The sequence below is a fragment of the Sceloporus undulatus genome, chromosome 7 (assembly GCF_019175285.1).
Source record: "Sceloporus undulatus isolate JIND9_A2432 ecotype Alabama chromosome 7, SceUnd_v1.1, whole genome shotgun sequence".
Classification (NCBI taxonomy): domain Eukaryota; kingdom Metazoa; phylum Chordata; class Lepidosauria; order Squamata; family Phrynosomatidae; genus Sceloporus; species Sceloporus undulatus.
The window spans coordinates 16,057,373-16,127,262 of NC_056528.1; the positions used below are offsets into that span (position 1 = coordinate 16,057,373).

General features: G+C 43.5%; 5 protein-coding genes and 1 long non-coding RNA gene across 13 annotated transcripts in view; 2 read left to right on the forward strand and 4 right to left on the reverse strand.

Annotated features, from left to right (window-relative positions):
- Positions 1-2,393: 2,393 nt before the first annotated feature.
- On the reverse strand, positions 2,394-12,454 carry LOC121937286 (P2Y purinoceptor 2-like). Of its 5 annotated transcripts, none has more exons than XM_042480366.1 (2): positions 11,475-11,590; positions 2,394-3,781 (listed from the first exon to the last, which is right to left on the reverse strand). In XM_042480366.1, exon 2 carries the CDS (start codon positions 3,738-3,740, stop codon positions 2,814-2,816), a length of 927 nt encoding a protein of 308 aa, XP_042336300.1. In that variant the 5' UTR covers positions 3,741-3,781; positions 11,475-11,590; the 3' UTR covers positions 2,394-2,813. The 5 variants fall into 5 exon arrangements, with proteins under 5 accessions (XP_042336300.1, XP_042336301.1, XP_042336299.1 ...); XM_042480367.1 differs by lacking the exon at positions 11,475-11,590 and adding an exon at positions 8,469-8,550; XM_042480365.1 differs by having other exon boundaries at positions 3,654-3,781; positions 11,475-12,454.
- Positions 12,455-13,265: 811 nt separating this feature from the next.
- LOC121936211 (P2Y purinoceptor 2-like) lies at positions 13,266-14,192 on the reverse strand. Its single transcript, XM_042478168.1, has one exon. The coding sequence runs from the start codon at positions 14,190-14,192 to the stop codon at positions 13,266-13,268; it is 927 nt and encodes a 308-aa protein (XP_042334102.1).
- Positions 14,193-20,553: 6,361 nt separating this feature from the next.
- On the forward strand, positions 20,554-26,994 carry LOC121936936. 2 transcript variants are annotated; one of them, XM_042479653.1, is made up of 7 exons: positions 20,554-20,751; positions 21,787-22,026; positions 22,835-22,922; positions 23,295-23,407; positions 24,160-24,233; positions 24,843-24,990; positions 26,037-26,994. In XM_042479653.1, the coding sequence occupies exons 1-7, from the start codon at positions 20,735-20,737 to the stop codon at positions 26,827-26,829; spliced, it is 1,473 nt and encodes a 490-aa protein (XP_042335587.1). In that variant the 5' UTR covers positions 20,554-20,734; the 3' UTR covers positions 26,830-26,994. The 2 variants fall into 2 exon arrangements, with proteins under 2 accessions (XP_042335587.1, XP_042335586.1); XM_042479652.1 differs by lacking the exon at positions 20,554-20,751 and adding an exon at positions 21,508-21,573.
- A 765-nt stretch (positions 26,995-27,759) lies between these two features.
- NELFB (negative elongation factor complex member B) lies at positions 27,760-35,980 on the reverse strand. Its single transcript, XM_042479650.1, has 13 exons — positions 35,799-35,980; positions 34,585-34,748; positions 34,387-34,486; positions 33,899-34,129; positions 33,443-33,628; positions 33,043-33,155; positions 32,187-32,289; positions 31,422-31,517; positions 31,072-31,214; positions 30,254-30,360; positions 29,670-29,811; positions 28,998-29,106; positions 27,760-28,348 (listed from the first exon to the last, which is right to left on the reverse strand). The coding sequence occupies exons 1-13, from the start codon at positions 35,898-35,900 to the stop codon at positions 28,211-28,213; spliced, it is 1,734 nt and encodes a 577-aa protein (XP_042335584.1). The 5' UTR covers positions 35,901-35,980; the 3' UTR covers positions 27,760-28,210.
- A 1,363-nt stretch (positions 35,981-37,343) lies between these two features.
- LOC121936937 lies at positions 37,344-46,839 on the reverse strand. Its single transcript, XR_006105053.1, has 4 exons — positions 46,719-46,839; positions 44,477-44,598; positions 42,887-42,987; positions 37,344-37,769 (listed from the first exon to the last, which is right to left on the reverse strand). It is a non-coding gene; the product is annotated as an uncharacterized LOC121936937 (long non-coding RNA).
- A 287-nt stretch (positions 46,840-47,126) lies between these two features.
- Positions 47,127-69,890, forward strand: part of CAMSAP1 (calmodulin regulated spectrin associated protein 1) — a 33,182-nt gene continuing 10,418 nt past the window's right edge. Inside the window, exons 1-12 of one of the 3 annotated variants that reach the window (XM_042479090.1) lie at positions 47,127-47,304; positions 51,270-51,432; positions 59,749-60,011; positions 60,171-60,332; positions 61,525-61,605; positions 62,552-62,584; positions 65,398-65,539; positions 66,011-66,150; positions 66,232-66,328; positions 67,182-67,359; positions 69,177-69,268; positions 69,746-69,830. In XM_042479090.1, the coding sequence (XP_042335024.1) occupies positions 51,270-51,432; positions 59,749-60,011; positions 60,171-60,332; positions 61,525-61,605; positions 62,552-62,584; positions 65,398-65,539; positions 66,011-66,150; positions 66,232-66,328; positions 67,182-67,359; positions 69,177-69,268; positions 69,746-69,830 (1,436 nt within the window). In that variant the 5' untranslated portion in view covers positions 47,127-47,304. The remainder of the gene's footprint in view (positions 47,305-51,269; positions 51,433-59,748; positions 60,012-60,170; positions 60,333-61,524; positions 61,606-62,551; positions 62,585-65,397; positions 65,540-66,010; positions 66,151-66,231; positions 66,329-67,181; positions 67,360-69,176; positions 69,269-69,745; positions 69,831-69,890) is intronic. The other 2 variants (XM_042479091.1, XM_042479092.1) reach the window with 2 other exon arrangements.

Here is a 69,890-nt window from a genome sequence, read left to right on the forward strand (position 1 = left end):
ACACAGCCAGAAGGAAAACACGGTGGTGCAGAGGAATTCCCAGAGATGCAGCATTATAGAACCAAGGGCCATCCAGTCCAACCCCATTCTGCCGTGCAGGAACTCTCCATCAAAGCATCCCTGACAGATGGCCATCCAGCCTCTGTTTAAAGACCTCCAAGGAGGGTGACTCCACCACAACAGTCTTCTACTGTTGAACAGCTCTTACCATCAGGATGTTCCTCCTAAGGTTTAGGTGGAATCTTTTTTCCTGTAGCTTGCATTCATTGTTCTGGGTCCTATTCTCTGGGCCAGCAGAAAACAAGCTTCCTCCCTCCTCAATATGACATCCTTTCAAATATTTAAACAGGGCTATCATGTCACCCCTTAACCATCCCTTCTCCAGGCTCCCTAAGTCTTTCCTCATAGGGCTTTATGATTTCCAGACCTTTCACCATTTTGGTCCTTTGGACACACTCCAGCTTCTCAAGATCCTTTTTTGAATTGTGGTGCCCAGAACTGGGATTTCTAGAACAGACTAGCAAAGAGTCTTGCAGAAATCATGGCCAGATATTGCTGCTGGTCTGGAATAACTGTATGGGGCTAGGAAGTCCAAGGGTCTGACACCAAGGTAAGACAATCCCACATCCTTGTGGTGGATACCACATGAAGAAACCTGCCCAAAAAAACCCACAATAAGACCGCTATAAGATCTCCATAAATCGGAAATGACTTGAAGGCACGCAACAACACCCAAAAGTGAAAGCAAGCCCTAGATCTATTTCTGAGACCTGCCTGAGTTCCTCCATCTCTGGGGGAAGCTGCGTCACGTAGGGCCTTTGATGCAATTAATATTTAACTTTGGGGATTTCCAAGAGCCGTAGCTGCTTTCTAATTTGAGTCCAGATAGCATTGTGCCGCATTTAATCCAGAAAGAGGAGAAAAGAAAGTTTCTGGGCATTCTCTTGACAAACAAACCAATAGCCCTGTGTATACTTTGCAAAGGGTGACTTCATTCTATGGATGCATCATGGCAAACTACAGGGAAAAGAGTGCATCATCTATCTCACACCCTCTGAGATTTCACAGATGCAAAAACTGGGAAACCAACAGCACAGTGAGGTCCAGATGGCAAAAGTTATACGATGAAAAAGAAGTAGAGCCTACAGGGAAGTGTAAGATTCTCCCCCTGTTGAAGCTAGTAGAATACAAACTACTTTTTGCATTTTGAAGTCAGGTTGCAGCCAGTGAAACAAGCTAAGGACCAAGGCAGAAAGTGGGAGAGAGAAACTGGGACCTTTTATAAGCAGCTCAAAATAATGGGATGGCTGTGGTTAAATTAGGGCTGTCCATGTCACATTGGGTCAGTTGGAGGGTATGCTATGCTATTCAGTTATGGCACCTTGATACCATTTTAAACTGTCCTGGCTCCAGAATTCTGAGAGCTGTAGTTTGGGGAGGTCCTCGCCAATGTCTGCCATACAGCTTCCAAGGACCTCAATGAACTGCAGATCCCAGGATTCTACATAAGGCATCCATAGCAATTAAAGTGGAATAATAGCACCACAACAATGTAGTGCACTGTTGTTAGAACACAGGCAAGATGCTGGTAAAACCCTGTTAAAGTGGTATCGAGTTGCTGTAACTGTATAGAGCTTTATTAAGACCAATGGGCAAATCCAAGATCATGGGGGCTTCCTTTTGGTCCAGTGAGTGGGGGATTCTGGGAGCAGTAGTGCACACCAAAAGCAACTTTGCAAGAATCTGTTGGTGTCAGTGAGATTTTATTTTGTTATGACTCATTGCTGGCTCCTTGATATCATGAGGTTTATAGTCTAACTAAATCTGCATCCAATGCATTCATCCCAGTGACTTCTCCAAGCTGCGGACATTGCATAAGCTCGAGCATCACCTGGTGGCCATGTTCTTATTAGCAGCAAATGCAGAAATTGACTGAACAAAGTGGTAGGGATCCCATTCCTCCACTGCAAGCAAGCAAACAAACAAACAAGAGGAGGTCAATATGTTTCAGCAAACATTTTATTTAAAACAAACAGTAGGTTCATGTGATATGAAACCACAAGCAGGTCAGGTCAGGTAAGCTTGACATAAGTCAGCAGACTTCTGTAGACTGAGGTCTACAGAAGCGGATACGACCAACTTCTTTCTCTCAGTTAGCCTGAAAGGTGCCACCAGAGCCCTTTGCATAAGTCAGCAAAAACACTTTACACCTCCGAGAAACAACCACCGGAAGGCCTCTTGCAAAATGCATCCAGAGTTTTCCTTTCACCAGCTTCCACTTTCCTTAATGGCTGCATCCACGCTGCAGAAATAATCCAGCTTGGCATTGCTTTAACTGCCATGGCTCAATGCTATGAAATTCTGGGAACAGTAGTTTGTTGTGGCATCAGGATTTGATAGAAGAGGCAAAATATCTCACAAAACTACACTTCCCAGAATTGCCTAGCATTAAGCCATGGCAGTTAAAGTGGTGTCAAAGTGCATTAGTTCTGCAGTGCAGATGCAGCCATAGCGTAACTTGAATCTATACATTGACATGGTATAGGGCAACTGCCTATGACAAAGTATACAAACATGCAGACTTTACATAGATGGCACAGTTTAGCTTGTCTAAACATACCATATGGATTCAGGCAGAGTTTCTATGATGGTACCTTGCCATGTATTGATATTTTTCAGACACAAACTGGAGCTTATGTGGCTGTCTTTCATTCCAAGTCTCAGATTCGAATCTCTCTTTGCTCGCAGGCATCTCTGGATGAGGTTTGCCGTTCATGATCATGGATCTCCTTCCGCCCTCCAGAGATCTTGTTTCAGCTGGAAAACAATCTTCTCAAGGAGGATGAGAAGGACTTGTTAAACTTCTCGTTGGCGAAGTTATAGATGAAGGGATCGAGGCAACAGTTGATGGTGGTCAAGACTAAAGAAATGTAATAGGCCACCTCAATGTGGTGAAGAAGGTCGCAGGAGAGGTGATAATATTTCACGATTGTCCCAGCTGTCCGAAAGACATGGAGAGGGGTGAAGCAGATGGCAAAAATCAGGAGGGTGACAACAATCATCTGTACGGACCTGCGCTTCATGACTCTGCCTCGAAGATTGGCTTGGCTGATTTTGGCAATATAGGTCCCCAGCATCATGTAGGACATCAAGGAGACACCAAAAGGAAGGAAAAAGCAGAAGGTCCCCAGGACAATGCCATACATCAAGTAGAGATATGACAGCTCCGACTGATGGATGCTCAGACATTTCACCTTGTCACCGATGATCGATGTCTTCAGGAAGAAGAAGATTGGAAGCCCTTGGAAAAAGAGGAGAGTCCAGAAGACCAAGATGAGCTTCTTCAAGAAGGACTTCTTTCTCCAGAGGGTCTTGGCATTGTAGTGGACAATGGCTTGGTACCTGTGGATGCTGATGAGCATCAAGAAGTAGATACTGCCATAGAGGTGGGTGCTGAGGGTGAAGGCTTCAAACTGGCAGAGGAACTCTCCAAAGGGCCAGTGGTTGCCCAGGCTGAAATAGGACACCATCAAAGGGGTGATGGGGAGGATCATGGTGTCCACCAAAGCAAGGTTGAACTGAAGCATGATGCTAGAGTTCCAGCGCTTGAGGTTGAACCAGAAGATCCACAGGCTGAAGGCGTTGAAGACCAAGCCAGCCACCGAGAAGATGCCCAAGAGGGCTGGAATAGCAGGATGCAGCTCTTGGGGCAGGCATTCAGTTGAGTTGGTCATATTCATTGGGAGATGAAGATTGGTGGCTCCAAATCGGGACAGAAGAGCTGTGCAGAAGTGTGACAAAGAGCAGGAAAAGAAAGTAAGTGGTAGAAATATTTAAGGATTTCCAATTTCCTCACTTGTTGAAGCAACACAAGGGACCTCTCCTTTGGTTGTCTTCTGCTGTGTGGCTCTCTGTCTCCTGTTTGTGAATTGCCGGTGCCTACAGACTGCCTGTTCTCCAGGGGACTGCTTTGGAGATGATCTCCGAGCATCAAATGGCAGGAAGCGAAACAATCCTCCTCCAAGGTGGAACTTGCTATGCCACATGTAGCTTTTGCAATGCCTGCAGGAATCATCAGTTCCTTAAACTGCTGGCGAAAGAGAAAGCCTTGGTAAAAATGAGAATTTAGGTGGCGGGAGAATCTTTCTTCAGTGCCCAGAATGGGATGGTGTCCACCACTATGTCTGAAGGCATCTGGCTAGCTTTAGGAAAGTCAGATGGTGCAATAACCTCCCCAACCCCTCTCTGCCACCTTCAAGTATCTGCTGCCCGAAGCAACCTCAGTCTACCTAATGGTAGGGATAGGGCTGGGATTAAGGAGTGGTCAAATATCCCTCCTTCCAGTGATATGTGTGTGTGTGTGTGTGTGTGTGTGTGTGTGTGTGTGTGTGTGAATCCCAATCCAGGTTTATATTAGATCAGGGATGGATAGCAGGTCCTGGGGCCACTTTTTTGCTCAGGTGCCAAACAGACTACCAAAAACTAACTTTTAAAAAACTCAAAGTTACTAGAGGTCTACTTCTGCTTTTCCAAAAAAGGGGATTTTTAAAATGTTAAATGGTAGAGGGAGGATTGGTGACCTATTTAAAAGGTAAATTGTTAGAGCTGGGGCAATGCAATGCACATTGGTCTGTTATGCACCGAGCAGCAATGTGCATCGTGAACTTTGCTGGCTCTCTTTCAGAGTCATATAACAACAAGCCTCTGCTGGATACACAGACACAGCCGTACTGGACTGGATATGCAGACACAACTGTGGGAATTACAATTGTGGGAATTACAATTACAATTGTGGGAATTACACACTTGTAATTCCTGCAGGCATAAATACGCTTCCAAAGGTGCAACGCTCCAACAGGATTGCAATCATTATTATGAGTAAACCAGATCTGGAGTCTTCTCATCTCCTCCTTTTATTTCTGGAGAAAGACGGAGGGGAAACTTATAACTCGGGAGACTTGCGCACTGACTTGTTCTCATAATGGCAAAAGCATGGTTTGCCATTACATTTGCAATGATCCAGGCAGCAGGTCACGAGTCGATGAGAAGCACTTAATTCGGTAAATGATTAACATGAAAATAATAGCTCTCTTTGTCCATTGCAACGGAAGCAACTGATAATCCAGCACCATTTAGCTATTTTAATTCATTATAAGGAAAGTATACTCCAAGTTTGGTACTGAATGGGCCATACATCATCTGAAATGAAATATGCTTTTGACCTCCAAATAAAGGGCAGGCCAAGTGACCAAGGGAATGTGAACATAGCAAATAGCTTAGCGGTGAATGGTTTTTCAGTGTCTAGTTCCCTGACATGGGAGAAATTTGGAGGACTGATGAATAATTTCATTTAGGAGGACAGTATTTCTAAAACCTCAGCGAAAGGTTTAGAGTTACTGCAATGTTTGAAATTTGGAGGATTCTTATTTGGAAGGTCAGTGTCCTCATTTCGACTCGTTGGAGCTACAACCCATATAAGATTATCTGCCGGTTGTGATCTCCATTGACTGAGATAAGGGAATCCTTTGCATTGTTGCTGCAGATCTCCCAGTCACACATTGGCACCCAACACCAACCGACGTGTGTGTAAATATAGATTTTGAACATAAAGGTTGAGGCAAAGTTGTAAAGTTACTGCAGTGCTAGAAATGTGGAGACAGAAGTAACATTTCATGTTGGGGTGGCGAAGCAGGATTCTTCTTTGCAGGGACAATGTCCTCAGTTTGTTTTCCCAGGAACTACACCTCTGATCTTCTCCAGGAATGCAGCATTTCTTGACATGGGTTGCTTTTCTGAGCCTTTTCTAGTAGAGCTCTGGAAGGATTTTACATCTTCTTGCAAATTGAGTCCAGTCCCTGTAAGACCCTCATCATTTTGGGTAGAGCTGAGCAAAATCCCTGCTGGGAAAATAACAATGAAGGAGTATCAGGAGAGCCCTCCTGGATCAGAACAACAGAGATTCATCTTGTTCCACATCCTCTTCTCTATTGCGGCCCATTAGATGCAGTGGAGGTTGGTGTCTTCCAGGTCAGTTGGGCAGAAAAGCCACTCCAAGTCTTCCAGAGTACTAAATCCTGTCCTCTCCCAACCACAAAAAGCTAACTCAAACCTGGAATGGCTTCCCTGCCCCACTGACATGGCAGCCACCGGCGACTGCTGTGAAAGGACTATGCTTCCACTGTTTTATTGTGGAAAGAGAGAACCAGAGAATGAAATGGACCAGTGATTTCTCTAGGAACCAGGAATTGGGCCTTTATCATCTTGTTTCAGGGAATGGGATGTCAATTTAATAATAATAATAATAATAATAATAATAATAATAATAATAATAATAATAATTTTTATCCCACCTCTTCCTCACGATCGAAGCGGCATACAGTAATGATAAAACACCATATGAAATACATCACAAAATGCCCATTGTCCCCTGTGTTGTGTATTGTGTATTTGATATCTCTCTTTGTCTTACCATTTTCATAAACCTTAAGGATTTAACTAGGGAGACCCAGGGAGGCATGAGTTCGAATCCCTGCCCATCCATGGAAGCCCACTGGGTAGCCTTGGGCAAGTCATGTCCTTTCAGCCTAAGATGGCAATCCTCCTCTTAATAAATCTTGCCAACAAAACAGAGGGATACAGTTGTAAAGAGTTGACTTGTAGGCGTATAACAAGAACAAGAACAACCACCATCGCTGTCTGAAGAATTGATGAAGACTGCCAGGCTTTGCCAGTTGCTAGTCAACATATATTGCAACTTTGTGTAGGAAGGCAGCAAAAGGCATAGAATTCAGTTTCCTGAGAGCTTCTTTTCAACGAACTCAAAAGTAGCATGTTTCTAGTCCTCATGCCTATGACTTTGCCATTCAGATTCATGGCATAATTGACAAAGCCAGAATGCATTAGGAAGCACAGAACAAAAGTATTGCTCTAAGTGTGCCCAGTTTTGCACAATAGCCACAAAATGGAGATGGCACAGGTGAATTTCCTGGCTGTAGCAGTTGGCTCCTCTTTGCAGAGACTCTGCATATTTTCCTCCAGCACAGTGTGTTTTGTCACAATAAAAACAGATTGTTTGCCATCTCCAAACCCAAACTAGACTTGAAGACCACACACACAGATGCAGAACATAGAAACAGAGAAAGCATTGCTTGGAAACTGAGTGTGACTTGAAACTGTGTGCAATTTAAGCAAGCATTTTTACCTCCGACAAGCATTTGATGCTGCTGTTGGTTTGAGTTTGTTGGGTGGTGATTTTATGCTGCTGTTTTTGCATGTTGCCAAAGGTTTTTGCTGATTTTCCTTTTCATTTCTTCTTAACGTTTTGCAAGCTGCTGTGAATCAGGGGTGCCAAAGAGAGGTTGCCCACTGAAGCCCAATAGGAGTTGGCATTCTCTCCCATGCCAGATACAAAACTGGACTGTTAGTTGCATCTTTCTTGAACACTGACTATGGCCTGATATAGACAGCCAAAATAAAGCTGCTTCGAGTCACTTTGGAAGTATGGTGTTTCAATGATACATGCGTCCTAAGAGTCCAGAAGCTGCACCAAAGCTGTGGTCCAGTCCTAAGGACTGGAGTGCAGCTTCGGTGCAGCTTCCAGACTCTTAGGATGCATGCATCATGTAAACACCATACCTCCAAAGTGACTCAAAGCAGCTTTATTTTGGCTGTCTGTATAGGGCCAATGGTATACCAGATCCTTATCCCGAAGTAGTAGTGCCATTTTATTCTGCTTTGTCCAGACCTCACCTGGAGTACTGTGTCCAGTTCGGGGCACCACAGTTCAAGAAGGATATTAACAAACTGGAAAGGGTGACCAAAATGGCAAAAGGTCTGGGAACCAAGCCTTATGAGGAATGACTGAGGGTGCTGGATGTATTTAGCTTAGACTGAAAGGTGACATTTTAGCTATTTCAAGGAATGTGGAAGAAGGAACAAGCTTACTTTCTGCTGCTCCGGAGACCAGAACCAGAGATTTGAACCAATGGGTTCAAATTACAAGAAAGCAGATTCCACCTAAACATTAGGAAGAACATTTTTGAATGTGAGAGATGTTTGACATTGGTTTCTACCTGCTTGGAATAAAGCTCTGGTCCAACAACAAACTACAAATCCCAGGATTCCATAGAATGAAGCCATGACAATTAAAGCAGAGCAAACTGCATTGTGGCTGCAGCCTAAGACTTTGATACTACTCTTAGTATCATCTGCCTGAGGCACACCTTGCTGTGCGTAATTGCAGACCAGAAGTGCTTTGAGTAGCTCCTGTTTTTGGAGACCAAAAAAAGGGGTATACATTTCTTACATAAATAAAAAGGACAAGATAGCAGAACCTCTTATCAGAATCAAAGCTGTCTTTGATTAAAACCTAGAGATGTTTGCTTCCATCTCAGCCTTCTCTTGGTTCTTGACTAAGGTCAAGGGAGATAGAGAGGTGGAGGTGAAGGTGAAGGTATTTGATCTCTTACCTAGCTTTCTCCAAAGACAGTCTTCTCACTTAGAGAACAGCAATCGTCCCAGGGACTTGAAGAAGAACTTGTGGAACTTCTCATTGGCTGCATTGTAGAGGAAAGGGTCCAGGCAACAGTTGACCATGCTGAGCACCACGGACAAGTAATAGGCAACTTCCACGTAGTGAAGGATCTCGCAAGACATGTCATAATATCGCACAATGGCAGCCGTAGAGCCACAAATGTGGAGAGGAGTGAAGCAGACCGCAAAGATGACCAAGGCGATGGTGATCATCTGTATGGACTTGGCCTTCATGACCCTGCCGCGGAGATTGGCTTGGCTGATGTTGGCAATGGTGGCCCCCAGCATCACGTAAGAGATCAAGGAGATGCCAAAGGGGAAAAGAAAGCAAAGGGTCCCTAGGACAATGCTATAGGCCAGGTAAAGGTCAGAGAGTTCCTCCTGGTAGATGCTCAGACACATCACCTTATTGTCAACGATGGATGTTTTGAGGAAAACGAAAGTCGGAAACCCTTGTAGGAAGAGTAAAATCCAGAAGACCAAGATGAGTTTCTTTAAGAAGGACTTCCTTCTCCAGAGGGTCTTGGCATTGTAATGGACAATGGCTTGGTACCTGTGGACGCTGATGAGCATCAAAAAGTAGATGCTTCCATAGAGGTGGGTGCTGAGTAAGAAGACCTGAAGCTGGCAAAGAAACTCACCAAAGGGCCAATGGCCCAAACAGAAATAGGCCACTGTCAAAGGGGTGACTGGGATTATAACGGCGTCAGCCAGTGCAAGGTTGAACTGGAGCATGATGCTGGAATTCCAGCGTTTGATGGTGAACCAGAAGATCCACAAACTGAAGCTGTTGAAGACCAAACCACCGGTTGAGAGGACGCCCAACAATGTTGGAACGGCAGGGTGCAGCCCCTGTGGTTGGCACTGCATGGTGCTGTTGGTATTCATTGGTAGATAAAGACAGGCATCTCCAGGTATTTGGGAAGAGTTGTCCATGGCATGGCACCCACTGGACCAGAGATACAGAAGGCAAAAGAAGGAGATTTCTTATCTTTGCTTGTTGTGTTGGCGCCAACCTCTTCCAAATGGGTACATTTCCACCAAGGCTGTCCCCACTCTTAAGGTGTGGCTATCTAATGCTCCGCACTTCTCCCACATCTCTGTTTCCTCCTTTCACAGGGTTTCTTATGAGTCAAGCATCGTTTAAAACCGAAGGCAGGAACTGACCCATGTTTTTGCAGAGCTCTTACAGAAAAGAAGAGATCTGTTCCTTTAACCTTTTGCACCACACAAAGGCGGCACCAGCCAGTGATACGTTTATAAATAGCATTTATCAACACTCAGCACCACAATGCTGAAAATGAACAGAAAAAGACGGAAGGGTGGTTTTGACAATATCAAGCCCAAAAAGACATGTGGGTTTTGTTTTTGAATTAAGACAACCCTTATTTTTTTCCAAAGACCACGAGAAGATCTCAAATGAGTGCTTTCAGGGAAAAGTGTTTCCTTTTTACTTTTCTGGCCCTGTTGAGTTCACATTTAAAATTGTTTTCCACGTTAGGAACAAAGATGGAGATTCGACATCACGGTCCACAATGCATCACTTTATGAATTGCAGAGACACAACGAAACTGGTGTGAGCGCTCCAATGTGCATCAGACATTCTCATGAGCACTGGGCACTTCTGGTGTGCATTGGGCACTTCTGATACACATTGGTATTTCTGATGCACGTGAAGCATCAGGGAAATATAAAAAGATCTCCAAAGAGCAATGTATTTGCATTTGTGGAAGTGGGCATATGGAAGACACCATACACTATATGCTACATTCTAGTGAGCATGTTCATCCTGGTGAAAATAACAATGATAGGATTGCACTCTTTCAATACCTCAGTGGCTGTCACAGAGAAGAAGAGGAGGCAGGTTTGTTCTCCGTTGCCCCAGAAAGCAGGACCAGGCCTAATGGTTTTAAGTTACAGGAGGGTAGATTTCCAAGGAGCTTCTTGAGGGTAAGAACATTTTTATCTGGAGAGGAACAGTTCTTATTTGTGGAGTGTGTCTACATCTACACAACGGAAATACACTCATCCCTCCATATTTGCAGCTTTGACTTTTGCAGATTTGATTACTCACGGATTTTATTAATATGTTCTCTCTAGGAATCTCTAGGTCCTCCAGTGCAACTCTGTGGTCAACTTGAACCAAAAGTCGCACCGAAGGACCTAGAGATTCCTAGCCATGGTGCATTTTCTGCAGGCTGCAAACCTTTCTCACCTCCGCTTCCTCTGCTGCCTGAGACTGACCAAACTTGCAAAGTCACAGGAAGCAAAGGCTTCTGAGAAAGAAGAGGAAAGCTCTTGGAAGCCCACCTCAGTTGCACAGCAACACAAAAGGTAATGACAATTACAAAAGCACAGAAAGAAATCTATATCATTTCTTCCATTCAGCCACTCTCCCGATTGTGTCTGTGCAGATAGTAGTGCGTTGGAAATTTGCCTTGCACTGGGATTTTAAAAAATGAACCGGTATCATTTGAAATGTGATGCTGGAGGAGAGTTCTACACATCCCACAAACTGGTGAAAACAAACAAACAAAGGGGTCTTAGGAGTTTGTCACACTGGGGCTGATTTCGACATTAGAGACTGAAGCGCATTTAAAGTTTTCCGCAAATGAAGCGGAAATGGCGAGTAACTGCGCAAATGATTATCACATGCAATTGCGCAAATAAAACAATATCGGAAAATGCATTATCACTGGAATCCTGAAAGTCAAAAGATGTGCCTTAATGCTTCTGTGTGGCCACTTTAATGGTGGGTTTTGTGCGACGTTGTGTGAAATCGTTTTGCATAATTGCACCATTTTTCTGGGATATTCACGGGATAAACTCCCAATCTCCTTCATGTGATCAACTCTTTAGATTAAATCAAACCTAAACTCTCATCTAGTTTTTGGAGGAGCTAAGGACACATGGCATAGAGGATTGCAATATTCACGTCTTACCTTTTCTCCTCTCCCACTTGTCACTTAGACAGCAGCAACCTTTTTAGGGATTGGGAAAAATATGTGTGAAATTTCTCATTGGCAGAATTGTAGATGAAGGGATCGAGGCAAGAGTTGACCATGCTGAAGACGATAGAAACACAATAGGCAACTTCGACACGGTGAAGGACCTCACAAGAGATTCTGTAATGTCCCACAATGGAGCCGATGATCATGCAGATATGGAGGGGTGCGAAGCAGATGGCAAATATGACCAAGGAGATGATGATCATCTGTATGGACTTGGTCTTCATGACCTTCCCTCGGAGATTGGCTTGGCTGATGTTGGTGATGGACTTCCCCAACATCATGTAGAAAGCCAAGGTGATCCCAAAGGGGAGAAGGAAGCAGAAAATGCCCAGGAAAATGCTGTAGGTCAGGTAGAGGTAAGACATCTCTGACTGATAGATGCTCAAACACTTCACCTTCTTGTTGATGACGGATGTCTTGAGGAAGAAGAAGAGCGGGAGCCCTTGAAGGAAGAGGAGAGCCCAAAAGACCAAGATGAGTTTCTTCAAGAATGACTTCTGACTCCAGAGGGTCTTGGCATTGTAATGGGCAATAACTTGGTACCTGTGGATGCTGATGAGTACCAAGAAGTAAATGCTGCCATAGAGGTGAGTGCTGAGAGTGAAAGCTTCAAACTGGCAGAGGAACTCTCCAAAGGGCCAGTGGTTGCCCAGGCTGAAATAGGCCACCATCAATGGGTTAATTGGAAGGATGATGGCATCGGCCAACGCAAGGTTGAACTGGAGCATGATGCCTGAATTCCAGCGCTTGACAGTGAACCAGAAGATCCATAGGCTGAAGCTGTTGAAGACCAGTATGCCCCCAGAGAGAACACCCAACAGGGCTGGGATGGCAGGGTGCAGCTCCGCTGGCTGGCATTGCGTTGTGTTAGTGGTGTTCATTGAAGGCTGGATGCAGGTGGCTCCAGATGCTTAGAGATGAAGACGTGCAGACCAGGAAAGGAGAAGGTGAAAGAAGGGGAATTTGTGCTTGTGGTAACATCAACCGCTTCCCAGGCTGTATGTGTTGCCTAGCACTTTTTTTGTTACCCTTCTATATAAGGTTACATTGGGATCCCTCCTTCACCCTCCGACCCACTTCCTTTTTCTTCGAGAGAGAGCTTCAGGCTGTTCCACAGAAAAGCCAAAGTCAAGAGCAAGCTGTTCTATACATCACTTTTGCAATTTGTACAGTCAAAACCAAACCAAAACCGAAATGAAAATGGTTTCGGGAAGAGCCTTCTTTACTGAAAATGATCGTCCTGACACACATATAACCCTGATTTCCATGGAGTTAGGCAGCTGAAATCTCAGAACAAATGATGGGAAGAATTTCTTTCTCACAGCCCATAGTCACATTGTGAAATTTGCTAGTGCCGGATGCTATGGTTGGCCTCTGAACTAGATGGTTTTAAGAATGGATTGGATGAAACTGGTGTAGGAAGCAAAGAGACGTATCAAAGCTTGTATGAAGTGATCATTCAGAGACAGGAGTCCAGATAATGTTCTCTTGACCTCTGAAAGGACCATCCATGGGTCTCCAACCTCAATATTTTATAGGGCGCTGCTCTCCCAGATTGGGCCCGAAAACTTCTCACAGAAGGAAACCAACCAAAATCTATAGTAAGTTTTAAAAACAATTAAAATACTCACTATTATAACAATACACAATTATTTAAAAGCCTATGGAAGTAAAACACACACCCCAAGGCTATATGTCTTACCCAGCCTTCTTCCAAGTTTGTCACTTGCAGAGGAACAGTCTCTTGAGGAACTTGGACATGAATTCGTTAAATTTCTCATTGGCAAAATTGTAAATGAAGGGATCCAGGCAAGAGTTGACCACACTAAGTACAACCGAAATATAATAGGCAACTCTGATATGGTTCAGAAATCTGCAGGAGAGGCCATACTGTCGAATGGTGGCACCCACCGTCACGCAAACATGGATGGGCATGAAGCAGATGACGAAGATGAGTAGGGTGATGATGATCATCTGTATGGACTTGGTCTTCATGACCTTCCTTCGGAGATTGGTTTGGCTGATTTTGGAAATGTACACCCCTAGCATCACGTTGGAGATGAAGGAGATGCTGGAGGGGATTAGGAAGGAGGTCCCCATCAAGATACCATAACCCAGGTAGAGATAGGACAGCTCTGACTGGAGGAGGCTCATGCATTTCACCTTGCTGCCGATGACCGATGTCTTGAGGAAGAAGAAGAGCGGTAGCCCTTGTATGACAAAGAGAGCCCAAGAGATCAGGAGAAGCTTCTTCAAAAAGGACTTCCTCCTCCAGAGGGTCTTGGCATTGTAATGGACCACAGTTTTGTACCTGTGGACACTGATGAGCATCAGGAGGTAGATGCAACCGTAGAGGTGGATGTTGAGTAAGAAGGCCAGCAGCTGGCAGAGAAACTCCCCAAAAGGCCAATGGTTGCCCAAGCGGAAATAGGTTATCATCAAAGGGGCGAGTGGAAGGATCAAGGTGTCCACCAAGGCGAGGTTGAACTGGAGCATGGCACCCGAATTCCAGCGCTTGATGACAAACCAGAAGATCCACAGGCTGAAGCCGTTGAAGATGAGTCCAACCACAGAGAAGATGCCCATGAGAGTTGGGATGACCAGGTGTAGCTCCACCGACTGGCACTGCGTGGTGTTGGTGGCGTTCATTGGTTGATGAAGACACGGACCTTCAGCCACTTAGGGAGATGTTTCTCTTAAGCCTTCAGAGGATGAAAGAAGGGAAGCCTCTGCTTGTAGCAGCACAACTGCTTCCTAGGCTGCGTACGTGTTCCCCAGGATCCTCTGGTTGCAGGTTTTAATATGGGCTTGCATTGAGGTTGGTTTTTCAACATCCTTCCACAGGCTATTTCCTCCTTTTGGGGGGCTCCTTTTGAGTCAAAGAAAAGCCATAGGTGGGAACTTGCTACTCCATGAATGAATGGGCTCCCAGCCTCCTTTTGTGAAGTGTGAGCACGGGAGGGAGAGGAGCTCTAGCTAAGTCAAAGCCAACAGCAAAGCTGGTCTTTTTCTTCCGCATATGCCTTCAAGAGTAGGCAAAATTCTGGACTTCATTGTTATTGTGCACCTTCACCTTATTGCAACCTGAAGGTGAACAAAACACAGTATTTTCTAAGCAAGATTTATTCAGAGGGGCCTTCATCTAAGGCTAAGAGAGTAGGACTTGCCCAATAGGTCTCCATCACTGAGACGGGATTTGAACCCTGGTCTCCCAGAGTTTGACACTCAAATCACTATATCACTTTGGCTTTTCTGGACTCCAACTATTACTTTTTTCCCCCTTGGCTATTATTGTCCATGCTAGCTAGGGCTGCATCTGCACTGCAGAATTAAGGCAGTTTGACTTTATTTTAACAGCCATGGCTCCGTGATACAGAATCCTGGCATTTGTAGTTTGTTGTGGCACAAGAGCGCTCTGATAGAGATGACTAAGTAGCTCACCAAACTATAAATCCCAGAATTTATACTATTAAAATTCCACATTTTAGCCTCATGTGATAAAGTCCTCAGTTGAGACAAGGCTCTAGGGGAACATATAACCACATACAGCCGGAATTCTGTATCCATGCATTTCTTTATCCACAGATTCAACCACCCGCAATTTGAAAATATTTCAAAAAAATATAAATTCCAAAAAGCAAACCCTGATTTTACCATTTTTAATAAGGGACACCATTTTACTATGTCATTGTACTTAATGAGGCATAAGCATCCATGGACTCTGGGATCCACGCAGAGTCCTGGAACAAACCCCAGCAGATACCAAGGGCCCACTGCATGTTCTCTCCAAGCTTTCCAACAAAAAGTCTTGGAACATGAAAGGCTGAAAGGGCCTAACAGCTCGTATTCCCCACTGCAAAACCTCAGAGGGACCCAATCTTGGGAAGTTACTTTTACAAAATAATTTGCTAGGAGTTGTGTGCCTAAAAACCAAGCTAAGGCTTTCAGAGAGGGACTTTCCATTCTCATAGTGTGTGACTGGTGCGCTCTGTTGTACACGCATAAAACCCCCAAAACCACTTGAGGGAAGGGATAGTGGATGCTGTTCTCACATGAGTTCAGGAAATGTGAAAACGCTTGCATAAGAATAGTGATCTCATGGTATCCAGGCCCACAAAAGCGGAGAGTTACATTTTGTAAAAGTATGCTTCCCTTTCCATTTCTCAAAAGTAACGAAAATGGTTCCTTTTAAATATATTTTTTAAAAACTGGAATGTTGTTCATCCATCACCACAAGCCAGCCCTTGGGCCATCTGATATTCCTCCTCCACCATCATTTATTTAGTCCACACTCTTGTGAGTCGAACAGGGATGTTTAAAAATGTACATTTACATCACAATAGAAGTGAAGTTATCCCTCAGATGTTGCACTTTTAATGCAATGAAGTGACACCCTTGCTATTGAGGAAATGAATGTATTACAACCAATTAGTTACTTCCAAGATCTAACACCTCCTAGACCTTGAAAGGCAATAACACATGCCTCTATTTTGTTCCACCTTCCTCTGAAATGGGCAAATATCCAGTCTCTAAGCTCATTCTTTCTTATTGTTTGTTGTCATCATCATGTACCTTCTTCAAGTCAGCTCTGGCTTATGGTGACCCTATCCTAGGGTTTTCTTGGCCGGATATATTCAGAGGAGCCTTTCTCTAAATATATTTGCCTCTGGCTTTCCTCATCCCTTCTCCCAAATGTGTGCCATCCTAATTCTGACTTCTCCCCATTTTGTGTAGTCCTCTTACACCACAACCCAAATCTTCCCCATCCACTTATTTGGGAACATCACTATGCTGCCTCCATTGCCCTCTTTCTTGAGTTTCCTACATAATTCCATTCCCTCTCCAACACAACATCAATTGATCCAAACTTAATGGGGTCCACCATGTCAGTTCCTCCAGTGTCTCTCCAAGTCATCTATTTCATAATCTCGCATGAAGTCCATATTCTGTTGTTCACATCTTGGCCCTTGTTCAAAGGTGAATACCCCTCTGGTTCAAGGGTAAGGCACATCCAACTTCTGCTCACACTCAGGAGAAACATTTATACATGTTGGTCAGTGTCGCGTGTCAATGTGTGACCAGGGGGACATGCAAGAACAATGCTACGGAGAGGGCACTCCTGTCTCAGTTGTTGCAAGATGGAAGGTTACACATGGCAATGATCGGTGCAGAATTCTCCCAGGAGTGCTGCGTTCGTTGCCACCAATCTCTTTTTTCTCAGCCTTGGGTTGAACTCCGAAGGGGTCTTTACACCTTCCTGAGGATCCGGCTTGCCTTCCTCCAGTCCCTGTGCCTCTCTCGCCGGGTTGGGTATACCAGCGGCTGAGAAAAGCCTGAGCGGTTCATCCGGGAACAGCTGCTGTAAAAAAACAAAGGGCATCAGCAGAGCCTTGCTAATTCATAAAAGCATTAGAACACAGCAGTGGTGCATTCAAGGCTTTTAGTCCAAGTCTCATGTCAAGTCTCAACTCTCTTCCTTCAAGCCTCAAGCTGAGTCTCAGGTCCTTGCAAGATACTTTCACGTCAAGTCTCAAGTTGAGTCTCAAGTCTGTGAGCCAACTTGTAACCAAAAAACACATTAGGCAATGGACTTGAGGCAGGAGTTGAGGTCTCCTTGGCAGAAGAGCCTTCTAAAGTTTTAGAAGGATCCTTCCACCTCAAGCCCATTGCCTAACGCATTTGCTGTTCTCTTCCAAGAAATATACCCTGCACTTGAGGGCCAGGCTTTGCCTTCTGCTCCGAGTGAATGGCACCAGCAAGCCAGTCACTAAAAACAGACCAGTCTCAAGTCATTTTTGCCAGGTCAAGTGCAAGTCGAGTCATTCAAGAGACTTGCATCTGACATAAGTCCTAGTCAATTGACGCAAGTCCACATCACTGAAACAAATCTCAAAACTTACAGCTCATTCAGATCCTACTGTGATTGTCTTCCTCTGGGGCTGAGAGCATATGACTTGCCCAGGGTTTCGTGGCTAAGCAGGGATTCGAACCCTGGTCTCCAGAGGCATAGTCCAACATACCAAACACAATTCTCTCCTGGGAGCTCATTTGTCTGTATTTAATCTCCAGATAATTGTACTATGAGAGGCTTAAAATACTCCAGTGCTTTCTGAGCTTGCTTGTTGTCACACATTAACCACCTCTTCGCATCCATCCTCTCCCTTGGCACACTTAGCGGTTCATCGTACTGAATGGCTGCTACTATGTCTGCTACTACTATGACGACAGCTACTACCACCGCCTCCTCTTTCTCCCCCTCCTCTCATGCTGAAGGTTTTTTTAAATAGAAAAATCTACCTTATTCAGTGATAGAAGAACAAGAGCACAGACTGTTGTCACTGTTCCTGATTAATTCAGTAACGTGATGCTGTAAAGTGCATGCTCATCTGCACATATGGGCTTAAATTTGTCACTGGTACATGTTTGCAGTCAAAGGCACTGTTATCCAAAACAGTCACACAGGCAAGAGAGTGCATACAGAGGGAGCATCAGAAGAGGAGATGCTGAGTAAGCGCACTGTTTTAACGCTTAGCTTTCCATGATGTTCTCTGTCTGCATCGCATTTCATGGAGAAGGCCGCCAGTTTCAGCCCACAGAATCTCAAGACAGACCCAGGAAAGACTCTAAAGCTTAGTGTAGATCTGGTGTGTGTGTGTGTGTGTGTGTAAAACTTCTACACTGTAAGCTGAATCTGGCACACCATGGGACCACAAAGCACATGAATGTGTGAGCAAAAGAGAATCTGGAAACTAAGCTTCATGAGGAATAACCAAGGGAGCTGGGTAAGTTTAGCTTGGAGAAGTCTGAGAGGTGTCATGATAGCTATCTTTCAATATCTGAAGGGATGTTATTTAGAAGATGAAGCAAGTGTGTTTTGTGCTGCTCCAGAAATCAGAATGAGAACTACTGGATTCCAAACACCAGAAAAGAGATTCCACATAAACATAAGGAAGAACTTCTTTCTTGAAAGCACTATTTGATAATGGAATAAATTGCCTTGGAGAACGATGGGCTCTCCATCATCGGAGGTCTTTAAACAGAGGATGGATGGGCATTTTTCAGGAGTGTTTTAGTTGTGTATTCCTGCATGGCAAGGGCTTGGATTGGATGGCCCTTGTGATCCCTTCCAATTCTATGAGAACGTGATATAGGAATTGTGTGTGTGTGTGTGTGTGTGTGTGTGTGTGTGTGTTTGTGTGAATATGAGATGAGTAAACACATGCCAATAAGGGATGTGTCTGAATGGATGAGCTACTGAGGTGTGTATATGAGTCGGCTGTGTGACTAATTGTATATAAATGAATGGGGTGTCTCTGTGTTTATGAATGGGCTATGGAAGAAAGTCTGTGCATAAATGTGTATCTGTCTGTGGCCAAGCTAACACATCAGAACAGCCCTTGAAATTAGGATACCCATTTTGAGCTATAAGGTACCCCTTTGCGGGCATGTGGGCTCCAATGTGCCACTATTACCAATACTGAGCTAAGCAGATCAGTAATCCAGTTCATCACGTTCTCCTCATCTCATTGACATGACCCTCCCGGTCTTCTGTATCTTCACATCCAAATCCCTACATCTTCCCCTATTCACAATTTAATCCTCTCCCTCACCTATCAAAGCCAGCGTCCCACCTACCTGGACGACCAAAGAGGCCCCGATTGCTTCTTGGGTTTGGTGGCTTGCTTCTGGTACTCCATCCAGCCGCTCACCAGTTCGTGGATGATCATCAGGTAGAGGAGGAAGATCAGGATGGCTGGGTCCATTTGGGGGTCTTTGGCATCTGCTTCATTGGGCCCAGAGGTCATGGATGCAGGAGCGCCCAAGGGGAGGTCAGTGGAAGAGTGGGGAAATGGTGCCAGATGGCTTCTCCCCTGCTTGTCTCAAGGAAAAAGAGAAAAAGAGGTATGGTGGCGATGGCTGAGATGCCCAGGTTCCTGCGGAGCGAATGACGGCAGCAGCCAGAGGCCGAAGGTGGCTTGCACTGTTGTTACGCCAAGCAGCAGTCCAGATGCAGCGGCAGAAGTTGCAGCCATCTCCTGCCACACTGTCTCTCGACTGTTGGCAAGCTGGCTCTTAGCCTCTCCGTGGCAATGCTGTTTTCTGCATCGTTCGGCAGACGCCTGTGCAGCTGCAGACAAGACAAAAGATTGCTCCTTGTAGGTTTCTTAGCGTCTGAAAAGTAGGCTTTTCTAGAGCAGTGCTTTTGCAGGAGCCAAAGGGGAATAAAAAGTCTGACTAGCTCCACCTTACAGTGCTGCAGCAGTGGCCAACCTCCAGCTTGTCTACACCACAGAGCCTTTTCTTTCCTTGGATATATAGATTTCTCTCCAACAGGATTGTACTGAGTGCTTGTGTGTTATGTGCCTTAAGTCTCCTGTTGACTTTGAGTTGTACACATGAATTTTGTAGGGTTTTTCTCGGCAAGGAATACTCTAGCGGTGTCCGGAAAAGAAACATGCCTGTATCTTTCCTCTGCTGACCTGACCTGATCTTGGACCCAATCTGTGCTTCTCTAAAGTTAAAAGGATCCCAGCTCAGTCATGTAAACCTCCTGGGTGACCCAGAGCAAGTCACACTCTCTCAGCCTCAGAGGAAGGCAATGGCAAACCCCCTCTGAAGAAACTTGCCAAGAAAACCCCATGATAGGTTTGCCTTTCCATAAGTTGGAAATGACTTGAAGGCACACAACTACAATTTGCTCGGGATCAAAGGGGAAATCCAAGAGAATCCCCTGGGAATGTGGACTGCATGCCGGTGTGGAGATGGAGGAAGGAAGGAAGGAAGGTGAAAAAAAGAAAGAACAAAAGGAAGGAGGGGGAAAATGCAATATAAAGGAAAAAGGAAGAGTTTAACGAGAACAAACTTGATGAGCAAGCAGACCCAAATGAGTGGTGTGTAAGGAACTGAGAATATAGAAAAAAACTGGGAGGGAAGAGGCAAAGTTTGAAAACAAACAGAATACAAAATGGAAGGATGCTGGAATCCCGTCTCCATAGCAACAGAGGCAGTTGCCAAGCCGCCCGAGAAAGGTGTAGCATCCTCACTCCAGCCGTGCAAGAAACCCATCTCTCTCTCTGTCTGTCTTTTTCGTTCTGTCTTTTTCTCCCTTTCCCCCCGATTCATGGCCCAGTTTTATCCTTGGCTTCTGCTGTTGCTGTTGAGTGTCTCCTTGTGTCTCGGCTGTGAGCCTAATGGCACAGTGCCCAAGGTGAGCAAGGAACACCTTGGGTTGTAACCTTGAAGCTCAGCTCCAGTTGACTTCCAGAACATCCTTAATAATCCACTGGATTCCCAGGATCTCTTTGTTAATGCCTGCTGAGTTTGGGCAGATTCAGCTTTGGGAATTTCCCCCTTCCCAAGTGCCTTCCATGTCAGTGGGTTGGCGAATCCATTCTGAGTTTTAGTTTAGCCACAACTGTGGGCATTTTACATTTGTTATCATTTCCAACTTAGGACACCCCAAAGCAAACCTATCATGGCATTTTCTTGGCATGAATTGTTCAGAGGAGGCTTGCTGTTGCCTTCCCTGCCCAACCTCATGGCCTCTAGGATTGCAAGTCCCATAAACTCCCACCAGGTTCAAGCTCATGGGAGCTGTAGTTTGGCACCATTTTACTACGCCATTGTATATAATGGGACTTTGGTATCCATGGGGGGGATGTGTGTGTGTGTCCTGGAACCAAACCCCAGCAGAAACCAAGGATCCACTCTAATAATAATAAATAACAATAGTACCGTTGAGACTAAGGGAAAATGAGAAATGTCTAGCATAAGCTTTTGTGGAGTCAGATTGCTTCCTCGGATGCTGTGCAAAATATAACTTATGGTATATCCAGGTTGCGATCCATTATCTTCAGTAAATGGAATATTCACGCTCTAAAAATTCTAGTCACTGCCCAAACATTCTGGTGCCATGGGAAGGAATTGTTCCCTTGCCAACGTACCCATTGTTCTTGGACCTGAGCAGGTATCTCATCCAGTGGGTCCTCTTCTCCCCATAGATGCCTCTCTTGAAGGAGGAGACGAGGAGGTAAGAGGGAAAGAGGCTGTCCTAATGGGATAATGAAATGAGTCTCCCTTTATCAAGTAGACTTGATAAAATGCAAACTAGTGTACTACTCTTCCTCGTGCTTAACTTGTGTACTCTCCCTCATGCATAACTTTTGCCATCTTGACCACCTTCTGATGTTGCTTGGCCGTATGTGTTCCAGTGAATAATCATCCTAGCTTGCTCCTTCAACAGACTTCTGGGGATCAAGATGTACAAGAGAAGACTGCCAAAAGCTGCCCAGATCAAGGAGGACAACTTGACAACGGCAGTGGAGCACAGTTCAGCACAGATCATTAAGCCCCCGAGAAAGAAAAAGCAGGCCAGGAAGCGAAGGCGGCGGCTCAAGTCTTGGCGGCTCCGGCAGCAGCCAGGCATCCCCCAGCTAAAAGTGCGAGGCCGGAGATGCACCTTCCAGGCCTTCATTTACAAGAGGTAGAAGGGTCCATCTCTGTTGCTTGTGCCCATTTCACAGCTGCAAACAGATAGCTGTCCATCCTCTGCTTGACCATCCCCAGTGAAGAAGAGACCATCAACTCTATCCATGATCAAACAGGTCTTAACCATTAGGAGGCTTCTCCTAATGTTTAGCCCGTACCTGTTCAACCTGGTGGCCTCTAGGTATTTAGGACTGCAACTCCCATAAGCTCCCAGCAGGTTCAGGCTCGTGGGAGCTGTAGTTTGACACATCCAGACAGCACCAGCTTATAGAAGGCTGGTTTAGCCAAAGAGTCATTTGCTTAGAATGCATTAGGATAGAATGTATTGGGATTTGGGGGATTTGATTATTAATGTATTTGATTAATATGTTCTCTCTAGGAATCTCTAGATCCTTCAGCGCAATTCTATCAGAATTTGACCATAAAGTCACACCAGACAACCTAGAGATTCCTAGAGAAAACACTTTTCTAGGCATTTTGTAGGTCCTCCAGTGCAATTCTGTGGTAAGCCTGCACCTGGCATTGACCATAGATTTGCACTGGAGAAGCTAGAAATGTTTTCTCGGGTTTAAAAAAAGTGGGGATTTTTAATTTGTGGTTTTCCCATTTTTACGGGGGTCCTGTGCTCCTAATGCCAGCAAATGTGGAGGTTCCATGGTACGTAATAGATTTAGGTCCTGACTCATGGGAACATCTTCCAGATCAGTTGTAACTATTACTGGTTGGCTTCAGGACTGTGGGCCCAGCTTCAGGTCTAGTACAAAGGATGCCCCATAAGATTTAATTGCGTTTGACTCATGCAGGTTGCCACCTCAAAGCCAAGTGAGCAAACTGAAAACTTGCTACTGCAGGTTGAAGAATGCAAGAAAGCCTTCAAAGGCAGCCGACCTGGTAAGTGTAAACTGGCTCCCCAATCCTATACTAATAGAAACATTAAGGGCCTAAGAAGAGCCTTAGCAATGTGAAGAGCTGCTCTAGGTGTCCATATAACAAACAGTAAGCCAAATTGTAGTTTGTTGAATTTTGGCTGTCTGTATCCTATGCACACAAACCATAATTTGTTACCATTAATTTAGACATCACAGTTTGTTGCTGGTTTATGAATGTTGGCTTCTTTAAACCATGGTTTCTTGTTACGTTTGAATGGCGAATCGTGGCTAGTCCTAGTCTTGTTTCTCCAGTTGCCCTCCCAGAAAGCTGGATATGACAAAAGAGTTTATGTGATTCTAACAAGCTGTTCTTCTCATCTCTTTTGAAATACAGGGTCAGTCCAGCAGTTCTGATGTGCCAACAGATGGGAAAAATTTACCTGGAAAGGAGAAAGGGGAGCATTCTGAAAAACCAGGACGTGTTAGCAATGTGCAAGCAAAGCAAAGGTAAACAACCTCAAGAGAATCTACAACCATGTAATCTCACCCATCAAAGTGCTTTTCAAGCTATCTAATGTGAGTGACCGGCAATGTTTCTTTCCTCCCCATATGCCAAGGACCACCTTTGTGCCCATGGGCTACAATTCTTTCTTTCCTGGGAACTTGCCAGGGATTTGCAATTGATGGATTGTATGGACAGGCACTACTAGTCCAAGGAGCACCCCTTGGTTAGTATGGTTTTAATGTTGAACTAGGCCTCTGGAAACCAGGGTTTGAATCCCTTCTGATCCCTAGAAACCCAAATGAGTAACCTTGGGCAAATCACATTTTCTCAGCCTCAAATGAAGGCAAAGGCAAACCCCCTCTGAACAAATCTTGCCATGAAAATCCCATGATAGGTTTGCTTTCAGGGTCACCATAAGTCAAAAACTACTAGAAGGCATGCAACAACAACCAACATCCCTAGCTAGGCTCTTAAAACAGGCCAGGATCAGGGACTCTTTCTGGGCACCTGTGTGCAGTTCATTCATTACCTGCGTATGATATAGTTTTGTCACCAGAGCTGCTTTTTGTGTTGCTGTGCAAAAGCCCTAGTGAGACACGTCCTACACAAAATGCAACCTAAAACGTTCCTGCTAGAAGGGAAGAAAATGCCCGGAGTCTTAAGGAAATTCAGTCAATAATAATAATAATAATAATAATAATAATAATAATAATTGGTTACCAGCCTAAAAGTAATCCATGTTTTGTTGGAGCAGAAGGTCGAAGAAACCTGGCCTTATGGAGAAGAAGAGATATCAGACAGTCTCCGAGTACCAGTTCGTATGTCCAGGTAAAACACAGATATGAATATCTTGGCTGTAGCCTTACTCTGCAGTTCGCCCATCTCAAATATACACTGGCTGGCACCCTGTTAATGGCATAAGTCATGCTACGCATGAATCATTTGCCATAGTGCAAGAGGCCTTCTGCTGGTGAAAGCCGAGTCATGCACACGGCAACATTGTGCACTGCAGCTGTGCACTGGTGCTACAAATCGTGCACCGCAGTTTCACATTGTGGTTGTGCAATGACAGCCAGTCATTGTCATGTATTGTGCAGTACATCAGGGCGTGGCATATCTCTATGAGTGGATATTTACACTACATTCAGATGTTGGGTTGCAAAGTGTGTTGATTCTCACGAGAGTGATCCTGTTGAATCAGTGAGATTTACCTATGCATTGACTTACCATTCAACAATTCATGGAGTGGGTCTACTCTAGTTAGGACTAACCAAGGGACACCAATCCCTGTTTGCTCTGTAACATACTTTGGGAAATGGCTACTACACAGAACTGATTTCCAAACAAATAAAGGGTCAGCTCTCCAGCTTCAGATGAGATTGTTTTGCATTGGTGATGGTGCCAGTTTGAAAACCTATTTTCCCCCATCACCCTCAGGAAAGGCTGTTTTCCATTGCACCAAAGAAAGCATGAAGCAACGGTTGCGTTCCATCTATCTGGGGAAGGCATACCAGAAACCACAAAAACCCAAGCACTCGCTGGTTCGGAAATCTCGTTGCCGTAGGGGGATAAACAACACCCGAAGGTACAGTTATAAGGCAGGTGGCTAAACTTGAAACCACAGGTACTTTAGACTTGGTATAACTTGGATGATGCTGTGTCCAGTATGTGCTGGACATTACTATAATTTAAACCTGGGTGGACAAAGTGCATGCTGCATGTGTCTCCAAGACCACTTTTGTGGCACTTCAGCATCCTCATTATTTTAATCTTAAGGCAAATTTTTCTTTTTTCAGTTTCTTGCAACAAATACTTTTCACTGTCTAAATAGATGGAGGCATGAAAGGGCATGCAGCCCTCCACGTTCCTCTGGGGAGCAGTGTGGCGTAACTGACATTTGCCCACCTCTGGTTTAAACCAGCTTCTCAAACATTGGCCCCAAGGTGTTGTGGGACTGCAGCTCCCATCTTCCCCAGCCAGCATGGGCAGAGGGAAAATGATACTTTGAGAACATTACTGAGAAGGCATGATTTAAAGAGATATAGAGAAATAGGGATAAGGAAATACAATATATCTCAGTAACCAGTGTGGTGTAGTATAGTTTGAGGGCTAGAACTAGGACCCTTGGAGGCCAGGGACTGAATCCTTGCTCAGCTATGGATACCCACTGAGTGATTTGGGGCACATCACACTCTCTCAGCCTTAGAGGAAGACACTGGCAAACCTCTTCTGAAGAAATATTGCCAAGAAAGCCCCATGACAGGCTCATTGGTCGCCATACGTTGGAAGTGACTTGAACGCACACAACAGCCTCAACAATATTTCTCATCTTAGTGGGAAAGAGTGGGATCAGGTGAATGCAATATACCTGCTGCCTAGCTTGCTGACCTAGTAGTGTTAAGTTTTAGGGGATCTCATTGCCCCCTGGATTTTCCCCTTTTAAAATTCTTTCACTATAAACTGGAACAGTTTCTCTCAAAGAGAACAATCCTCTCTAAAAGATAGGTGGCCATTGCACTACTCAGTGCAAGGAACAGGGTCCTCTTGGTGGTGGCCCAAATTCAAGGCACACCAAGAATTGTTTTTTAAAGCAGAAAGTGTTTTTCAGTGATCCTTTTTCTTTGCACCCAGGGGAAATGCCAGGGCTAAAGCCCAATGCCCAGTGGGAAGTGACTTTCCGAAAAACGTCAACCCACGCATCCCACCACAGGGAATTTCAAACCTGACGTACCAAATCAGTAAGTTGATGCTTGCCAGCCCTGAAAGCCTCCCTTCCATGCCAGCTGAAAATCAGTACCTTACCCACCGACAGCATCAGCCAGCTCTGGAAAACACATCCCTGCTGGCAGCAGAGGACCTTCGGATGTTGAGTAGCATTCCTGCAAGGCAAGGAGGCAAAGAAGGATGGAATGTCAATCTGGATTATAACCTGGAATCTCACCGACAGGGAAGCATGAAGAATGCACTTGTGTCCTTTGCTTATTCCAAAAACCCACCAAGGCCAAGGCCCATGTCAGCGAGAGAATGCTACACCAAAGCTTGGCACCATCTGTTTGGCGGCGAAGAGAAACCAAACAAGGAGGTTTCAGAGAAAGGGGATGCCACTGAAAGTGTGCTGGAGCTGAGTGCAAGCAGTAAGGCAGCCATCATTCAAACCCGGAGTGCCATCATCATCCCAACCATCACTCAGTACTCCTCCGACGAAAGCTTGACCACAGAGGTGCCTTGCTTGAATGGCACCCCATTTCTGACTGAGATGAAACAGGATAGATCTTCAAGTGCCGACTGTGGCCAAATTGCATCAGGGAAGGAATGGTTGATGGGAAATCTTGCACATCATTTCTACAAGGATAGGAGACAGGCAGACTATTTCCCAGTCCCTGGCAACAGAAGATTTGAGTCCTGGGGTACAGATGCCTGGTAGGCCAGAGATCCAGAAAACTCAGTTTTGGCACCGAATTGGGCCAAAGAAGAAAGAGACAAAACTTGGGGCTTGCTTTATACTCAGTCAGAGATTATGGATATGAAAGTCTCAATTGAGCGACTTATTTTAAAGCTATTTTGAAGAGTAAAGATGTTTGAGAATTGATCCAGACTCTTAACTGATTTATAACCCGTAGTTATGCACAAGTCACAGTTTAGCTTAGTATTTGTTTCATGGATTTATTTCACCCACTTCTCCTCAAACAAGGACTCAGGGTAGCTCTCAAGATTAACTAACGACTTGGTAGAGCAGGGTGTTAAAGGAGATGTTGGTGGATTGCACCTAATACTCTCAATGAGCTACTAGTATGACCTGTGTACGTACAAGTATATATCCATGCTTGGAAAGGTTAATTTTTTGGCATATTATTCCCAGAATCTTGTTGGATACTGGGCAACGTAGTCAAAAGACACCCTTTGGCTGCTGGTTTGTGGCGAGCGCACTGGCAACTATGCAAATACGATGATAACATGGCTCAAATATGGCACATTGGGAAGGAAAATAGCTGGTCTGCCAGATCGGTTTGAGAAGCAGTGGCCTAAATGACACCCACGAAGCACAGATCTTAGTATGCCAGCTTTGCCATGGAAACAAAGCATCGGTAAGCAGAGTGGGCATTTCAGACACAAGCGTCTGATTAGTAAAAGCCACAGTTAGTGCCCTCCAACTGCCCTGCCCCCTTCATCTTAAGAAGTTCAGGTGAAGCCCCTCCAGCAAGGGGCATGCAACACGAAAAGAGAAGAGGTTAATCAATATGATTAACCCCTACATTTAATTAATGGCATTCCACCAAGAATATTCAGTTAACCTTTAACCACATATTTTCCCCTTGCTGAAAAGGAACTAAATGGTAAAAATAACTCCCACACATAAAAATACTCGCTTTTTAATATTTTTTTAAAAATGAAAACATCTAACATGATGTTTATAGTTTAGAAAAAAAAAGCATTTGGACTTTTCCCTTTTCTTTTTACTCCTCCGAGCCCAAATTCCAGCCAGCAACCTTGACAGCAGAATTCTCTTCTAGTTCAGGGGTGGGGGATGTGTGGCCCTGCAGATGTTGCTCAATTGCAATTCCCATCAGCCCCAGAAAGTGTGGTGATTGGTGATGGACCATGGGAGCTGCAGTATATCAACATCTTGGGGGGACGTGCATTCCCCTTCCTATTCTAGGGAGACACAGTTGATTAGCCAAGGCTAAACTAAATCCAAGAGATGTTCAAGGATTACAACCAGTTTCGGTACAGAACAGGGCGAGTATCCAATCTCTTGATGAAGGTAAGACAAAATAGCATCATTCTTCTGCAGGATCCAGGGAAGCCTAAAGTGAGGCTGGAGTGGGTACTGTTGGCAAGGACAAGTCCATAGATGGGGCTTCGGCTGCTTGGACCGGGCTGGGCTTCCGGAGTTCCAGTTTTTCATTGAGCTGGTTGTACAGCTCCTTCACCGCTTCACCGCTCTAGCCAAGGAGAAGATGCAAAGAGAAAGAAAAAACCCAAAAGCTGTTAATCACTTTTCCTAAGCTGCTACTAGCAGAAAAACAACTATTATTCTATTAATCGGAGGTTTTTAACACACAGGCATACATACACAACACTGGAACAGGGGCACTGTGTGTGACTAACGCTTAATAGTTTAGCCACGGGGCATTCAGAACTAAGAAATAAGCCAGAATTGAAGAAAAACAGCAGATGGCAGTCAACAACACTCTCATTCATATATATATATATATGTATATGTATATGTATATATATATATATGCATGCACATTCTGTAGTCACCACCAAGAGGGTCCTGTCTCTTCTGACTGCCAAAATCAGAGTTTTACTGATGGGCACATGAGCAGAGCTTCCAAAACAGAAGTGAATGTACTGGTACAACCAAATACAATCTGCTTCCAAGACTTTTAGGTCTTTAGAGGTCAAAATCATTTTAACAAAATGTCACTGGTTAGGTTGGTGTAAAAATGGAGTTACATGTTCAGACTTTCCAGTCTATGACCAGGTGGATGAATGGCACACCAATGAAAGTTTCTGGCCTATTTTTAAAGATAGCCCAACCAAACATGCATTGTAGTATTTTGCAACCAATGTCTGTGCCCCCTTTACCTGCTTGGTGGGTTCTAGAGACTTCTGCAGAGACTCCAACTTGGCAGGGGCCACTTTGTGGTGGAGGTGAAGCAGCAGCCTCAGCACATGTCTGTGCACATTCTCCTTCCTGTGGAGTGTGAGAAAGAATTATGATTGCTCTTAAGCCCAAAGCCATCCATAAATACAGTTTTGTTTCAAATGGAGTCTCAAGGCAGACTGTTTTCTAGGTCAAGAACAGGCAGTGTGTCTCCTCTCTGTCACTTCTCTCTAGTGAGGTGTCTGTCCCTTGTAGTGAGAGGCAGGCACTCTTACGCAAAACCACTGATGTTCATGAGATGAGTTCCTTGAAGGAATCTTGCACCAGGATTGCTATTTCTGGGGATTCCCAGTCCCTGTTGCAATGGATATTATATCCCTGGACTCAAGGGACTCACCATTTCCCAACAAAGACCCAAAAAATGGCTCTTCACCCCCGAACAACCATCAGCACTTTGTTATATAATCTCCTGGAGTGTTGGCAGAGATCTCCCCAAAACCTCTGAGGATGACCTAACCATAGCTTCTCCTGCCCCACATTCCATAAAGTTAGAAAAACAACCATGGATCTTTTAAGAATTGCACCCAGGAGAACAGAAGACCCTTTAAGAACTGCATCCCAGGCTGGGCAGCATTTTAAAAGAAGACTGTTACCTTGAACAAGTGGGGAGGAAGAAGCTGTCAAAGAGACTGGTGCAGAACTCCTCTTGTGTAAATTCGTCCGCCAGCAGGGTGAGGTTACCCGTAAGCAAGTGCAGGAAAATGTCGCCAAAGGCCAGGTCATTAAAAGTCTCCACTGCCAGAATAACAGACACATAGAGCAGAGGCATGCAAACTTTTCAATGCTAAGGGCCACATCTGAGGGGTGACTGCCTGGGGATGGCCAGGCAAGCTGGAGCCTGCGTACATGGGCCAATACACATTTTATACACAACATTTGTAATAATCCTGTGCATGAAACAAAGTTTGTGTACACCGAATAACTGTCTCACTGTTATTATTTCCACCAACAACCAGCCTTCTCCCCAAAACTGGGAGTTCAAGTGGCTTACAAATTAAATACGCTGCAAAGGATCTAGCCATCTTCTTACCATTCTCTGCAGCACCTCCGACTGTGAGGCCATTTTTTCCTTGGGCTACAAAGACCATAACCAAGAAGTATTACACAGTCTGCCCTGCAGGCTTTTTTGGTTAAAGAAACAAGCAGTGTGGTTATAGGAGGAAAAGGGAGAACTCACGCAGCGCTGGAAGCAGCCGGAGAAAAGCATTCTTGTTCCTCTGCTTAGTGATGTGGAGCACATAGTAAAGGCCAATTTCGCAAGCGATCCGATGCTCCAGCAGAAATCTAGGATGCATGCGGGAGAGATTAAACTGTCTCCCTTGCAATTCACATGATCAAAACGAATCCAAGCCTCCCTCCCTCTGGCTACTGGTGATCTTCATTCTCTCCTCAGTACACTAGAGATAACTTTGGTTCATTTTCTTTCTGAAGGAACCAATGAGTAATTTTAGGAGTGTTCTTTCCACTGTGAGAAAGTCTTTTAAAAAACTGCAGCGTTTTAAAAAACTTTTCATATTTGGGGACTTATTCAATGCATAATTTGCACAGAAAATAATTATGTCTGCACAGGAAATGCTTCTTCTTGTGCAGAAAATGCTGCAGCCAGGGTTATTCTGTGCAAAATTCACACGTTTTTTGTGTATGCAGAAAGCATCATCATCTGGGCCTAAAAAGCTGGCTCCCTGTGCAAAACAGTCACACCCAAATTTCTACACAGCACTGCCTTTCTAATAAACCTCAAGATTTCACCATTTTGATGGGTTTATTTATGTCCCATTTGTTTCAGGATGTTCAGCCTTTTAGCTATTGATGGGCTACTCATTTCATTTCCCTGAGACAGCATCACCAGCCCTTAAAATATTCTGAAACATATGAAGGGCACCAGATTGGGGAAGGGCACTGTTTACCTCTGCCTTTCAAAGTAGCCTCTCCTGGCTTTGACCTTGCCTTGCCTTGGTCTTAACCAGCCAATGCTTAACAGCTATGGTGACTTACTTTGGAAATATTTCTGGGATGGCAGTGGGGTAAGGCACTGGGCCCTTTTCTTCTGAAGGAAGCTTCTGGTCAACAGTGAAGGTGTAGTCATCTACCACAAATGACATCAACAGTGGTAAGAACTTGGTGATCAAATCCACTTCCTGAGAACCAGAGAAGAAAATGGAGAGTTAAATAATGGGATGTTAACATTTTTCATCTCCGAAGAAGGCTAGTAGCAGCTGTGTTGAAAATTGGGTCCTATCCATCATGTATGTTTTAATTGCTCTATAGAGGCTGGCAGTTTCTAGCATAAAACTAGGCCGTAAGACACTACTGGCAATTGTGAGGGATATAGATGGCCATGTTACCATTTTGGGTTCCTTGAAGATCTGGCTGTCGATCATGTCCCAGGCTCCTTGTCCCAGTGACAACATCCTTAAGAGAAGCAGAAGATCGGGGCTTTCCTGAAAGGGAAACACCTTGTCACCTTTGTCTGATCTTCATTTATTAATCTGTTTTAATAATACCCCTCTTTTTTCTCCAAGATTCAGGACAACATGTATAGTTCACACACACACCTCTCCTTGTTTTACCCTTGCAATAGCTCTACATAGTCGGCTAGCTTGGGAGCTGATGGCTTGCCCAAAGTCATTTGGACAAAGATAACAACTGAGCAAAAACTGAATCTCCTAAACTGTAATATGAAACTGTAACTCAGTTGTTCCAAAACCTGGCTCCCCAGAGCTCAGGTTCTTAGGGGCCCAAGCTCTTGGGGTATGCTGACTATAAGATATACTTTGAGGATGGCTCAAGAGTGGCAAATGTTGGCCCTCCATATGTTTTGGACTACAACTCCCACAATCTTTTCCTGTACACACAGTGGATGGGATTGTGGAGAGTTGGCCCACAACATCTGGATGGCCAAAAGTTTCTCACCCTATGAATGAGGTGGGGGGGGGCAGGCCTGATCTTATTCCAAATGTGGACTGCTAAACAGGGCCAGTCTCCACAGCAACCACATGCATCTTTCTGTCTTCATACTCCTCTGGCCCTCTTTTGGCAACTGGTACTTTTCAGGAGAGCTGAATGTGGTCTTGTGACTACCACTTGCAGACCTGCAACCTCTCACTCACCCTGGGCAACATGTCCTGCCCCACAAGTTCCTGCAAGTGGCGGATGGTGCTCAGTGCCAAAGTGTTGATGGCAAACGGGTCACATAAGATCATGGACAAATCCCTGGGGGAGAGGAATGGGGCAAAAGAGGGAGGAATGAAACAGAAAACAAGGGCACATTGAACACAACTAACAACTGAGAGTGCTTTTGGTTCAGGCATGGAACTTATTTCAGCACTTCTGATAGCTACAAGGCCTGAATTTCTGTGTTTTGATTCCTAATAAACTTTGAGTATGTCAGATTACTTTCCTTCTCCTATATACTAATAGTAATCTCTGAATGCCATTGCCCATATAGGCAATATTGAACTCATTGCACAAGAAAGAACTGTCAGCATACACAGGGGATTCCCAAAGTTCACAGAAGTACTCAAAATTTTTGGAGGAAGGCAGGAAATTAGCGGTCCCTCTCCTCCACTTTTTAAAATGTTAACATCCAACCTGAAAATGAATTTCTGTGTAAATCCACAACCTGGCACACTTTGCTTTGAATGTCACTTGGCGTAAATTAATGGTGTTCTGTATTGGCCCTTGTAATTTAAGAATTATGGTGCTGTGCGAGGCACCGGACTCTCTAGGTTGTAGATGTGCAGTTTCTAGCACAGACCCTCATTCTGCAAACACACACAGCTTTCTTATTCCTTTAGGGTTTGGTATATAGAAAGCTAATCCACTCTCTTGCAATAGGAAAGTATACTCAGTTGTGCAGCTGAGAAGATGCAGTGATGTATATTTACACTGTGCTAAAAGCATAAAGGATTTTGGCCTGGACCGGAGGAAAAAGAAAGATCCAATGACCAATTTAAGACTGCTCACCCCAGCACTTGTTCTTGCCCTTTCTTCACTCCATCGAGGAAACCCTGCAGCTCTCGAGCCCGCTTGTTGTCGATGAACCTTTCACGAATGCAGGCATCCAGGCACCAGGTGAACTGCCAAGGAAGTCAAACATTTAATAGTTGCTATGCCACACCAAGGCAGCATATTCCAGTGTCAAAAAATTCCTATTAGCAGGAAATTCTTCCCAATGTTTATGTGGCATCTCTTTCCTGGACTGCAACTCCCAGCCTCCCTCAGACTTGTCTGTGCTAGCAGGGGATGCTGGAAGTGGTAGTTCAATACCATCTGGAAGGTTGCTTTATTCCCACTCTTTCCTTAAGCCTAGCGAGGTTCACAGCCTGTGTGAGCAAGGAGTGAATGGAGCCCATGCACTCTGTACCTTGTGGCAGGGGTCCACTGTGCAGATCTCACTGATATCCAGGTCGTGCAGTGACATCAACAGCTCTGCCCGCAGTGTGCAGTAATGGACATTGCGTGTCCGCAGGAACAGGGTTCTCAGGAACTGGAGCACCATGTCGTAGAGCTTCACGTTCTTCCCAATCATTTGGGTGAGTTTCTGAACCACCTTTGGCCCCAGAAAGAAAACAAGCTTTGTGTGAACCGGGTACCATCAAATGATGTCTTGGACTGCACAATGAACAAATAACTATTGCTCAAACACAGGGGAGTTTGCCACACGGTGATGACAACATTTAGGTGACAATGGTTATTTGGAACATGTCTGTCACAGAACCAGTATTATTAACAGCTTTCTTCTCACCTGCCTGTATGTCATGGTTATAGGAACAAGTCACCATGTTAGCACACACTGCTAGATTGCCTCCTTAGCTCTTACCTCCCCCTGGCGCCGCATCTTGGGAGAAGGGCTAAAGAAATTATGTAGGACGGAGAGGTCGCAGCTGAACAAGGCATTCTCCTTCTCCAGGATGTACTGCTTCAGCAGCGGGGAGACTTCATCGCCAAAGAGGGCCTGGTTATCCTGCCAGATCTGACGCTTCACCTCCACCGCACAGGCTTTGTACAGATCCTTGTCAGCCATCACCAGTTTCAGCTTTTTTTCAGGAACCTATGGTGAGACAATAGAGAAAGGAAAGGCAAATGAATCAGCAGGCTGGTCCTGAAATATACCCTGTCCTTTTGTTGTGGGAGGGATTGGTGGTGGAATTATGGGAGTTATAGTCCAACCCACTGTTTTAACAGTACAGCTGGCCCATGTTGGGAGAAAGACTATACAGAAATAAAATTACAGTGAGAATCCGTGGATAAAAAAAATCCATGGATACAGAGGACTGAGTGTAATGTTTAAAAATCTGCAATCCCTACCTTGGGCAGATGTTTCATGACACACATCACCACTGGCTGGATGGAAGGCATCTTGACTAAGGGAAAGCTCTTCTCCAGTAGATCTTCCAGCTTTTTGTACCTGGAGCATGCAAGAGGGAGAGGGATGCAACAGCCACCATCATCATCCTTGCAGACTCAACGGGAGAGGTACCCCAGCGGTTGTGTGACGAAACGTACCTTTCCTCAGCCTTTCCTTCGGAGGCGATGGCAGAGACCCTTTCCAGAAGTTTCTCTCTCAGCTCGTCGAACACGGACTGGTGGAACTCCAGCCTGGGAGTGCCATGGAGGTCCAGGAAGGGCAGCGCCGACTGGAGAGTGGGCAGGAGGATGCCATTTTCTGTCTGTCAACGTCAAACAGAATTATTGCCATTTACTGTATATATGCGTGTATAAGTCTAGAAATTTAGATTAAAAATTGACCCCAAAAAACTGAGTCGACCTATCCAGGGGTCAACGTAAATAATGTGTTTTAACTCATATATATTTATATATATGGTGAAAGGCAAGGGTTTAATCTACCCTTGGAAGCACTGACCCCCTTCTACTCTCTTATCCATCCAGCCTTAAAGCTCACTCAGCAAGCAGAGAAGTAGCATGCCAGAAAGGAGGTCTATAGGGGAGGTTTCTATGTTCAGGGTTAATTTTAAAAACAATGAAACAAATAACTCTATACTCTCTATATCTATGGATGCCGGCCATGAAAACCTTTGACTTCACGCTTTCTTGGTTCGTTTGTTTTATTTGGGGTGGTGACAAGATTTATGTATAGGAGGTTTGCCCTTGTCTTCTTCTTAGGCTGAGGCTTCACCTGCACTGCAGAAATAATCATCATAATAATTTATTTATAACCCACTCTTCAGCCAAGGCTATCAGAGCGGCTTTTGATAATGCAGTTTGACACCATTTTAACGGCTGTGGCTCATTACTATGGGATCCTCGGGTCTGTAGTTTGTGGGGCACCCAAGATCTCTGACAGAGAAGGGTGAATATCTCCCTAAAAACTTAAAAAATCCCAGGATTCCATAGCATGGAGCCGTGCCAGCTTAAGTGACATTGAAGCGTTTGAATTCTGCAGTGTGGCTACAACGCGGTGCAGAATCGAAGCAGTTTGACACCACTTTGACTGCCATGGCTCTATCCTACAGAATCCTGGGATTGAACGGTTGGAAGGTGAATGCACTCTGTATGTGCTCAGAGGCACTGTGGCCGTCCTTCCTTCCTTCCCCCTCCTACATCCAAGGCCCTCAAATGACAGGGCTGGCATCACCCTACAATTCAGGATGATGCAAGGAAGAGGGGAGCAACTTTATCCCTGGACCCGCGTTCCCTAAAGGAGAGCGCGCGCACTTCCGGGTCCGTGTCTCCATGGCAACCGGGCGAGGCCTACTCGCCTGGAACTGCTCGATGGCCTTCAGGGGCTCCGTGCAGTTGGTCAGCGTCTCCTTCAGGTCCTCCCCGTTGGCCACCCCGAGCTCCTGCAGCCCGGCGAACATGGCCCCTCGCCCGGCAGCCTCGCCGGGGCCCCTCCGTCCCAGGAAAGCCCCGGTCCGTCGCCCAAATGGGTCCCCCACGGCGCTGCGGTGCTCGGCGCTAAAGGGTCCGACCGGAAACGCCTCCCCAGAAAGAAGGTTCCGCCTGAAGAGCAAAGGCGGGATTCAAAGATACTGTATAGGGCTGTGTTAGGATCAGCCTGTAGAGAGAGATCTTGAGCACCTTTGAGACTCACTGGAAGGATCAGTATATAGAGAGACTCAGTATGTAGAGAGAGCATATACGTACATATATATGTAGTATGTAGAGACACTCAGTCTGTAGGGAGATCTTGTAGCACCTTGGAGACTCACTAAAAGGATCAGTATATAGAAAGACCATATGTGTACATACATACACATATATACATATGTATGTATAGAGAGACTCAGTAGACAGTATGCAGAGAGATCATATGTATATATACATACATGTACTGTATACATATATATGTGTGTATGTATATGTATGTAGAGAAATCATATAGTATGTAAGAGTCTGTAGAGATATCCTATAGCACCTTTGAGACTCACTAAAAGAATCAGTAGATAGAAAGACCATATGTATACATACATACACACATATGTATGTATAGAGAAACTCAGTAGACAGTACGTAGAGAGATAATATATATATATAAAGAGCTCATATGAATATATACATATGTGTGTATATATATATATATATATATATGTGTGTGTGTGTGTATTTATAGAGAGATCATATACTGTAGTATGTACAGAGTCTGTAGAGAGACCCTGTAGCACTTTTGTGATTCACTAAAAGGAAGAATAAGTATGTAGAGATCGTGTGTGTGTGTGTGTGTGTGTGTGTGTGTGTGTGTGTATATACACACACACACACACAATACATACACAAATGTATGTATGTATATGTATGTAGAGAGATTATCATATGTAGAGATCATATGTGTATATATATGTATGTAGAGAGATCATATACTGTAATATGTAGAGACACTCAGTATGTAGAGAGATCATATGTCTCTATATGTATGTATGCATGTATAGAAAGATCATATGTAGACACAGCATGGCCATGGAAACCCCCTGGGAGACCTTGGGCAAGTCACACTCTCTCAGCTCCAGAGGATGGCAACAACAACGACAACCCCTCATGAAGAAACTTGCCAAGAAAACCCAATGATACAGTGGCCCCTGGTATCCGCTGGGGTTTGGTTTCAAGGTCCTCCATGGATATCAAAACCCATGGATGCTCAAGTCCTGTTAAATACAATGGCATAGTAAAATGGTGTCCCTTATATAAAATGGCAAAATCAAGGTTTCCTTTTGTAATTTATATATTTTAAAATATTTTCAAGTCATGGATAGGTGAATCAGTGAATAGGGGAAATAATTGGATATGGAGAACTGGCTGTAATACACAATTAAAACAGAGTAAAGCGATAAAAACTAATTTAAAATAATTTATTTATCTAATTGAGAGGAAATTCTTGCATTTTGACGTATAATGTCTCTTTCAAATGCATCTGAGGAAAGAGACTCAAGTCTATGAATGGTCATGCTGCCAACCTCTTCCTTTCCGTTATCTCAAAGGGGCTGCAAGATCTCTTAGCAAATCTCTTTCAGTTCTCTGTTTTGCAACGCTACCTGGATCATTTAGTACACCGCTCCATCATGTGCAGGAGAAGCCCTGACAAATGGCCCAGAACAAAGTGGAAAGGGTTGGAGACATGAAGGATGACAATGAGGACAAAACACATTTCACACTCTCTTGTGTGCACAATGATCCAGAGAGTTGTCTTCTTCCAGCGCAAGAAAAATTGGGCTTGGGGAGGAGGAGGAGATCCTCTAAAAGACAAAAGAAAGCGTCCATTCAGTTAACAAATGATTCATGCAGGCCTAGGAGGATTTAACTTTAGTGTGCAACCACAGATATATCTATATCTATCTATCTACATACACACTCACCCAACCACTCCATGTCTCTTTCACACACATATATAGTACTATATCGTTCTTTTCTGTGCAAATTAGAAGCAGTGATGAATATTTCATGGCAAAATCCACCAATTAGGAGACCGGGACACAATAGATGATCCTGTCTTTCTCTCCTCGCCCCTTTCTCTCTTTCACCCCAGAGGGCAGATGTTTTGGATTGATGAGTTTTCCCCCTGAACCAGACGGCTGCTCATCTCGGCTCATTTGGAAATGGGGGAAGGAAAAGAGGAGGCAGTCCAAAACCCAATATTCCCCTAAACACCCCCCCCCCTTTACTTATTTGATATGGTCTGCAGCTGTTTTGCTCTGCTTTGGAAGCCACATGAAAAGGAAGGACCAGCGATCTGTCATGCTGCATATGATTTGTGTATAAGTCGGCCGCTTATGTATTGCCAAAAAAGGAAGAAGTGCATCTGTCCCCTCCAAAAAAGACACAGATGTCTATCAATGCATCGGGAGAAATGCAAAATTAGAAATGATAACATAAGGTGAAATCTATCTCACATGGTAGTGGGAAAAGCGATGCAACTAGGGCTGCATCTGCACTGCAGAAATAAGGCCGCTTGACAACATTTTAATTGTCACGGCTTTACATATTCTGAGCTTCAATCCAGCTATGACTTGCACTAACGTTTAGACACAGCGACGTCCCTCTGTTTGGCAAGCATAACAAGCTGGTCCTGTTAAACTGCCTGTCAGTTATAATCCCATTACAAAACTGTTCCAGGTTAAGGTTTCAGGTTTATTACACATTCATGACTTGGGACACAGAAGAGCTTAACCATGCAAGATGCCTACCCCAGGGTTCCTGGCCCTTCAAACATCTGTCTGACAGGCAGAGAGGCAACAGAAAAGGAAGAAAGGATGTTTATGTGAGAGTTAAAACCTCATTGCACCACACTGTCCATGTGGCTGTTGTGAAAAAGGTGCATTTTAGGGATGGTTAGGAAAGGGATTCCCAAAACGAAAATCTGATTTCAATATTGCAATACATTTATAAAAGAGTCTGGAGTATCTGCTATTAGACATACTTTGTACACGGTTTAACTGCCATGGCTCAGTGTTATGGAATTCTGGAATTTGTAGTTTGAAGAGGTATTTAGCCTTCTCTGTCAGAGAGCTCTGATGCCACAACAAATTACAACTCCCAGGATCCCATTGCATTGAGCCATGGCAGTTAATACGGCGTCAAACTGCATTACAGTAGGCCCTTCTTATACACAGAAGGAGGAGAGCAAAACTGGGGCATTTGAAAAGAATCTGGGAAAAAGTAGGATGACAGAGGATTAGTGGAGACTGTCCACTCCAAACTGGACAGGTGGAGAGCCTGTGAAGGTGGATTGTAAGATGGATTGTGCTTCACCTTCCTTGCCCTTGCCTGGTGCATGCACTTGGCAGGTGGGAAATGGAGAATAAATATCAGCTGCACACTTTGATGGGGGAAGGAAAAGACTGGCAAACAGGAAGGAACCAAATACACAATCCAGATTCCTTCTTTGGGTTTGTCATCTTCAGCTACAAAACCAGTTTGGGTCTGTCATCTTCAGCTACAAAAATCAGGCCATATCTCCTTTCTCCCTGTCTTCCTCTCTCTATCTCTACCTTAGAAAGCCGGGGGCGGCTAGGACGTTTCCGTGTTGTACAGTATTGTCAGCTCTGGCAGCTGCAGTAATAGACACTGATGGCTCCCGTTAGGAAATATTGCTGGCGCGCTTCCCTTCACCACTTGTGATGTCACTTTGCGAGAGTGTCATTGGTGCCGTTGCTATAGGGATGCTAGCTGATGCTCATGATGTTCACTGGCATCTGCTGGCTTCCCCCCCTTTGCCTTTGTGTGACTCAGGGAATGTGTGCCGCTAGCCAGCCCTCTCTTGCCCAGAGAGTTGTATGCCTCACTGGGCACTAGTTTGGCAAAGGGGGCACCACACTGCAGCTCTTTGGAAGGTCATATGAGACTGAAGTCTGTGCAGGAAAAGCCCAAGGCATGAGTATAATTATATTGGGGTGGGGGACCTGTGTGCAGAAAATGTAATATGAAGAGCAGACGTAGACTCAGAAGAAGGAAGAGTAAAGATAAGAGGAAGGATAAGATATCAACCATCTGGACAGTGAAGAGAGTGGATATAAAGAAAATAAACTCATTTGACATGTGATGCTGGAGAAGAGTGCTGAGGATACCATTTGTTGTGGTTGTAATTGTGTGCCTTCAAGTTGTTTCTGACTTATAGTGGAAGGCAAACCTACCAAGGGTTTTTCTTGGCCAGGGAGGTTGGCCATTAGCATCCCCTGAGATTGAGAGCATATGTCTTGTCTAAGGGTCACCCAGTGGGTTTCTGTAGCTGAGCAGAGATTTGAACGATGGTTCCCCTGAGAGTTGTAGTCCAGCGCACAAACCACTGCAGCACACTAGCTTTCAGAGTCAAGGTACACAACAACAACAACGCCACATGACTCTTTCCCCACTTTGCTATTTTTTAAATAGTGGAATAGACTGACGCGGCGGTTGAACAGGGTTGTTTTTGAGACTGTAAGCCTGAGGGCAGAGACTATCTTGTTTTCTATTGATCTGTAAGCCTCTCTGGGAGGAACAATGGTTTAACTAATTAATAATAATTAACTGTTGCAGTCAGGACTGGTTCAAGCACCCTCACTTTGAGCAGATCCTAGACTGTCTCCTGCTGTGCAGGAGCCCAACTGAAATCAATGAGACTTACTTCTGAGTGAACATGGCAAGGATAGGGGACTTCTTTCAACCAAAAGGACCAGATTCACAAAGTTTTGGGAGTACATACATGCCATCAATGACAGACGGTAAAAATAAAAGGGATAGGGTAAAAATGCCAGGATATTTTGTTGTTGCGTGCCTTCAAGCCATTTCTGAATTATGGTGACCCTAAGGCCATGGGGTTTTCTTGGCAAGTTTCTCCAAAGGTTGCCCTTGCCATCCTGTGTGACTTGCCCAACATCACCCAAAAGGTTTCCATGGCTAAGAGGAGATTTGAACCCTGGTTCCCAGAGTCCAAGTCCAACACTCAAACCATACACAGGTTCAAGTAGTAACTACAAATCCCAAATGTCTGTAGGTTTATTTTCAAACTCCCCCCACCAACTCTCACATATTGGTTGTATCTTTTGCATGGAAAGATGGGCCATAAATGCTGAAATAGATATCAGCGTTCCTCCAAGGCAAACTATTCCACACTCATAGTAAAGAAATTCTACCTAATGTTTAGTGGAATCTCTTTTTGTGCCATTTGAATCCAGTGTACAGTAGTTCATGTTCTAATCTAATTGTACCAAGTTGCCTTAATTGTATCTAATCGCGTCTTACAATATTTTGTACTTAATCTAATTCTACTTGTATCTTGTAATATTTTGCAATGTCTGTTTCCTTTTCTCTCACAGGTTTTCTTTCCATTTCTTCCCTGGCTGTTTCCCCCCAGATCCCCCGCTCCTTTTACAATGCAGGTACTACCATGACAACATACATGACATGTGAAGTCAACTCTGGATTCAGTTGTTACCTTGGCAACATGTGTGTATTCGAAAATATATGCGTATATATTAAATACACCCTTCTGTCACCAAACGTAATGGCTGTGATGGTTCATTATCCAATTTCCCCCTTCAGGAAGAAGGATCAGGTTAATATCCCTAGGAATATGGGGACAGTCTTTATAATGCAATTATCGGACAGAAAGGGATGGTTATGGCAATGCGATGATGCAGTTATCAGTAATTGCTTCATTCATGGAGACATTCTCCTTCTGCATACCATGCTACAATCTGTGAAAATGCCTGTGTATTGATTTGTTGTGGCATGCCTTTCTGCACAATTGCATATTTCTTCATTGTTGTTGTGTGTCCACAAGTTGTTTCCCACTTATGGTAACCATACGGTGAACCTATTTTGGGGTTATTCTTGGCAAGATTTGTTCAGAGAGGGTTGGCCTTGGCTTTATCTTCCTCAGAGGCTGAGAAAAGATGACTTGCTCATCCAGTGGGTTTCCATGACCAAGCAGAGGATTTGAACCCTGGTCTCCATTGCCCAAACCACAACACCATGTTGCCCTTTCTTTGTATTACTATCCTCTAGGTATTGGGTTTGTATCTGAAGGACTCTTGGCTCCCTTATAATAGCTTTGTCCAATTTTTAAGATCTGCTTTAGGAAGGGGGGAAAAAGCAAGATATTATACTGACTGAAGCAAACGACAAGATGGGACTCTGTTTCTAGGGTTCAAATCCCTGCTTGGCCATAAAACTCGCTGGGTGATCTGGGAAAGTCACATGCTCTCAGCCTCAGAGGAAGCCCATGGGAAACCTCCTCCTAATAAATCTTGACAAGAAAATCCCATGATAGGGTTGATTTAGCATTGCCATTAGTCTTGAAGCCACACGGCAACAGCAAATCAGCCCCAAAAGAGACCAAAAGACAACCCTGCATACATGAGGATGCATCAACGCTGTAGACATAATGCAGTTTGGCACCACTTTTAACTGTCATGGCTCCATCCTACCGAAGCCTATGATTTGTAGTTTTGCAAGACACTGGGACTCTTGCAAGGCTAAAGATCTTGCAAAAATACAAATCCCAGGATTCCGTAGGATGGGGCTGCAACACTTAAAGTGGGGTGAAACTGCATTATTTCTACGGTGTAGATACACCCTGGGAGTTGTTGTCCAAAGTGTCGTTTTTACAAGCTCTGCTGCAAAGCATCTTCCACTGCTGTGTTTCCATCTATGTTTCGGGGAAACTGGATGAGAATACACCTGAATTAAAATCCAGAATTGGGTACAGATCTGGGTATGCGTACCTGTCAAAATATCAGAGGGCTGAGGCTTAGGAGCAAGCCATCGTAAATTGAATGAGCAATCGGTAGACAAGGCCCCGGTGATCAAGTGGGTTTACAGGGCTGAACGTGTAGGACTGTATATCATTCTGGTCTCAGTGTGTTTTCAACCTTACCTTACCGGCTCCTTGCGAGATTCCTCCCAGAGATAGAAGAGGTGCAGCTGAGCCTCACCCTCCTTCAAGATGGGGAAACTGAATGCATTTTTCGTTCCCACCTGCAAGAAACAAACTCTTCATGCGTCAGGATGTAAGGAGGAACAACACCCATGTTACTTTTAGGTTCTGAAAACACACAATTTCTTTAGACTCTAAACCTGCATAAGCTAACATCTTTGCTTGATGAAGAAGCCAGTGGAGCTTTGAAAGTTTGTTGTTGTTGTGTGCCTTCAGGTCATTGCCAATTTATGGCAACCCTAGCATGGTATAGTGGTTTGAGCGTTGGACAAGGACTCTGGAGACCAAGGTTTGAATCCTTGCTCAGCTATGGAAGCCCACTGGGTGACTTTGGGCAAGTCACATGCTCTTAGCTGCTGAGGAATCTAAAGGCAAAGCCCCCTCTGAACAAATCTTGCCAACCTAAATGCACAAAATGCATGATGCCAGCTTTCGACTCAGCCATATAAACCCACAGGGTGACCTTGGCCAAGTCACATTCTCTCAGCTTCAGAGGAAGGCAATGGCAGTGTCAAACTAAGACTTTAATTCCTCCTTTTGCTGCAATCGTCCCCAAGGTCCCATTTTTCTCTCCATACTAGACTGATTCCAGACAAAAATGAACAGGGATACAATTATGTTAGAGATATGTTAGTTACCTTTGGTAGAGACTTTTGGTCCCTGACGGCTGGATCTTTTAATTAAGGAATCCTGCAAAATTTCTGAAGGGGCCACCGAGACGGCAATTTAAAAACTACGGCAGCCCAGGAGACATAAAGCCCTTCAATGAACGATGGCTGTTACAGATAAAAATTTAGCTTCCATTCTCCATACAATATAGATGGATAACCTGTGACCATCTAAATGATTACATTTCCTTTATCCCTCGCCACTGGCCATGTATGCGGGTGGTGGCTGATGGGAGTTGGAATCCAACAACATTTATAGGATCTAGACCTTTCCACTTCAGCCTTATATCTCATACTAGGAAAAAGGATCCTAGTTACAAAATGCATGCACACCTTTTATGCAGGATACCCTCATTTTTTAAAATGAAATGTGTATGTGAAATGTGCATTTTGCATGCACAATATTGTGATAGCACTTTGCTGGGATATAGGGCATTTTTATGCGGGATATCCTCATTTTTTCAAATGTGCATTTTGCATCCACAATTAGCTTACACTTTGTAAATCGCTTATGGAGTGCTTAAGTGCAATGATAAGCAGTATAGAAATGTATTTGCTATTGCTATGTTGTGATAGCATTTTGCTGGGATATAAGGCTTTTATGCAGGATGTCCTCATTTTGTCAAATGTGAATTTTGCACACACTGTATTGTGACAGCACTTGACTGAGGAACACAGCTGTCAGAAATAGGGTTGCAAGGTTAGGACTATCCCAGAGTAGGCCATTTGTCTCCTGTGAGTGTTGTTGTTGTGATTTGCTATTGCTTGTCTATGTATCACGTTATTGTTTCTAGTGCAACCTGCTCTCCTTTCCTTAGGAAGCAAGCGTGGGTGGGCTACAGAACTGATTTAACAATCATACCAGGGAAGTGCTTCTTTAGCATGAAAGGCAAAATTGCAGACGTTTTCACTGCCAAACATCCTCAGGTCCGTTGCTTCTCAGACTTGCAGCAAAGTGGGACACGACACGGACTCCCCCTTCCTCTGTTCCAATAAAATAGCACAAAAATTGATCAATACTCTAAGCGGACAACCTCCTCCCTCTGCTAGCCTTATTGAGACCCCCATTTGAATCCTAACTAGGGCATGGAGAGAACAGCAATAACAACAACCACAAGGCTTCAGCTTGCAATACAACACAATGTGCCTTCAATTCGTTTCCAACTTATGGCAACCCTAAGGCAAACTTATCACAGGGTTTTATTGGCACATTTCTTCAGAAGAGGTTTGCCATTGCCTTCCCCTGAGGCTGAGAGAGTATGACTTGCCGAAGGTGTCCCAATGAATTTACATGACCGAAACTGGATTCAAACCCTGGTCTCCAGAGTTGTAGTCCAGCACTCAAACCATACACTACACTGGCTCTCCCATAACCCACCCAAATCAAGATTTAAAGCTTGCCAGTATATATACATATATACATATACACTCACCCTTCCGTATTTGCGGCTTCGATATATGCGGATTTGATTGATATGTCCTCTCTAGGAATATCTAGGGCCTCCAGTGCAACTCTATGGTCAACTTTAACTAAAAGCTGCACTGAAAGACCCAGAGATTCTGAGAGAGAATACTCTATTAGGCATTTGTAGCAAATCCAACGCAACTCTATGGTCAACGTCTGGCAGATGTTGACCATAGAGTTGCGCTGGAGGACCTAGAGATTCCTAGAGAGGTAAAAATCTTGGTGTTTTCATTATTTGCGTTTTTCCATATTCATCATGGGGGACTTGCGTATAATATATCCTATCGAATACGGAGCAACAAGTGTACATATATTCTGTTCATGGGTCAGAAAGGCTGCATCCACAGTCGGAAATAATCCGGTTTGACACCACTTTAACTTTCACGGCATCCTAGAAACTGTAGTTTATTGTGGTCCCACACCTGACAGGGAAGGCTAAATATCTGGCAAAACTACAATTCCCAGAATTCCATAGCATTGAGCCACGATGGAGGTTGAAGTGGTGTCAAAACCGGATTAATTTATGCAGCTTCTGGAGAGCCTTTAGTAGTTAAAGCGGTATCAAGCCGGATTATTTCTTCAGTGCGGACACAGACATATAGTCTCACAAGCACCTTTCTCCCATCCTGATGGTCAAAGATACAATTATATGCATACATAAACGCATATTATTGTATTGTTGTGGTTGTTATTTAAGCACGCAACATATTGTGCCCTTTCGTGCCACCCAGAAATGGCTCTCTGAAGCAGCCGCCTCGCTCCAGACCTAATGGGGGGAAAAACCAACACTTCCCTTGTTTGTTATTAGAAAGGATATACCAAGTAAGCCGATTAAACAGATTAAGCAATTAAAAACATGTCGACGGTCTAAAAAAAAGCCGCTTCGATTAATCGGTGAGCAGGTTTTTATTGAAAAATTAAAATATAGTCCTGAAATGGAATAAAAATTCGGCTTATAATATACTTTATACAAAGCGCAGGTCGCACTTTCGACCGCAAAGGAAGGCAAGAAGGCCCCACAAAATGGAGAGCATTTGAGGGGGGGAAATGTAGGACAATAATTGAAGGGGGGAAAGGACCTTATGAAAATTAAGGAGGACGTTATAAAAGAAAAGCTAAAAAGCATTAATCAGAATATGAATCCGGGCTTCTTAGTCCTGCACAAAATGGAAGACGTTTGGGCATTCCCTCAAATGTAGGACGCGTCCGGGAAAAGAAGGACGGCTGGTCATTTTGCACCTTGCCTACCTCACACGGTTGTTGTGAGGAGGAAAGGCAGAGGAGAGGGTCCTACACAACCCTTGATGGAAGGATGGTATAATATATATACATATATAATGTAATATATATATATATATATGAGAGCATAACATGTATATTATGTGTATTATATCTATATACTTGTATGCATATATCACGATATATATATATGTGTGTTTGTGCATATATTATGTCCATTTTACAGATGGGAACTGACTCTTGAGGGCCCTCAGAAACCCCATTGCCTCCAATGGGCTTCATTCTCCTCATAGCTGTGTCTATTTAGGGCGACACAACGTCACCATTGGACCAACTCCTTGACTTCTGGACCCCATTCCTCCACATAACCTCTATTTATATGACGGGAGGCGGGTCCAACCTTCAATCGCCGTGTCACTCACGGCCGGGCGAGCCAAATCATTGGTGGGCAGAGGCTAAGCCACGCCCATTCCTCCTCCTCTTGGCAATCGCTCTCAGTTTCCAATCTCAGTTGCTAAGGCGAGTTAGGGGGGCGGAGTCAGGGGAAGAAAAAAACCCTTCACCTCCGCCGCGCATGCGCCGAACTACCAAGCTCCCTCCCCACACGGGAGAGAGAACAAGTTTTGAGAAGCGCGGCCTCCAGCCAATCGGTTTCTAGGATGGAGGAGGAGGAGGAGGCGGGGAGAAGGAAGAGAAAGAGAGAGGCGATTGGCTGCTGCGCGCGTGTTGCCTAGATGACCGTTGGCCCCGCCCCCTTTTCCTCCTCCTCGCGCCGCGCGCAGGCGCAATAGAAGTGGGAGGTGTCGGGGCGCGCGCCCGACGAACCGCGGCCCCGAGTCTGGTCCTGGCTCAGTTTTTCTTTCCCTTCGAAGGAGGCGCCTTTTCCGGCGGCTTTGCGGCAAAAGGGGCTTAGAATCAAAAAGGAGGCCCGTCCTTCCCTTCATCCGACGGTCCTCGCTTCCGGTGCTGGCCTCGGCGGCGATGAGGTAAGCCCTGGCTGCTGGGAGAGGTATAGATAGAGATGTGTGTGTGTGTGTGGTTGTGTGGTTGTGTGAGTCGGAGGAGGAAAAACCGGTCGAAAGGGGAGGAAGGAGGCTGTTCCCTTTTCCTTTTTAAAGGGGAGGGGCGACTAGGGTCCAGGAGGGGAAGGGGTTGTGGTTGTGTGATTGTGTGATAAGGGGGGTTATTGTGTGTCTGTGAGGGGCTGTTTGGGGGCGTTTACAGTTTGGGGGTGGGAGGGCCAAGAGATAGATAGACAGACATACAGACATACAGATATGTAGATACACACACAAACACAACTTATGCATATGCATATATACACATGGGTACACATACATATAGACGCACAGTTACACACAGTATACACATGGGTACACATACACACATACATGTATATACATACACACATATACATATAGACGCACAGTTACACACACACACAAAGACACACACAGAGATCTATATGTGGGGGGGCTGTGAGGTTGTGAAGGGGCAGGTGGGGTTATTGTGTGTCTGGTGGCGTTTCAGTTTTGGGGTGGGTGGGTCAAGAAAGGTGTGTGTGTACACACATATATTATACATATGTATATAGACACATAGTGAGAGAGAGAGAGTTAGACACACAGAGTTACACGCACATATATATATATATATATATATATACACACACACACATTTAAGATGTGACTGTGTGATTGTGAAGGAGGAGGTCATGTTATTGTGAGGGGCTGTTGGACATTTGGGGGTGGGTGGGCCACAAAAGAAAGAAAGAAAGATAGATAGACAGACAGACAGACAGACAGACACACAGATACTAATATATGTCTATATACACACACATAGTGACACACTCACATATACACACATAGGCACACATGTGTAGATACACACACATATATACGTATATATGAGAGAGAGAGAGTTACACACACACATATATATACATACTGTGTATATATACACAAAATGAGAGTAAGACACACAGTTACACACACACACACACACACAAATGTAACCCTCCTTCCTCAAGGAAAGAAGCACAACTTGGCCTTCCCATTGTGTTTCCCAGTCTCTGCTCCCTAATGCTACCAAGGCCTTCATGCAAAACAACCAGGTCCCCTCCACCCCAAATAGAGACACAGGCAGCCTGTGTGTGTGTGTGTGTGTGTGTGTGTGTGTGTGTATGCTGTTGTTGTGAGCCTTCAAGTCCATGGCCACCCTAAGGCGAACTTAGCATGGCCATTGCCTTCCCCTACACACACATTCACCTATATACCTGTCTGTCTTTATGTATGTATACACACACACACACACACACACACACATGAATATATGTATCTTCTTAGTAGACAGGCACATACATGCATCTGTGTATGCTTAAACTATGTGCACATGTATGGATACACACACACACACACATATACATACACATGCATGTATATATGCATACACACAGACTTTTATATGTTTTAATCGTATTGTTCTTTTCATTTGTAAGCCATTTTGTGTCCCAGTTTTGGCGGCAGAGCAGGATCTAGATCAATATAATGGTAATATATACACACACACTCAATGTGTGTTGACCCACAACAGCTTATTGTTGCAGTCCCTCCCCCAGTTTAAGATGGGGTTTGTAACTCCGATTGAATCATTGCTATTGCGTTGATTCTTCCAAGCAAATGGATCCACTGCGCTTCGCCTCCATAGAATCGCCACAGCTGCTGTTAAAAGGTTCATACATTTTGAGGGGAGGCCAGGTTGTTGTGCAATGGCAGTTGGGGGTGCCAGGGTTTTATTTTGGGGGGGGGAGAGGGACCTGGCTGTTGTGCGAGGAACCGAATAGGCATTAAAGGCCAAACATGGGGATGTTTGATGGGATATGTTGTTTTCATTGTTGTCAGGAGGTCATTGCATTGGGGGCAGTGATTGGAAGTGTGCAAGGTGGGTCAGGGTTTTCGTTGTGGGTGGATTGAAGGCAAATGTTGGACTATTCAAACGTTGGTTTTACCATTTCACTTGCATACAGGAGTGAAATGGTAAAGATGCTTTTCAGAGATCCTGTATAACAGGTGAGCCAAGGTTTCTTTTCATGCTCTTTTTTGAGTGTTTCATTGTTGTGTGTCTTGTTGTTTCCAACTTATGGCAACCCTGCCTGTGCCTTCCCCTGAGGCCGAGAGCATGCAGCTTGACTTAAGGTCACCCAGTGGGTTCTTATGGCTGAGCAGGGATTCAGACCCTGATCTCTAGAGTTGTATTGTCCAGCGCTCAAACCACCGCACTGTGCTTTGGGCCTCTTAGGAATGGATGGTCCATAGATCATAGGTTTGTTGGTGTGTATCTGCCTAGGAATGAAAGGATTTCATCGCCATCGGGATCGGATGAAGCTGTGGATAGGGATTGGGGGCTATAGTTAAATAGGGAATATATTGGATTGGTAGGAGGTTTTGTTATTTGTGTGGCCTAATGGGTGATGAGATGTTAAGGGGCTGGGACTGTGCATTTGGGGGGACAGATTATTATGTGCGTTGTGCGATAACAAGACTTAAAAGTGGGGCAGGAGGAGTAGAAAAGGGGTGAGTGGGTGAACACCTGGCAAAGGTTGGGGTCCATTTGGGGAGAGGAGGGGCACTGAGCGGCTGTGACAATAGAGAAAGAAGTGGAGGAAAGGCTTGAGGCACCATAAGAAAGTCTGTTCGGTCTTCTTTATATGGGAAAGATGGGGGATTGAACAGTAATATTAGCATCTTAGTCATTGTTCATGTCACATTGCATTATGTGTACAGTCTATTTTTATGTAACGTTGAATCAAGTTGCTTGGAAAGTGCTGAAGGACAGGGATTTGGGGGCAAGTATATAATAAGGAGAAGGGTAATGAGCCAGGCCTGGGGGAAGGGGGGTTTGGTGTGAGTGAAGGCTCACAACAAATACGAAAATGGTGTGTGTGGGTGTTTAGGAGAAATGTTGGGTTTAGATCTGACCCAGAGGTGATGGGGCTGGCATCGGGGGTTTTAAGGGAGAGGTGGGGATATATTAGGTAGAGACTAAGGAATTCTGAAGCATAGGAAGAACAACAAGCATAATAATATCCTACATTTTAGGTGAGGGTGATAACAGTGACTGGAGGCAACTGACAGGCGAAGGTAGAGAGGTATTTTGGAAAGCATAGTGAGACAGCAGAAAGGAGGATGCCGAGGAGATGTCCTTTGTTGTCTTTGTTGGGGAGCCAGACTCTTGCAGGAAAGGTATGTCGAGACACCTGCCTTTTGCCACCCCTTTCCTGGCGTATGCCACGCGAACACGCCGGCGAAAGGGGCAAGGGCGACGTTGGTGGAAGGACTTCTGTGTCCTGCCCTCTCCCTTTATCCTCTTGCCTCCGAGTGTCTGGTGCTTCTCTTCCTCCCAGCCAGCGGCTGATCCCTCTTAGGGGTAGGATGAAGGAAAGAGACAAGGGTACGGCAGAAGCAGGGAAACCTGAGGCCTGCCGCCTTCTGTTGCCGCCTTCCCCTGCTGTGCCACCCGCTCTGCCCCCGTTCCATTGTTGGAGAAATCAGACGATCAGGGAATTTTCTCCTTCAGTAAACTGCTTGGTACCTGTCTGTATTGTCAGGCCGGAAACCCGCTGGGGAAGGACGTGTGCAGCCAGTCTAGGATGATAAATACGAATTGTGCATGTCGTCTTTCCCTTGTATTCCTTTGTACACCTGAGATAGTGGGCTTCCCTCCTTTCCGTAAGTTTGAATTAACATATCTCATCAAAGCATCGCCCAGACTGCCTGTTTCCCACTGAGCTTTGCTCTTAGACCAAGCCCTGGCAGATAAAGAAGGAAAAAATGCTGGCATTTCCATGACCGAAGGATCTGTGTTCAGTGCTGTGCGTGGAAACCGGTTCTGTGTCTTGTGAATTTTAGCCTGGGAGTGCTAGGATGGGTCTCTCTTCTTTCTGTTTCAGATGGTGGATGTTGATGTTTGTGCTGGTGGGGATAGCACAAGAAGAAAAATGGATGCTCTAACAGATAGCGCAGCGGAGATCGTTCCATTGGAACTCTATGATTCGGCCCGAGCAAAAATAGCTGCTAATCTACAGTGGATCTGTGCAAAAGCCTATGGAATTGGTAAGACGCCCCATTGGGTGATGATGCTTTTATTTTTCTTCCCCCTCCCTTGCCCTTTCATATGTTAAGTGGATTTGAGATGACCTGTGTTTCACATATCAATTGTGTGTCCAACTGATTTGCTGGCTGCCCTGCTCCTGTGTTTTCAAATACAAGGATAAATGCCTGACAGGAGGCTTGTCAATGTATTGCTCCCCCCCTCCAAACCCTATTGTAAATGGGTTGCAGTTGCAAGTGCCTCACATCCTGCTGTGTTTTGTGTTTCCTTTCTGCTAAATTAGTGCTGTTCTACACACCACAGACCCACACTGAGCTCTTGCAGGCCTCTTAGGCCCTTGCAGCGTGAGTCATTTTGGCAGCCATGTACATCCTTGCCATTACCTCCTGATGGCACATAATCGATCTAGGGTTTTTAAAAAAGATATGTATGGTTTTTATATAGTGGACTGCAGACATTTTACTCGTTGGATATCTTCTCACAGACTTGAACCACCTGCATCCAAGACTTAGTAGTAAGGCCTCATTCTGTTTTGTGTCACACTGCTGTATCACAACTAGATGGAAATCGTAGAAAAGACGTTCTTTCAAACACCCAGGTTTTTTTGTATAAGTGGATCTTAATTGGGACCATTCCAGTCGATCTTCTTTTGTAAAGCCCAGTTGTAAATTTGTGTCTCGAGTTGCAGTGCCTCCTTCTTACATATTTTGAAGTCTTGGTGTCTTTAAGGATTTGTGGCTGCTGATTATCATGATAAAGCAAAACAAAATATAACATACACAAATGTTGCGGGAAATGAGATAGTCCTCTTAATCTAACTCTAATTTGCCAAACTCTAATATGCTTAATGGATTAACATTGGCTTGCTTTGTGGTAGTGCTAAGTAATACACTGTACTCCTGCCGTCGCATGGCTTTGGTTTGTTGTCAGCTAAAGTGTTACTTTTTTGTTTTTAGACCTACAAATGTTAGGAATGTGGTACAGTGACATTGGGAGTTGCAGTCAGTCCATTTTTTCCCTGTATTTACTTCTACTGTTCTTGAAAATATATAGGAATTTTACGAAGCAACAAACATCTCTCTCCTCATAACATAATCTGTCATTGCTGTTTTAAAAATGTACAGCTGGACCTTGAAGCAAATAGACTTTGCTCCATCATTGTAGTTTGCCTCTTGGAATAGTTTGTGCCTTATTAAACAGTAGTATGTTAAATAATGTGCAAACACTTCTTATTCTACCTTGTGAAGAACAAACTAATGGTGTGGCCTGTGTTTATGTTTATGTTTATTACAGCCATGGGAACTGAGTTTGAACAGTGGCCTCTGATGGCAGGTTCTGGACATATCTATACTTAGCTTCAAGATCGATGTTAGAATCCCTTTTTTATTTTGTGGTTGTCGTTCTGTCCAATATTTAAATTTACTGGTCCACTTAATACAGCCTCAGCTGATAATTCTTGAGCACTGTTCTTCCTACTGCTATGAAACCTGCCATGAGCGTGTTAATGTATTTGTATTCCAATGTTCTTTGAATGCTGAAATGCAAATGCGTAGCCTTCCAGTATTTTGGGCAAGACAGAAAAAAAGGTTTCACTTCATAAATTAAACTACTCCTTCCCAAAATGTCTTGGACCACTGTCTCACACTGTGCCACCATCTCCATCTTGTTTTGTGTGTGCTTCATTTTTGTCTAATGTTTTCTGTTCCTCGAGAGAGCACTGTTTTCCAGCATCACAAAAGACTGTAGTTGCTGCAGATGGGACTGAAGGTGGGAATTGACCCTGTCCAGGGCTAAAGGTCTTTGTAAATGCCTGATGCTCTATGAACCACCCCTTTATGTGCTGTAACAATAAAGCAAGGTTGAGCCATCTCTGTAGTGGGGCCTTTTCTGTGGAATGCTTTTTAGGGTATTTTGTTGAAGCTTTTAAGTGGTGTGTGTGTGTGTAAACTTCTTTGTTAGATAATATTGTAATATAAAGCCAAACTTCTTCCTTTTCATCTTCTAAGCAGTCACTGCAGTCTGGAGTTGGATTTGGGGGTGATGCTGTGAATTTGGGGGTCACCACTGCTTTCAAAGCTATGCCCACCTTGTGCTAGCCATAATGAGAGATTTGGGGCAGGGAGGCTTCACCTCTTTTTGTCCCCTAGCCGCTTCCCCATTGAAGTGGGAAGGATTAGTTATGCCAGCTCCAAATGGCCAGACCTGAGGCCTATCCAGCAAATGAGGGACTCCGTTGAGAGCTGCCTCTATTCCCAAAATAGCTTGTTTTGGGTTCCAACATCAGTGATATCCTTTGTATCGTGTGCAGGTTTTCCCAATCTTTGAAGGACAGACACTGTCTCATTCCTCCCATGGTGAACCGGATGGCAGTGTTTAGGACTGTTTTTGACATATTCAAATCATAGTTCAATCTGTTTCCAGCACAAGCCGTAATTATAGTAGTGTTAGTTAACATTCTTATAGTACTTAATTGCTTAATTGCTGTTTAATCATACAGTTGTTGCTGTTGTGTGCCTTTAAGTTGCTTCCAACTTACAGTGACCCTAAGTCAAACTTGTTGTTGGGTTTTCTTGGCAGGATTTGTTCAGAGGGGCTTTGCTGTGGCCTTCATTTGTGGCTGAGAGAATGTAGTCGCCAATGGGTTTCCATGGCTAAGTGGGAATACGTTCCCCGGTCTCCAAAGTCATAGTCCACCATTCAATCCACTAAACCATGCTGGCTCTCAATCAAACAGTACTAAGAATAAAACATTGAACTTGGAAACATGGAATGACGCTCAAATAAAGCCTCTACAAATAGGTGACCTATTGCAATGACCAGGCTCTGATGGATCCAAAAGGTTTTCTGAGGTCTTGGAGGGGGCACATATCCATGCAAAATGATAGTGAGATGACCAGGATCAGTGCCATCACGTTCAAGCCTGTTTGACCTAATTGTAGAGCTGGGTTAGAAACCTAGTTTCCTGGAGAGCTGTGAGCAGTAAAAAAGAGCCAGCATCCAGAACATAGGGAGTGGAAAGCATCTAATAAGCACAACCAGACATGGGTTAAAAAGAGCCCTTCCAGGGTTTGCTGTGTGGTGATAATAACAGTAAGGCAAGCTTGCATGTTTGCCACTTATCTGTTGCCCTGTTGCACAGCATCAGCTGAGGGAATGTATAAATATCTTCTAACGGGGGCTTTAATGTACTGTAATTAGATTGCCCCAAATACCAAATAAGGCTGGCCCCTGCCTTGAACTTTATTGTTCCACTGTATGAGGATAAAGATTCTATCTTTCAATAAAGTAGTCACTGTCTTTGCCTTCTCTCAGCGAAAACCTTTCTTTTATTACATTGGCCTTTTGGGTGGCAGGTACTGAGCTATATGTTGCTTATATTGCTATTTATATCAAACTGTTTCCCTGCAGCCTTTCAGTTGCTGTACTCTGTTGTCTTCTATTATAATTGATACTGCCTTTCATTTTTAGAGGGTTCTTCTTAACCCAGGAGATGGGCTATATATAATGTCACACCATCAGGCACTCCTGTTTTGTACTACTTGTAAACAGCAAAATGTCATGTTACCTGGAGCTCAGTGGGAAAAGATTGGACTTGCACTTATAAGTTAGCTTTCGTTCTATGAAAAAGATCAGAAGAAATATGTCACAGTAGAAGAATTATATTTACTCTTTGTTAGCTTTCTTGGGGAATACTTCCGTCAGCCAGAATAATATTATGCTGACCAACCTAATTCTCATTTAAAAGTGATTATACACTGTGTGTGCTTATTCAGTAAATGCAGAAATACTGCACAGGGAAGGTGATCTCAGGGAGGGAAAGTGTTCTGCTTGGACAGTTTAAGCGATGCGTTGCTGCCTACCCTCCAGGGTGATACAAGACTGTGATATGTCCTGATGCCTTTTACATGTAAGGCAGCGGTGCCCTATTTTGTCTTCCCTTTTAAACCTGGGCCTGATTTGGAATGAATGTAGTACAGTGAGACAGCCTTGTGTTCAGTAGGCCAAAAGACAATTGCCTTTTCTGTGGACTGTATGGAGTATATGATTTATGTTGCATGTTTCTCTGAGTAATAAAGATGATTAATAGATCTAACTGGTGTCTTTAAGATCCCCATCTGTTCAGCTGAACATGATAATGCATGTCTAACATACATACATTTAAGGATGTGTCATGTCGATTAAAAATGGTTGTTGAGTGAATTGGATGCTCCGTCGCCAAATCTGCAAATTTCAAGCAATCATATGACAAAAAAATAGTGTTCTGGGTGGTATATTTATAGGGAGCTTTGGGTGGCATATTTATAGGGAGCAGTAGCATATCTCCATCGACTGAAAGCTATAGTGCGCTAGTCAGGGAGATATGGACCATGGGACTGATGCAGTATACCTTTTTCCCATTCATGCTGTTAATGTTGGGAACAGTTTGACAAACATGTAAGAGCTGTTGGAGCCATATGTGGAAGGGTGCAATTTTAACAACAAGTAATAGCATTAAATCAATGGGGATGACAAAATACCACAACAATGTCCTTGGTTTGAAGGCATTATGTGTGGAAGAGCAGACTGTAGATGCAATAATAAGCCTATTTCCCCCCAAACGTTTATGACTAAAGCTTTTAGCACTTACCTGATTGCTCTTAATTGCGGTGTTGAATTTTTCCTCCTAATGACAGGTTTGCTTCTTGTGATCTTTAAACCAGGCAGGAGAACACTGGAGATGGCTGGCATTTAAATGTCCATACTTAGTTGGTGATACTACTTGCATGGTAGAAAGTCTTATGGCACGGTCTTATGCATATCTGCTCTGAGGTCCCATTGTCCAATAGGTTTGCTCACAAGTAAGGTCTTATCACTGCATTTGTATATCTTGATCAAGGAACTCTATGTGTGTCGCCCAGTCATCTTTTAGCGTGGTGACATTGAACTTACAGTAACTTCTGGCAAAACTGGACAGCGTGACTCTGTCTCTTTAAAAAGCCACTATGACTATTCACTCTTGGTGCTTGTTCTTGCATGAAGCACTCTTCTGTGTTGCGTGTTTCTAGTCGAAAGGCAAAATAGTAATGAATGGTGTCCAATGCAAATGATTATATGTGAGAAAATATTGGACTTCTTTATATCTAATGATTCATGCAGTCATAAGGTAAAGAGCATTAATGGGATCATTTTCAGTCATTTTAACATCAGAAAATCAGACTGACGCCTTCCATTGACTAGTATTTAGTCTACAGACTTCATGTGCATTTTATTTATGTCTGGGTCACTGTTTGCTCCTTTTGCTACCTAGCTTTCAAGTAATTTTTCTTTCACTAATCTAGGAAAATGAGTTATGAATCTGAGTACACAGGTATAAGTATATTTTTGGTGTAATATTGTCTGAATAACTAATCTGAGAGGGCATCAAAAATATCAAGGGCCTTTTTATTCCGTTCCTTCACTTTAGTTCTTGTCTGTTCCCCTTTGAACTCCGTAAAGAAGTGTTTGGCTTATTGCAACAAAGTCATGCATGAGTTCTCTGCGTGGCTTAAATGTTCTGTTGGCATATCTCTCCCTTTTTCTACATTGCTTGTAAAATTGATTTCATATTTTAAAATGTTTATGTCTGTCCACCATTCTGCCTGGAAGATGCTCTCCAGCTGACAATGAAACATACCATTGCAATATACCACAACTTAACATGGCAATAAAACCGGTTGCTTCCTATCCAGCGTTGAAACATGATAACAATAACTGCATACAAGCTGGCCTAGTGATATATTTTACGATCTTTCCGTTTAGTATTATGATATAATCTGAACAAAATGAGTCTCCAAACAAACATCCCAGCTGGGTATTTTAGGAGTCAGGGCAGGAGTGCATCTCCAGATACAAAAGTTGAATATCGAGGCGTCTGTAGTCATGGGTCCTTACCCTTCAACATCATGTTGTAGGGCTACAGACAGCCATTTACATAGTGTGAGGTCAACCTATGATCAACCTCTGGCTGATGTTGACCATAGTGTTGCACTTGAGGACATGGAGATTCCTAGAAAGGCGTTCTCTCTAGTAAAAAGAATGGTGTTTTTTTATTTGTGGGTTTATTTGTGGGTTTTCACTCCTGATCCCAGTGAACATGGAGGGGCCACTGTATATGGTTGAGTATAGAAAAGAATGCTAAAATTGAGAAGAAGGTTCGATTCCATGTTTATATCTGTGAGTGCCAGTCTCAATCTCTCTCTCTCTCTCTCAGCCCTTCTGAGCTCCTAGAATTGTTGTGAGTGTGTGAGGGAGTAAGCTCAGCTGACACAACAAAATGTGTTTCTTTTGTCTGGGATTAGTTTTTAAGAATAAGAATGAAAACAAAGCAAGATGCCAGGGGAAACTTACATGACAAGTGGGATCTGCAGATAGAATGGGCTGTAACCTCACTCCTTGTCAGGAACGCTTCTGTTTGGGGTGTTAGTGAGCCATGTTCTTTTCCTATAAACTGTAAGCTGAGAAGGAGTTAAAGGAGGACAGTCCCCTCCCCTTCCAGATTTCTGGTTTTCTCTTTTTCCATCAAACATTCCATGGCTTCTAAGCATGCTTAGTCTTCTCTGGGTTTGTGTATGTTTTTGGCAGGAAGGACAGGGCTTTGTTGTTACTTGCCATCAAGTTGGGTTTTAACTATGATGATCCTGTGAATGGGAGACCTCTGCGAGCCCTTTGTGAGTCAGACATCAACAGATCTTGCAAACACAGGGTTGTAGCTTTTGTTGGATGAAATAATTTGCAATGCCTTCCTTTGCTTAGTTTTTTTAAAGCCCTTACTTTCTCACTATACAAAGCCTCAGGCTTTTCTAGAGCATGCTACCTGTGCCTGGGACCTTCCAGCTTTTCTAGAGCATGCTGTCTGTGGCTCTGTTTTGCTCTCGTTGCTGTTAACATTCAGCATTAGAATACTACCAAATACAAAAAGGATTTTGAGGATTTATAAAGCGTTGAAAGGCCTGGCAGGTCTTGAAAATTTGGGCCAATTTTACAGTCCTCCCCTTGCCCTACTTAGAAGTAAGCCTTATTTCAGTGAGGCTTACATACAGGTACGTGGATGTCGATTGCAGCTTCATAGAAGTAAATCACAGCATGCGTTAGTAACCATTTTCATTTGTCTGTATTATAAGAGAAGGTGATGAGGAAGTAGACTTTAGTCTATGAAAACCCCATGGTAGGTTCGCCATAAGTTGCCATAAGTCAGAAGTGACTTGAAGACACACAACAGCCATGTTTTAGCTATTAGGATTGTGCTTAAGGAATGTGATCTAATCCCTTGAGCCTCATGGTTATCCTTTGCTGTACCTTTCCCAGAAGTATACTGTTCCTAAAACGTGGCAGATAGTTGACCATTGAAGCCTTCTGCGCTATAGTAAGCTTGTCTACATTAATATATGAGTCTACCCCAGTACTCTATATAGTAAGCTTGATCTTAAGAATGGTGAGACTATTATACTATAAATCCGTTGTGGGAGTAAACCCCTGCAGACCTGAGCGCATCAGTTTCTTTTGGCTGCTTAATTTTTAGCCTCTGGTTTAGTGCTAAGAAGAAATACCTACCAAAAATTAACTTGTTTCACAATTGACTTCTTAAGGTTGAAACGTGTCTGATTGTCTTCACAGCATCTAATTTCCCAGTGTTTTTGGTCTACATCTTCTAACATCATCTTTTCTACCAGGCTGAATGTGTTGATGGTTAACGGATCGCGTGAATAAGCTCCTTTCTGTTTGACAGAAACACAGTTTGATGATTCACCTTTATTAAGCTTGCTGGGATTATGTCTATCTCTGGATGTTTTTCTTTACTGAAACTGATTGACATCGAATTGGGAGAAGTCCATCATCTGATGGAGTATATTTAACTACCATTGGAATCCATGACTTATTGCCGAGCATTTCTTTTTCATGTATGTCTCTTTGAAATCAAGTACCACTGCGTTCAGTGCATCCTCCGTCCAGATAAGCATGTTTAGAATTGCAGCCTATGTTCTGTTAAATGGGATTTACAACATACTTAAACTCTGATGCCTATTTTTGGTGAATATTGACAGAGGTGTCATCGGTGTGTTGATTTATTGGTGACAAATAGTATGTTCAATTAGCCCAACACTACAGATGAAAGAAAGCGTGTTTTTTCTTGCTTCTGCTGGAGCAAGTTGTTTATCCCCTGTTCTTCAAATTTTTGAAACACCAGAAAATAATTTGTTTTCTGATCCTCTGCATTTTTGTTAACCATAAACACATGTGTTTGTCTAGTTCCCACATGAAGAGAATTCTCTTGTTTTGAGTTCATTCCTCTTTTGTTCCAGATAACATCCCAGAGGAGCTGAAAGACCCATTTTATATAGACCAGTATGAGCAGGAACACATTAAACCACCTGTCATCAAGCTGTTACTGTCCAGCGAACTCTACTGCCGTGTCTGCAGCCTAATTTTGAAAGGGGATCAGGTGGCCGCTCTGCAGGGACACCAGTCGGTCATCCAGGCTCTGTCTCGGAAAGGGATTTACGTCATGGAGACCGATGACACACCTGTGGCTGAATCAGACCTCAGCTCCGCGCCTATCAAGATGGTGAGCTTAAGAAATGGGAGCTTAACTTTTGTCTTGCCTCATATCTGTGCTGCTCCTTGGCTTTTCTCCATTCCTCTTAGCTCCCTTGACTGTATCTTATTTGAATTAGCCAGGGTTGCAGAGAGAGGTTTGAATCAACCCATGTTCTTTCTTCCTTAGAGTCCTCACATGGCAATGATTGATGCTCTCATGATGGCCTACACTGTGGAAATGATCAGCATTGAAAAAGTGGTTGCAAGTGTCAAATGTTTTTCTACATTTAGTGCCTCAAAGGAATTGCCCTATGATCTGGAAGATGCAATGATATTCTGGATTAATAAGGTGAAATAAGGATGTAGAATGCTGTCTTAATGTATTGATGTGAGCTAATTCAGGTTGAAATTTAATTTAGTTGAAAAGATTGAGCTAAGAGTTCAGTGATCACTGTACCATTAATACACTTAAGGTTTCGTATTATTTCCCAATGAAATCTTGTGTGTTTAGCGCAAGAAATGTCAGTCAGTGGAGACTTGATAAAGCAGCAATGTCATTTCTTTCTTTGGTTGTAAGAACATACATAATTCTCCTTGCTTCTAAATAAAATATCAAGAGGCTTCCATATATGTACAAGAGACCTACTTCTAAACACTATTTTTCAACTATCAGTGATCTGGAGTAGCCTAGCTGTGTCTACCCACTATAACAAAATCAGTTTCTCAGACTTAAGCCCAATACTGTTGTTTTGTAAATGGATATATAGAACCAGAAGTGTTCACCTGAATGTTTGAGAACAGGCTGGAAGTCATGATTGGGAAAGGAATAAACAGAAATCCACATTGAAGTCATTTTTGTGCAGAGGATTTTTCATGGATATTATCATTTTAAAAAAAATATAATCTGTAATATTTCAATAATGTGGATCTTGAACAATTCAGTTCAAAAATAGTACATTGGATAGGAAAATCCAGCATTAATGTCTCTGAACCTTTCATAACAAACCAAGCTGGTGGGTTGACAGTTAGTTATAAATAGGTGCAAGCAAAATAACTGTGTTAATTTTTCCCCCTCAAGCTGTTTATCACTTTGGCACAGATTTGCCCCCCTTGCTTTTGTACTATAGCAGGATTACATATTCAGGATATGATCCCGTCAAAGTTAAGCAGTTTAAAACTATATTGATTTTAGGGGAGGAAGCCTAAAAGTGTGCTTATCTCATAATGAACATTGCTTAAAATTGCATCAGGTTTCCTGGATTGTCAATTGTGTATTTGCCTGCCCCCCCCCCAACCAGCAAGATGTTAGCGCCCAGTTTTATTATCTAGTTCATGGTTTTGAGGGAAGGGGGAAAAGTCATCGAAACACCACTTGTAGGTGAATCTGTCATTAGAGTAATAACATTGTCTTTGGCTATCGCTGCTGCTGAGAAGCCAAGTGGAGTAACTGGTGGAAGAAAACCAACTGTCAGTGATTTTAAGTGATAATCCAGATTTTTAGGGGAATTCATGGCTTTGTTTACCCTTGTCTCTACATTTAGGTGAACCTAAAAATGAGAGAGATAACAGAAAAAGAGATAAAACTGAAGCAGCAGTTGCTGGAAAGCCCTGGTCATCAAAAGGTAAAAACAGATCAAAGTCAATATGGTGGTATTAGATATACCCATATGGTTATTGTTTGGAAGTGAATCTTTCTGTTGAGCTTCCTCCTACCTAGATATGCAAAGGATTACAAGATTCACAATGGTCTCTTGTATTTTCTTGCCCATAGTTCTGTTCTGTGATGTTCCTGGTTTCTTACTCTTTTCTTGCAGCCTCCCTAACCTTGTAGGCCTGTGTATGACTAGCAGTCCCAGGTACTCAAGAGCTTCTCTGTTCGTTCTTGCCTTGTGTTGCCCTGTTTCAGAGTGAATGGAGAAGCTGGTGCCTTTGGAGGCTGCGCTAGTATTTTGGATTAGAATTGTTATCTGTATATCGTGTTTTTCTGATGTGTTAAAATGTCAGTGCTATATCATATTTAACATTTGGACCCTCTTTTCTTTGGGGACAAAGCAAGTATTGGAATAATATATAGGTTTCAGCATTTATTCTTAGCATGTTTCTGAGGAATCTGAGGAAGTCTTTATAAATACTAATAAAGCATGTACTGTCATTCAGAAGGATTAGCAGCGAATGTATGCAACTCTCCCTCTCTTTCCTCCCCGATAACTATTCCAGTGCACTAATATTGTGAAGAAATGCTACACTTTCATTACTGGAGAATGTACAGTTTTCTCAAATATAAGTGACTTCAAAGGCGGTTTGAATGTTTTTGTGAAAATTAACCCAGTTGTGCATCAGTGCTGCTAAATGCTGCTAAGTTTCAACTGGTGCTTTACCTGTGAGATTGCTTAATTTGGTACTGGTTTGTGTTTCCGAGGACACCCAAGTATTTTGAATCTTCCTATAGCAAAATAATTCCATGATATGAAAGTGTCTGTCGATTGGGTGCATTTTAGTACTGCTTATAACTTGCTCTGCTGATGTTCCTCTCCTGTTCCCACATTCCCTTCCCTGCTTCCTGAGCAGTCTCCTTCCAAATGGTATTGGAAATTAGTACCTGTAAGTTAATTAATTCTACATGACGGTTGTCATCCACAAAACCATGGCTTTTAATAATTCTTTTAGTGGTGTTCGCTTCCATTTGCAATGCTGCTTTCACAACAATCTTTTTGCCTTAAGGAAAACGTAGATTTCATTACATGGTTCTGCATACTGTACATACAGCATACTCATCACTACACAGCATTTTCTGAATTGTTGATATGCAAAATCTGGAAAGGAGGGCGCAAGGAAACCACAGTCAAACACTAGGAACAACCTAACCGTTCAGAAAACTCTGTTCATGCGACGCTAAGGTGAAGCTGGTCAGTTTAAAGTAATAGGGCTTGCATCTTTTTGGAGATAGATTTCAAGAGGGTTGGTCTTGTATTTTGATTTGAAAGATTTTGGACTTTGGCTTTAGGTGAGGTGCTGTCGAACAGCTTGTCTACAGTAAAAGGTTTTCTTCTTGTGGTCAGACATGTCACAGCCACTTCTTAAGGCTACGTTTCTGTTAAGGATATTTTGTTTCAGGGCTGGAAATGCTTAATGCTCTCACTCAAGATAAACCGACCTCCATTCTTTTGGGTTCACATTTTGCTTCTAGATGGGGTCCATTTTCCCCCTTGTGTGCATATATCATGAATGCATATGAATGTATAATTGGATATTCACTACTGTTGGCATTGTAGAGTCTGTCTTTGCCACTCAGTTAACAGAGTGCTTTTGATTTTCTTCTTCCTGTGGCTTAAAATGCCCAGGAGTGCCTGTTTCTCAGTAGTGTTAGTGATGGAATATAAGACTACAAAAATCTTGCTCTGACCTGTTCTAGAAATTATTATTGAAAAGGTAGTTAAGAATACAGTGGGTGCCCAGTGGTTCTTGCATTCTGCAAATGCTGCGACCATCTTGAAGTCACATCCCTGATTATAAATCATATTGACCTAAGGGATTCTCCTGAGCACACCGGCATTTGGGATTTTTGCCAAATGCCCCGATCCTCATGCAAATGACACTGGAGGTGTTTCTGGCATACTATTAAAACATTCCTATAACTTTTAATGCAGCACAGCTTCTAGTGCACAAGTCAGCCATTCCCATCCTAAACACAGACTAGTATTGCAGGAAGTTTTCTAACCAATGCAAAAGATCCTAGCTTTTGTTTTTTGTGGGGGTTTTGGGCTATATGTGGCCATGTTCTAGAAGAGTTTATTCCTGACGTTTCATTGGCATCTGTGGCTGGCATCTTCTCTGGAGATGCCATTGAAACGTCAGGAATAAACTCTTCTAGAACATGGCCACATAGCCCAAAAAACCCACAAAAAATGTGGATGCCAGCTGCGAAAGCCTTCAACATCACATCCTAGCTTTTGTCATTTGCTGAAATTGTATGGTGTTTAGCTTCCCGAACAAAGGGAGTGCTTGACACTGAATCAAAAGCCTTGATTGTGAAAGTTATTTGTGCAGTCCTTCCCGAGTCTTCATTCTCATTTTGCTGCTTCCATTTAAGAAGTGGGGAGAAGATTAGGTGGAGAGTACCCTTTAAACTAATCAGATCACCTTGCTATGTATGGTAAATCAGTTTGATTGGAATAATCATGTTTTGGGGATATAATGAGTATTAACACTTGAATTGGTTAACCTGATTCTGATTGCCATCTCGTATCTTGCTATTTCTTTTGCAAAAGCCTGATCTGATGCATGCGCTATCACACTGCATGCTGGAACCAGTGGAATATGCTCGTGTGGTACAGTATGATTCATATACATTACATATTTATGGAGAGCTCCAGGCTGGAGGATAAACAACCTCCATCTTACACTGTCAAACTTCTCAGTTCCATTTTTCTTGTGACGGCCTTCCCTGTTTGGCAGAACGTGTGCCTCTGTATCTTTCTGCAGTGTTATTTTAACATTTGGCAAAGCTCCATACTTCTTCTGCATGGCCAACTGTAAACCAGCCTTCCAAATTCGAAATTAATTCTGTGGCATTGCACACTCCCCCAAGCTTCCTTGTTTCCAGAATTAATTCCTCAGCCTGGGCTTTCCTCAAATATATACATGTTTCATGCCTAGATGTGGCCTTACATAGCTGGCTAGCAATCTTGGTTTGTTTGTTTTTTAAACATTTTGGATAAAAACTAGATCACTTTTAGTATAGCGATGTAGATCTCCTGGTAAGTATTAGTCAAATGTGGTTTATCAACTGAATATGGTCTCAGTGCAATCTTCTATTTCTTTTTTTAAAAAAAACCAAACAAATCTAGGGTTGTTTTTACTTATTGCACTACTTTTTGTATGCCAGGTGAGTGAAATTGTCAATTGCATTCATGTTATATTGTGCAGTAACCATAGCAGCATTCATAATGTATTGCGGTACTCTGAACTAAAGGGGGCGAAGGGCTTGCTTATGTGTCATGTTTATGCAATAAAACCATTGCAAGTTTAAATACTAGCTATAGATGCTTAATGTATAATTGAAGCAGTTGTTGATGTGGAGCATAGTAGCACCAAAGACCAGATATCTAATTATACTAAGTTATTACATAAGAGTGTGTATGCGTACATATGTGTATCTGTTTACATATGTGTGTGTATATACATATATATATTCACATACAAACACACACACAAAGAATATGTTACTGAAAGGGAGATAAACAGGCTTATGTTTGTAATAAAAGCTGATAGTGAAAACTAATTTAACTGGGAAGTGTATTCCAGCTAGATGCGAAGGTACAGTTTAACCACCTCAGAATGCCAGAAAGAATTGGGTTGTAGTTACAAAAAGCGTTTTTCCTGCAATGATAACAGCCTCTGCCTTCCTCTGTCAGGTACGTTATCGTCGAGATCACCTTTCATGTAGGCAGTTGCCATTCTTCCCGTTGCTTGAAGATCTGATGAAGGACTGCAGTGATGGGGCTGCTTTACTGGCTGTAATACATTACTACTGCCCTGAACAAATGAAGCTAGATGGTATGTTGACAAGGTTTTATTTCTATTTTTTTAAAGTGACCTACTTTTAAAACAACCTCAATAGAATGGTTAAGGATATATCAAATAGCTTTAGAAGCAGCATCTAACGGTGTATGTGTTTTAATCCAATCTGGTTCAGGGGCGTGATGCAACCAAAACCAATTGCTTCAGTCGTGCTGATAGTGGTGGGAGATGCATAAGTACATGGTGAAAAGTCTAACCAACAGAAACTAAGGGGGGGAAAAGTGTTTTAACAGAAGATAGGGGTGTCTCAGGTTTTGTGAATGCTATAGCTTCTGGGCCTCCTGCAGTATGGGTCTTATCTGAATAGCACTGCCATAGGATGTTCTGCTGGAAGCCCTCCTGGGAAAGGGATGCTTGATTGTTCCCTCCTGTATGATAACTCTATGAGCTGAGTGTTACTCTCTAGGGCTGCCTTGTGATCCTGATCTTCTCTCGCCCCCGGTTTAGAAATATGTCTGAAAGAGGTAACGTCAATTGCTGACAGCATCTATAACATTCAGCTGCTTCGGGAATTCTCTAACGAATATCTGAACAAATGCTTTTACCTCACATTGGAGGACATGCTCTATGCACCTTTAGTTCTAAAGGTAAGGCACATGAATGGCTTACACAATTCTAAGTTACATGCAGATTAACTTACTAACGTTATCTTTCTTTTTTCCCCCCAGCCCAACGTCATGGTCTTCATTGCAGAGTTATTTTGGTGGTTTGAGATTGTCAAGCCAGACTTTGTGCAGCCCAGGGACCTACAAGAAGTAAAAGACGGTGAGATACTTCAACTGATAGAGCATCAATTTCACTGAGCATACCCAGAAAGTGTTATAGCAGAGCATTGGTTTTTGGGGTCCCCCCTATAGTCAAGGTGGAGCTTGGAGCGAATCTCAGAATGTAGCTCATGCTTTCTGTGAGAGGCATAGGAAGCTGCTAGAGGACTTAGAAGATCCTTTCTAACCCACTCTAAAACTGAACTTTGTACTCTAGTGTTTTGATTTAGAAGCAGTCTGTTTAAACTTAGGCTGCAACATGGCTAGTTATTGCATGTTTGTTCCCATTTCTCCCAATATTGATTAACAACAAGCATATAGAAAAGCTTAGCACCAGCCCAAGATACATTAGGCAGAAAATCCCAGTGGAACTGTCCATCCCATTAGCTATAACAGTACAATCAACCAAAAAGATTATCTTGCACAATTGCCACTGCAGTGGTTAGGGACTGTACAAGGATATTTCATTTCAGTGTGGTTTGCTCAAGAGAAGGAGGTGGGTTGCATCCTGTGGACTAGGTCTGTCTTTCTTCTGCTCTGCAGTTATTAATGTTACCCAAAATCTGCTGCTTAACTGTACGCTCATGGCAGTGGAGTGTTAGCTTTATGAACTTCTTTTTAGTCATTTAGTTCACCATCCTTCCTTACCCCTCTCCATCAGCGGCCTTCTTTTCTTGAGTGGGGCTTTTCTTAGGGAATGTTTAAAACAGCCAACTCCTTAAACTTACTTTCTGTGTTTGCTGTTTTGTCATGGTAACCAATCACATAAAGTATCCTTTGAAAACTCCTGTTAGGGTTCTTGATTGTTGGTAGCAGATTTTAAATTAACACTAATGATGTAAATGAATATTTAGCTAAAACAATGTTGCAGCAGAAGAGCAGCCGTCCACCTGTTCCTATTTCCAATGCAACCAAACGAAGTTTCATGTCTAGTCCAGCTGCTTCCAGTTCAGCCGACATGCAACCTCCAGCTCAGCTCCCTTTGGAAACTTGCAACAGGTATTACCTGCATCCTGAAGAGTTTGAGTATCTGTAAGTCTGTCTTTCTATCTCTACGCTTAGTCTCGCTTGTGTTTCTTGTGCTGTGGTTTGGGACTGTCACCAGTGGCCTGTGCAGTTCTGTGCTATGTAAAGTGACCTGTTGCAACTTTTGAAGCTATATCAGCTTTTTAGCTATATCAGAGGGCAGGGTAGATGGGGTCTGTCGCTGTTGGAGACACAAGTTCCTCCTGGGCTCTGTTCCTTACTTAACTTGTGGGGTTCTTAATTGCCTACAGTGACATATTAACTGATTTCCTGCCTGCTTCCATCCATTCCAGTTTAGCAGCTGCATGAACATGGTTCTCATGAGTTTATATTTTTCAATGTTTTGGGGAGCTAGTGGGGCACTCCCTTCTGGCTTACCTTGCTTCTTCTCAGTGTCATTGTGGTTAGGATTGCCAAATTGTAACTTTAATGCTTAATAGAACATCATGTGGGATGAGGTACCATAAAACTGCCCAGGAGGATGAAGGTACCAACCCTAACTTTCTGTTGCCAGAATCCCAACATGACTGTTGCCTCCCTGGAGGAAAGTGTAGTACATGTGGTGAAGCATTTGGCAAAAAATAGGTCCTCTTCCTCCACTGCTCTCTACCAACAAGGCATTAAACCATTTTTGTTTTGGTTTAACACAACCATTACATGTACAGGAGCCCTACTCCCTATTTCACCTAGTAGGTGTACTTTATGGAGGAAAGACTCTCTCTTCTCTGAAGATGCCAGCCACAGCTGCTGGCGAAACATAAGGAATAAACTCTTCTAGAACATGACCGCATAGCCCAACAAACCCACAAAAAACTAATCTCTCTTCTGATTGATTGCCAGAGCTCAGCTGGCTGTATGCTAGTTTGTATATTGAAAGCCTTTCCATGGCTGAGAGAAACGTGACTCTTCTTGGTCCCCTGTTGAGAGGTTACAATGGACAGAGAGCACCTCTTTTGCACAGTAGTGCGTCAGCATACACACAGGTGTGTGCACCCACACATAACACATTGAATCAGATGGACAGGAAAGCACACTCTCTTGGGGTCCCCTGGTGAGTTAGAGGAAATTTAATTTGATTCTTAGGAGTGTGTGACTGAAGAGGCAACCTTCAACTTTAGTTGCGCTGCAGGCAGAATCTTGACATCTTCACAGCTGACAAGAAGTAACATAAAAAATTAAGTACAATAACCAAGACCAGGAAGCGAAGGATATAAGAAAATACAAATCTCAAATCTCCTACAGCCTTAGTAGTGCTAATAACTATTGCAGGACTCTATAAGCTTTCTTTCTATATGGGAAAGCTTGAATAGTAATATGTGAACATCCATTCATTACTTAGCTGCCTTTGTAATCTAAACAGTGCCTTTTTGTTACTAGTCTTCATCTCTAAAAGTTCTCATCACTTGTTATTTTCTGAACCTGAGCCTATTCTGTCGTTTGCTGAATTCATATGCTGGTGCTAGTCATTTAGATTTCTACCTTTGTGTTGTCTTTGAGAGCTTGTCTGGTATTGCATTTCACTGAAGGCTTTGTGTGCTACATTTTCAAGACTGACTTTCATTTTTTCACTGACACAGATTGTCTTAGTCAGGCTACAGTCATTACTTACTTTTCAACAGGAGCTCTTGAGACTTGTGCTGTTATTCACTCTTTTCCATCCTTCTGGTGGTTGTTTTTTTAATATTGCTTCATTTTGAGACTGTGTGTTTCATTAATTTAAGCATGACCTGTTAATTTCAGAAAGCTACTACAGCTGTGTTATGGTATTGTTTCCAACTGCCAAAAAACCCACACCACCTCCCTGTGTTTGTTTTTTCAAACAGTGGAAAAGGAAGCCCTGCCTTCAGTCCAGCCCATCCATTGTTGCCTTTGAGACAGAAGCAACAAAAGTCACTGCAAGGGGAGGACAGTTCAGGTAGACAAAAGATTTCCTTGTGGCATGTGTGTACAAAACATTAATAGCTGAATATGCAGGATTTTTTTCTAGGTGGGAGAACTTACTTCCTTTGAAAACAACAATGCAAAGTTACTGTTCTTTTTTATGTAAATGAAGCAATAAGATTCTGTAGCCTTACAATGGAACAAGATTGGAAGCACTGATGGTGAATTTCAGACAGAGGCAAACAGTAGGGTTAATCTAGCCCAGGGTGGGCACATGGAACTGAATTTTGTTTGAATTAATAGGATATATTTCCTATCACACAGAGATTAGCAGCTCAGTGTAGCTAAGTTCAGTCTTGTAGTGTCATAAGAGGAATATAGCTTGAGCACTTCCTATACTGCCCTCACATGGTGAAGTCTTGTTTAGGACACGTTTGATCAGGGCAAGGGGAAAAGCTTTAAAATATTTAAAACCGAGTGTTCTTAAAAGTTGTGCAACATCCTTTTTTAGCCCAGCGGAATCGTTCCAATTCATTGACTAAAGTGGATGGACAGCCACGGGAGTCAGTTCTTGCATGGCCAGAGAAGAAACAGAGGTAATGTGTACTGGGATATATCTTATGGAAAAGCACATTTTAAAAGTTGCATAACTTTGG

Coding starts and splice junctions, on each gene's coding strand:
- LOC121936211 (XM_042478168.1), bottom strand. CDS start 14,192: ATGAACGCCACCAACACCACGCAGTGCCAGTCGGTGGAGCTACACCTG.
- LOC121936936 (XM_042479652.1), top strand. CDS start 21,545: ATGCCTCTCTTGAAGGAGGAGACGAGGAG. Junction 22,027..22,834: donor CAGGCCTTCATTTACAAGAG/GTAGAAGGGTCC, acceptor TGACTCATGCAG/GTTGCCACCTCAAAGCCAAG. Junction 23,408..24,159: donor AATGTGCAAGCAAAGCAAAG/GTAAACAACCTC, acceptor TTGTTGGAGCAG/AAGGTCGAAGAAACCTGGCC.
- LOC121937286 (XM_042480364.1), bottom strand. CDS start 9,468: ATGGACAACTCTTCCCAAATACCTGGAGATGCCTGTCTTTATCTACCA.
- NELFB (XM_042479650.1), bottom strand. CDS start 35,900: ATGTTCGCCGGGCTGCAGGAGCTCGGGGTGGCCAACGGGGAGGACCTG. Junction 33,156..33,442: donor CAGTGGACCCCTGCCACAAG/GTACAGAGTGCA, acceptor CTTCCTTGGCAG/TTCACCTGGTGCCTGGATGC. Junction 32,290..33,042: donor GGGCAAGAACAAGTGCTGGG/GTGAGCAGTCTT, acceptor CCTCTCCCCCAG/GGATTTGTCCATGATCTTAT.